This window comes from Acipenser ruthenus, chromosome 2, assembly GCF_902713425.1.
Source record: "Acipenser ruthenus chromosome 2, fAciRut3.2 maternal haplotype, whole genome shotgun sequence".
Lineage (NCBI taxonomy): Eukaryota > Metazoa > Chordata > Actinopteri > Acipenseriformes > Acipenseridae > Acipenser > Acipenser ruthenus.
Genome location: NC_081190.1, coordinates 38,758,026 through 38,830,114, shown reverse-complemented (window position 1 = coordinate 38,830,114; position 72,089 = coordinate 38,758,026). Strand labels below are relative to the sequence as shown.

General features: G+C 39.8%; 1 protein-coding gene across 1 annotated transcript; it reads right to left on the bottom strand.

The window, feature by feature from the left end:
* Positions 1-15,545: 15,545 nt before the first annotated feature.
* LOC117409157 (sperm flagellar protein 2-like) lies at positions 15,546-61,597 on the bottom strand. Its single transcript, XM_058985423.1, is given in 34 exon segments — positions 15,546-15,759; positions 18,130-18,252; positions 22,516-22,698; positions 22,945-23,118; positions 23,559-23,798; positions 23,800-23,985; positions 24,235-24,341; positions 24,960-25,189; positions 25,522-25,547; positions 26,280-26,421; positions 26,519-26,649; positions 29,043-29,248; positions 30,625-30,692; positions 31,457-31,477; positions 31,771-31,989; positions 32,394-32,521; positions 34,081-34,217; positions 35,340-35,450; positions 36,045-36,197; positions 36,545-36,702; positions 37,277-37,412; positions 37,812-38,041; positions 38,089-38,117; positions 43,132-43,250; positions 44,041-44,260; positions 54,002-54,170; positions 54,580-54,767; positions 55,761-55,949; positions 56,563-56,764; positions 57,637-57,716; positions 58,425-58,595; positions 59,068-59,320; positions 60,504-60,606; positions 61,123-61,597. Coding segments are annotated over 34 exon segments (4,950 nt in total). The 5' UTR covers positions 61,175-61,597; the 3' UTR covers positions 15,546-15,693.
* Positions 61,598-72,089: the final 10,492 nt, after the last annotated feature.

Here is a 72,089-nt window from a genome sequence, read left to right as displayed (position 1 = left end):
TGTATTCTAATAAAGGTGGTAATTTAACTCAAGCTTGTCCTGACTGAACCGCTGAAATAGGCCTTATGTTTTGTTTCTACTTCTGTCTCCTTCTGAATGCTTTATTTTTGCATTTTAAAAAATGTAATCGATTTTCCATTTGTCAGTTTAGGTGTTTTTTTTTTCTTCTAGGTGCAAAACATTTGAATTGCACCCAAGGTGTGGGTTGATAGGAAAATAAATGGCCAATGTTTTTTTTTTTTTTTTTGAATGTGTATCAGTAGACATGGAAAGACTTGAATGAGTTCTGTTAATTACATGCAAGCAAGGAAAATGCCGTCAATCAGCAAAATGATCAGAAAAGTTAGTTTAGCAAAATGCCGACTTTGTATCGAAATACCTCAGGTCACTTTTAAAGCCATTGCTATACAGTACACACATTACCAGTAAACATTTAATTACTGAGCCTCCCTGGGGCTGGATTTAGACCTGATTTATGTCTATACCCCCACTTCCCTGATAACAGATACAATATTACTGAAATTATATTCTTCTATGAAAAACCTAAACTTAATCTCAACCCTATGTCTTACCTCTTGCTAGAATTTTCTTTAACAACACATGTTAACTTTAAAGTGGGGTTCGAGGGCGGGATCTGGAGCTGCTCTCCTCCTATCTTTCTCCTGCCTATCAAAGCTATCTGCCTATTTAAACCACGTCACAATCTATGTTCCTTCTCTTGCATTTTGTTTTTTTCCTCCTCCTCCCTCCTCCTCTATATTGCAATTGCCGTGTTGCCTCTGCGCCGTTCTCCTCTACGGGGGGTTAGTGAGTCTCACTTCCCCAGCCTCGAGTCAGCCGCAGCTACTCATGCCTTCATTAAAAAGGGGGGTCCTCGCCGCAGCGAGTCAGAGGGGACAACCGGCCACACTGTTCTTTCGCAGCTCATGCGCTATTTCTTGTCTCACCCAGAGACTCTATTGTTTCTCTCTCACTGTACCAGTAGGAGTGGTGGTATTCTTCAATTCTTAAATACTAAAACCATATACTAACAAACTTTCAGATACCCCTGCGGGTGCACTCCAATGCCTGGCCTTGGAAGACTCGCCTCACTTCTTTGAGGGCGGCTCCTGGAGACAGGGATTCTCTTTCCTTCTTTCTTTCCAGCACCTCCAGGATTCTCTGCAGAGTCAGAGGATTTCTTTGTTTCTCAGGGGGACCTGGGGGCTCAGGGAGCCCAGGGGGCTGGCCTTTGCAGTACGTGGTTCTTGCGGTATAAAGTCCGGACCCCGTCCATTGCCCTGGCACACAGGCCATCAACTCAAGCACTCCTGGCCCGCAGGCCATCATGACCCCCTTGAGGCTACGCCTCTAAATACTAACCCATATTCTTCACGTAACCCTAGCTCCCGACCGTGAAATGTCATTTGCTTCATATTTTCCTTTTACTAAATAACATTTCATTTAATATGCACCCGTTAACAAATCACTGGTCCCCAATCCCTTTAAGAAGATTTTCAAGTTCTACACTTCAACAAAAAAAGTGTTACTTTCTTCATCCTGTTACCATACAGTATACAAAAACCATATAAGGTATCCCCTTGCATCTGGAATTATGTGTTATTGTATACTGCCGTTTATTGTACCAAATCATGCCAAAACATGTTGGTTCAGGTGTTAACCCTTTAATACTGACTGTTATAAATCACCTTTACTTTCTGATAGGAAAGACCTACAGTATTTAAGCATCAAGATTATTTTATGGAGTATTTATATAGAAACTGGGTCTGAATTCCCTTTTTTTGACAAATCCTGTCATTAACCAAGGCTAGGTCTGCCGTCCAGTGATACATACAGTAAGGGTACCAAGAGCATCTGCTTTTTTTGTGTTGATTTTTAAAAGTATTCTAATAAAAGGTGCAATATGTACTTAAGCACAGCCTTCTCTGCAAGTCTTGTAAGCCTGTAAAGAAGTCCTCAGGTGGTACAAAGGGAGAAATGCTTCTCTTGGAGCTGATGAGCTGGGAAAGGTTTCCTAGTGATTTCTTGGCTTTGGCCTAGGCTTCTCTTCCTGCCAGCTGCCATCGCCCCACTAAGGAGCTTCCCTTCCAGCTGTGGAGGTGTTAACTGGGGGAGACAACTAGTCAGAAAGACTGGGGTACAAACCACCGGGATGAGTTCCTGCAGGTGGACTGGAGAGGCACTGCACCCAAAACCGGAAGCGATCTGGGCTCTGCAGAGTGTACAGCCCTGTACCTCCTGGTCTGGCATCAGACACCCCAATTCACTTTTCAGGGAAGTCCTTTTCCTTGGCTACCTTTTGAATGTTGTGTGTCTCTTATTTTGCACAACTCTGATTATTGCTCCACTGCTGTATCACCCCATATTTGTTCTGGAAAATCTTTTTTCTTTTTTTCTCTCTTCTTTATATGAAACCCAAGACTGCAAGAATGAAACAATGGTGGCCCTGTGCAGCTAACAAAATAAATGAAAATGTAATGGCCATGTCAAAATATTAATTTTGGTTAGCAGTGAAACATCTCAATAAATCTCATGTTTCACTTGATGGCTAGGACACGTAAATGTTTCAATTACAACATGTATTAAAAAAAATTATCAAAATCTTTATATACATTTCTCCATATACATTGTCTGCTGTATGTCTATCCTGGAATACTGTATATGTAAAAAACAAAAAATGTTCATATTCTAATCATCTATATACATGCTTGTGACGGGGTACTGCCCCGTCTTTATGATCATGGTTGGGACTGGCAGGGAGGGGGTTAAAATTCCTCCCTGCCAGGAAAACATGTGAGAATGTGGCTGGAGCCCTAATTGAATAATTAGCTATTATTGATTAATTGGGCTCCAGCCACAGGGGATAAAAGCCAGGGGAGAGGCCCTGGCTAGGAGGGAGAGTTGGAGAGAGAGTTCCAGAAGAGAAGGAGTGTTTTGTTTGTGCTGTGTTTTTCTGTTTTAATCCAGTGAAGGCAACGCCCAGCCTGGAAGCTTTATTTGTAAGTTTTGTTGTGTTTATTTTATGTTTAAAACCTTTTTGTTTGGCCCTCGTGCCAGTTTATTTTGTATTTTTGTTTATTAAAATCTTTATTTTTTTACTTAAAACTGTCTGAGTCTCAAACCTCGGTCAATCCTGTCACAGTTGGTGTCAGAAATGGGATAGCGCCACCTTGAGACTCAGAGACAGTTTTAAGTTCAAAAATAAATATTTTAATAAACAAAAATACAAAATAAAATAATCAATAATAGCTAATTATTCAATTAGGGCTCCAGCCACATTCTCACATGTTTTCCTGGTAGGGAGGAATTTTAACCCCCTCCCTGCCAGTCCCAACCATGATCATAAAGACGGGGCAGTCCCCCGTCACAATGCTGTATTGTACATTACAGAACATTCTGTAAATGGCCAGTCACATCGTAATAACAGGCACAGACAACTGTATAAACCCGGCTTGAACAAATTATTTGGTAATGTATAGCTTTAAAGTCAAAACAGGCTGGTTTCAATTCTCATTGCTGCATTTTCATGTTTGATGATGCATTTAGAAATTTAAAAAAAAAAAAACCCTGACAACAACAAATCCTATTTCCCCTTTTTAACCTCCACCCTTACCACTTGACGCATTTTCTTTTTAGTTCTGTTTTTATTATTCAAGGAAGTAAAGGATCCCTGCTTACTCCACTTTGCTTTGATAATCTGTAACAAATTTATGGATTCTTCTCCACGTAGTCTGCCTCTCTGTTTATTCCCATTCTATCTGTTAACATACCTGGGGTTTAAAGTTGAACATTGGCCTTTCATTATTGGTACAACTTCAGGTTTCAAACAAAGCAGGAACTTTTGTTAGTCCTCATAACAGATTTGATTCACAAATGTGTTTTCTTTAGAGTCCCATACCATACCTCTTTTTTATTGGGGCCCTGTTTCCACCTGATCAGTCAATGCGTGCAGATATGATCTTTATACGGTGAGGTGACAGACATGTTTTTTTTCTGTGTTGCGTAATATGCATGGTCGATTCCACACAAACAGTCAATGTAATTGTGATAGAAACATGTATGTCAGTAAAACACATCCTCGTCACTGCTGTAAATCCTAAAGTAGAGCTATCAGAATGTTGAAAAAGTTGATGACATAGATCAACGATATAAGTTCTTAGAATCAAGTTTTATAAATGTTTACAAATTATTTGTAGAATGACAGTTGGAGTGTTTTTGGTTTCTGGTTAGGAATAGGGCACAAGATGACAACTGAGCACTGGTTCTGCTGTCAGCTCACAACCAGACAGGTCTTGGTATTTAGTTTACTGTATGCAATTACCGATGCAGAAGGCACCTAACAAACATTTTAAAATTCATTTTATTGAGTTCACTCATCCCAGATGACAATGCTACACGTGACACCAGACAAACCTTCTCCTTGCAAGCTCAGTAACTGTCTGTAAATCGTTAGCTCAGGGGGACTCTTGTATGAAATCAATATGTGCATCTGCTGACTTTCATGGCGGTGCATCTGCTACTACCTGATAGAATGCAGACACTAATTTAAGGACTGTAGCCAAAAATGTAAATGTAAACAACCAAGCTTTGGAATAGATCGGAGTTTCCCAAAGAAGTTAAACATGCCAAAAAAGTACTGAAAGTTATTCCAAGGGCTCTGGGAAGATTGGAAGCAGCAGATTAAGTTCCAATACATCTTACAGGTATTGTTATAATGTATATGGATGTGATACTGGCTGTTTAATATACAGAGCATCAAAAGAAACTTATCACTATTATAACACATTTATTTTCGAAAAAAATAAGGTATATAAATGATGGACATTGATTAAATGTTTTTGGTTTCTTTTTAATCACTCGATCATTCATCCTTAACCATGATACGCTTGAGTGACTATGACTGAAGCATATGCACTTAATCACCTAATTAGTGAGACAGTTGATTGGACACTGGATATGGAGTGATTTCAGCTGTTGAACTGCAAGCTTGAATAAAAGCAATAAAGAAAATCACAGAAAAAATCCAATATGCCACGTCTGTCAAGAGAGCAGCGCCTTCGTGCAATCAGCATGCTGGAGGCTGGACAAGGGCAGCGTACTGTGGCTCGCCGTCTTGGGTGCTTACAGCCAGCAATTTCAAACCTGGCGAGATGGTATAATCAGCAAGATCCTGTTTTTCTGACTTAATATCATGTAATCTCCAGCAGAAAGGCCGTACAAAACATAGCATTATAAGAACCAATCACAGTTTGCGAATTGCCACGTGATCGCCTATGTCTACAGAAGTCGTTCAGGAGGTTGCTTGGAAAGTACAGCCCGGCTCTACTTCAAGCAACTGGTTGCGCAACTGCTCGCAACTGGTTGCAGGGACGTCCACATATAAGCGACTTGGTTGCATGCAAATAAGTTGCGCAACTGGTCGCTCAGTTGTGGACCCAGCTTTAAACACCATCAAAATTAAAAATAAAGACAAACTATCGGATACAACTCAAAAGTTTTATTCAAGCACATCACAGTCGAAACGCCATATTTAAATGAACAATTAAACATCAAATTGTTTATTTTCTAACTTACCGTATATAAAGCACCACTTAAAAAAATGAAAAACTATAATAAACATTTAAAAAGAAACTAGTGTGTAAACAGGTATATGCACATACAAAACTGTAAAAACAAAAGTAGTTTATGTAAAACAAAAGTAACATGATTTATCTTGCATGTGTGTCACTTGCACCACAGAATCCAGGTTGAGCTGCTGCAGCCTGCAGCTTTGCAGTTTTCTGATCGAAACGTTGTGGCTAGCTTCAAGATGAAATCTCTCCTACTTTGTACAAAATGAAGGAATTTATGGCTGCCAGGTCCAGTAGAGATAACAACAGGCTTATGTCTCTCTCTCTCTCTCTCTCTCTCTCTCTCTCTCTCTCTCTCTCTCTCTCTCTCTCTCTCTCTCTCTCTCTCTCGGATTGTGGGATTGTGGGAGGAGCCAGGTGGTGAGTGGAGCGCGGGAGTTGTGATTCAGTAGAGTCTAAACTTTTGCAATTATTTATTTATATATATTTATATTTTTGTGTTTTATGTAATATTTGTTTGTTTGTTTATCTGACTATCGTAATAGTTTTAGTATATTTGTGAGTCGTTGTTGTTTGTGTAGCTGGTCGTAGATCAGCAGAAACGCCGATATGGCGTGTAGTTCAGGTGGAGGGGGGGTACTGACTCGCCGGCACGGCTGCCGCTGTGTGCCTGATATCGGGGTGTCAGTGGAGGAATGCCTGGTAGCGGTAGGAGAGGTTGTGGGCTTTAATAAAATAAAATCAGCATCAAGGATGAATAAAGCTCTAGTCATCTTTTTAACTGATGTAGATTTGGTAAATAAGCTCGTGGAGGAGGGGTTTAGTGTGCAGGGGTCTTTTATTGAAGTTTCACCTTTAGTAACACCCGTAACCAAAGTAATACTGTCTAATGTCCCTCCCTTCTTAAAAAACGAGTTACTGGAAAGAGAGTTATCAAGATACGGAAAATTAATGTATCCCATTAAAACGATTCCTCTGGGTTGTAAAAATCCCAGTGTAAAACATGTTTTGTCTTTTAGAAGACAGGCGTTCATTTTACAGCACGATCCTAATTTAACTATTGAAGTAGCGTGGAATTTTAATGTCGAGGGGACGAATTGTGTTGTTTTTGCCAGTTCCGATATAATGAGGTGTTTTAAATGTGGCGCTCAGGGACATCAAAGAAAGCAGTGTCCCAGAAACAGGGATCGGGCTGAAACAGAGCAGGATAATGGAGCTCCTGGCGGGGAGGAGGTCGGGGGCGATCGGGGAGAGCGGGAGGATGAGCAGCCCCCGGAGCCAGCAGAGCCCGGGTCAGCGGAGCCAGCAGAGCCCGGGTCAGCGGAGCCAGCAGAGCCCGGGTTAGCAGAATCAGCAGAGCCCGGGACAGTAAAGCCTGGGTCAGCGGAGTCCGAGTCTGCGGAGCCCGAGTCAGCGGTACCTGAAGCAGAGTCGATACAACTGAAAAGACACAGCCAAGCGAAAACAGCTTCGGGGCAAGAGGCTGGGCAAATTGATGAAGTGGTGGCGAAAAAAAAGAAAAAGAAAAACAAGCACTCTGAGGAAGGAGAGCCAAGGCAGGACTCTGGGTCTGTATCTGTGAGCAGCAGTGAGAAGACTCAGCCTCCCGGCGTGAAAGTTGCGGAGAGCGGAGGCGATCCACAACCGATGCCTGAGGGGGAACTGACGTCTTCCCCGGAGGCTGTGCCACCTTTCCCTGAAGAAGGAGGCAGAATCACAGATCTCCCCCAGTCTGGCTACAAGACAGGGGGCACTGAAGCTGAAGCTGTGGCTGTGGAGAGCAGCGAGGCCGCTGAAGAGGACGGGGCGGATGGCGAACAAGATGAGGGCATGTACGAGTCGGATGACGAGGGGCTCTCTGATTCCTCGTTAATCTCGGACGTCCCTGACAGCCAACCCGTCAGGAGAAAACTCTATACACTGCAGTACATTAACAACTTTCTCGACAGTACCAAAGGTAAGAGGGGAGTGGACATTAAAAGTTTTTTTCCCGATTTAAAATTGTTTTTACATTCTGCGCATATAGTCTCCAGGAAGTCAACGCTTGAGGAGCTAGATCAGCAGAAGAGGTACCGTTTAAAAAAAGTAGTGCAGACTGTTAAGAAAATGATGGTACGATCAAAAACTTTATTTTAAAATTGATTTTTTTAAAAAAAGGAACATTTTATTTTTTAGTGTTTGTTTTAACTTGATGGTCTTAAATATTTTATCCGCCATGGAAAAGTGTACTTTTATTTCTTTTAACGTGAATGGTTGTAGACAGTCTTTTAAAAGAGCACAGTTATTTGAATTTTTAAAGCAGAAAAGGGCTGGGGTTGTGATGGTGCAGGAGTCGCATATTGAACAGGAGAGTGAGGCGGTCTGGCTGTCAGAGTGGGGCGGTCAGGGTGTGTTCAGTCACGGCTCCAGCACCAGCGCGGGAGTAGCGGTGCTTTTTAAATCAGACCTGCCTGTCAGTGTACAGCACGTAGAAGAGATTGAGAAGGGGCGGCTTTTAAAAGTAGAGACACAAATAGCTGGTTTTAACTTTACTTTTATAAATATTTATGCACCAAATACGGGAAGAGACAGAATTTTATTGTTTAACAAGTTGAAACAAACTATTTTAAAATGCAGTAATAATGACGTATTAGTGGTTGCGGGTGATTTTAACTGCACTATAGATTTTACTAAAGATAGGAATACTGAAGAGCCACATCCTCAATCCTCCAGAGAGCTGACTGCAGTTTTACAGTCCGGTGACCTGGTTGACGTTTGGAGGTGTCTGCACCCTCAAGCCCGACAGTACACCTGGTCCCAGTCCCGTAACAACTATACATCTAGAGCACGACTGGATCAGTTTTATTCATTTCGTTGTCACCTCAATTTTTTTGTAGGGGCAAGCATAATTCCTAACAGTCTATCGGACCACCACTGCCTGTTAGTCAGTGTACTTATTCCAACTGAAGGACACAAATCTTCTTATTGGCATTTCAATATTCAATTATTAAAAGACTGTAAATTTGGAAATGTTTTTAAAGAGTTTTGGAAAGTTTGGCAAAATCAAAAAAACAATTATCAAGATTTAAGGCAGTGGTGGGACATTGGGAAAAAGCAAATTCGAATTTTTTGTCAGCAGTACACCCTGGAGGCTACCAGGTCACTGGACAAGGCAGTCAGGGAGTTAGAGAGAGACATTCTAAACATAGAGAATAATGGGGATCTCTCTAATGAGCAAACCTTTCAAAAAATAAAAGAGAAAAGACATGTGTTGGGCAGCTTGCTGGAGGAGAAGGTGAAGGGGGCGTTGGTGCGTTCTCGCTTCGTGGCGCTAAGGGACATGGATGCACCCACTTCCTTCTTCTTTGGCCTGGAGAAGAAGAGAGCATACAGCCAGCAGCTGAGGTGTGTGCGGACGCCCTGCGGCAGAGAACTACACAGCAGAGAGGAGATCAGTGAGGCGGCTGTGCAGTTCTACAAGCAGCTGTTCACAAAAGAACAGTGTGATCAAGATGACATAGAGACCCTGCTCCAGGATCTACCTAGCCTGAGCAAAGAGGAGCAGGGTGGACTGGACAAAGAGCTGACCTTTGAAGAACTGACCATTGTGATGACACAGCTCTCCAGCGGGAAGGCGCCTGGGATAGATGGCCTCCCCGCTGAGTTTTTCAAACATTTCTGGACAGTGATCGGGGAGGACTTCTTCCAGGTGCTGAAGGAAAGTCTGGAGAGAAAAGAACTGCCTCTCAGCTGCCGCAGGGCAGTGATCACACTGCTGCCTAAGAAAGGAGACCTCTGCCTTTTAAAGAACTGGAGACCAGTTTCGCTGTTATGTGCCGATTCGAAAATAATTTCCAAGTGTATCGCAAATAGGGTTAAGAAATGTATAGGTACTGTAATACATAGGGATCAAACATATTGTATTCCAGGAAGATCTATTTTTGATAACCTGTTTTTAATTAGAGATTTTTTAACCCTGAGTGAAACATGTCATTTTAATGTGGGATTGGTCTCCCTTGATCAGGAGAAGGCTTTTGATAGGGTCGACCACACCTACCTTGTGAAAGTCCTGAGAGCCTTCGGGTTTGGCCCTGTTTTTATTTCTTACATAGAGCTTTTATACTCAAATGTTTTTAGTGTCTTAAAGATTAATAACGGGTTGAGCAAACCTTTCTCGGTGAGCAGGGGCATTAGACAGGGCTGCTCTCTGTCTGGCATGCTGTATTCATTGTCTATAGAGCCACTGTTGCATCTTCTGAGGGGCAGGTTGTCTGGCTGGGCGGTGCCTGCCTCACCCGTCCCTGTCTTTGTGAAAGTATCAGCTTACGCTGATGATGTGAATGTGTTTGTGTGCAGTGATGGGGACGTCCAGGTCCTGGAGGAGAGCTTGGCAGTGTTTCAGAGAGCATCTTCAGCACGGATAAACTGGGAAAAATGCAACACCTTTCTGTCAGGCAGCTGGCAGGAGGGGGGTCCCCCCATGCTGCCTCAGGCCCTGCAGTGGGATCGGACTGGGATTAAGGTGCTGGGGGTGTTCTTTGGGACAGAGCTTTTCATGCAGAGGAATTGGGAGGGCCTGGTGGAGAAGGTGAAGGGGCGGCTGCTCAGCTGGCAGGGGCTGCTGGCTCAGCTGTCATTCAAGGGGAGGGTCCTGGTCATCAATAATTTGGTGGCCTCTATGTTATGGCACAAGCTGGTGTGCCTGGACCCTCCACGGGGAATGGTAGAGGAAATTCAGAGAGTACTGCTGGATTTCTTCTGGAGCGGGAGACATTGGTTGAGGCCGGCAGTCCTGTACCTACCCACTGATGAAGGGGGGCAAGGCCTGGTCAGCATTGCCAGCAGGGTGGCAGCTTTCAGACTGCAGGCAGTGAAGAGGCTCCTGTACGCCGAGGAAGGGGCTCACTGGAGAGAGATAGCTTTTTATTTTCTAAGACGGGTAGGAGGAATGGGGTTAGATCGCAGCTTGTTTTTAATTGATTTCTCCAGGCTAGACAAGACAGGTCTCCCCTCTTTTTATGTGAATCTTTTTAAAGTGTGGCAGACAGTAAGCGTGGAGAGGGAGGAGGGGTCGGTGACAGGTCAGTCTCTACTGGAGGAACCCCTCTTCTTTAATCCCCTTTTTCCCATTCAGTTTTTTCAGTCGGGGGCACTGTGTACCAGTTTTGTCAGGGCTGGTGTAACCCGACTGGCTCACCTGATCGTGTCAGGGCCCCCATGTTGGATCTCAGCAGCTCAGCTGGCTAGGCGGCTGGGCTGGCACTCGGAGAGGCTGGCTGAGAAGATGATTCACGAGTTGAAAAACTCTCTCTCACCAAAGCTCAAGGAGGCTTTGGGGGAGGGAATAGCTGGGGGGCCTGATCAGGGAGGGGACCCCTTTTTTCCCACAGTTTTTTTATCCCCAGGTTTAGGTGAGGAAGAGGGTAGGGATGGAGAGAGAATAAGGAATATGGAGGGAGTTAAAAATATAGCACTCCAAGAAGCAGAGGGGAAAAAACTATACAAGCTGCATGTTAAAACAGTCCAGTCCAGCCACCTAAAAGGGACTGTGGACACAAAATGGAGAAGCCATTTGCAGGTAGCAGAAGAGAGACAGCCAGTATGGAGGGTGCTGTATAAACTGCCTTTAAGCAAGAGAGCAGGGGACCTGCAGTGGAGGATCCTGCACTGTGCCGTATCTACCGGTAGGTTCCTCCACAGAGTGGACCCCAGCATCAGTGCTGAGTGCTGCTTCTGTGGGGAGGAGGAGACCGTGTTCCACACATTCACTGACTGTGTCAGGCTGGGGTCGCTCTTTCACCTCTTGCAGGGGCTCCTGCAGATCCTTGGGGTGTTTTTCAGCAAAGATACTTTTATTTTTGGGTTCCCGTATAGTTTTAAAAATAGGGATAGGTGTGTTTTAATTAATTTTATTTTAGGGCAGGCAAAATTGGCCATTTTAAAATCTAGGAAAAATAAGATTTTAGAGGCAGGGCTAGCAGATGCTGCCAGATTATTTCGTATTTTAGTTGTCAGCCGGGTAATGGTGGATTTTAACTATTTTAAAATGGTCAGTAACCTGGAGGGCTTTCAGGAGAGGTGGTGTGTGGGAGACGCCTTGTGCTCATTGAGTGAGGAGGGAGAGCTTCTGTTTAATTTCTAGTTTGAATTTATTTTTGTTTTATTGTTTATACAGTGTTTTTATCACTTTACTGTTTTTACAGGAAAACACTGTTTAGTTTTTTAATATTGGCTTTTTTTGTGTTTTATTTATATTTTATGATCCTTTTATTTGGTTAAAATCTGGTTTTAAAGGAGAACATGATGTTGTTTTTAGGATTTTATGCTGATGCTCTGGGGAGGTTTCGGCTGTTCCCAGGAGCCAGCAAGTATCTTAATCGTGTTTTACCTTATTATTGTTATTGAATGGATTTTAATTGGAATGGTTTAATAAAGGATCTTAAAAGTCAAAAAAGTCTCTCTCTCTCTCTCTCTCTCTCTCTCTCTCTCTCTCTCTCTCTCTCTCTCTCTCTCTCTCTCTCTCTCTCTCTCTCTCTCTCTCTCTCTCTCTCTCTCTCTCTCTCTCTCTCTCTCTCTCTCTCTCTCTCTCTCTCTCTCTCTCTCTCTCTCTCTCTCTCTCTCTCTCTCTCTCTGTGTCCGGGCTCACCAATTCTGGACATACAGTGTGGAGTAGTGGTTAGGGCTCTGGACTTTTAACTGGAGGGTCGTGGGTTCAATCCCAGATGGGGGACACCGTTGCTGTACCCTTGAGCAAGGTACTTTACCTAGATTGCTCTAGTAAAAACCCAACTGTATAAATGGGTAATTGTATGTGAAAATAATGTGTAAAAAGATAATGTAATTGTATGTAAAATAATGTGATATATTTTAACAATTGTAAGTTGCCCTGGATAAGGGCGTCTGCTAAGAAATAAATGATAATGATAATAATAATTTGCACCCCCAGAATGCTGGCAGGAGATTGGGGTCCAAATGACATGCCCAGTATTGGTAAGGGCAAATGGAGGGTGTGGTTTAGAAAGAGATAAACAGGAGTGCATGCTTGAGCGCAGGGTGGAGAGTTGGAAAGTGAGTTTGTGACAGATAGAGAGAGACAGAGTGTAAGACAGAACTGGAGGTTGTCCGAGTGAGAGTGACAAGGAGATAGGTTAAATTCAGGTCAGGCTGTGAATCTGAAGGAAAATGAAGACCAAAGAGCATTCTACAGAAGTTAGAGATAAAGTAATACAAATGCATAGATTAGGGAAAGGGTACAAAATAATATCCAATAATCAGGAAGTGGAAGCTGCATCACACCACCCAGGCACTGCCAAGAAAAGGCCGGCCCTCAAAACTCAGTTCTCAAACAAGAAGGAGACTTGTGAGAGAAGCCACAGAGAGGCCAACAATCACTTTGAAGGAGCCAGTATAGTACGCAAACTTGTTAAATTTGCAGACGACACAAAAATAGGAGGAGTGGCAAACACTGTTGCAGCAGCAAAGGTCATTCAAAATTATTTAGACAGCATTCAGATCTGGGCAGACACATGGCAAATGACATTTAATAGAGAAAAGTGTAAGGTACTGCATGCAGGCAATAAAAATGTGCATTATAAATATCATATGGGAGATACTGAAATTGAAGAAGCAATCTATGAAAAAGACCTAGGTGTTTATGTTGACTCGGAAATGTCTTCATCTAGACAATGTGGGGAACATAAGAAAGTTTACAAACGAGAGGAGGCCATTCAGCCCATCTTGCTCGTTTTGGTTGTTAGTAGCTTATTGATCCCAGAATCTCATCAAGCAGCTTCTTGAAGGATCCCAGGGTGTCAGCTTCAACAACATTACTGGGGAGTTGGTTCCAGACCCTCACAATTCTCTGTGTAAAAAAGTGCCTCCTATTTTCTGTTCTGAATGCCCCTTTATCTAATCTCCATTTGTGACCCCTGGTCCTTGTTTCTTTTTTCAGGTCAAAGAAGTCCCCTGGGTTGACTTTGTCTATACCTTTTAGGATTTTGAATGTTTGAATCAGATCGCCGCGTAGTCTTCTTTGTTCAAGACTGAATAGATTCAATTCTTTTAGCCTGTCTGCATACGACATGCCTTTTAAACCCGGGATAATTCTGGTTGCTCTTCTTTGCACTCTTTCTAGAGTAGCAATATCCTTTTTTGTAACGAGGTGACCAGAACTGAACACAATATCCTAGGTGAGGTCTTACTAATGCATTGTAGAGTTTTAAAATTACTTCCCTTGATTTAAATTCAACACTTCTCACAATATATCCGAGCATCTTACTTTACACTTTTCTCTATTAAAAATCATTTGCCATGTGTCTGCCCAATTCTGAATGCTGTATAGATCATTTTGAATGACCTTTGCTACTTCAACAGTGTTTGTCACTCCTCCTATTTTTGTGTCGTCTGCAACTTTAATGAGTTTGCTTCCTATACCAGAATCTAAATCATTAATGTAGATTAGGAATAGCAGAGGACCTAATACTGATCCCTGTGGTACACCACTGGTTACCTCACTCCATTTTGAGGTTTCTCCTCTAATCAGTACTTTCTGTTTTCTACCTGTTAACCACTCCCTAATCCATGTGCATGCATTTCCTTGAATCCCTACTGCGTTCAGTTTGAGAATTAATCTTTTATGCGGGACTTTGTCAAAAGCTTTCTGGAAATCTAAATAGACCATGTCGTATGCTTTGCAGTTATCCATTTTCAATGTTGCATCCTCAAAAAAGTCAAGTAGGTTAGTTAGTCACGATCTCCCTTTCCTAAAACCATGCTGGCTGTCTCCCAGGATATTGTTACCATATAGGTAATTTTCCATTTTGGATCTTATTATAGTTTCCATAAGTTTACATATAATAAAAGTCAGGCTTATTGGTCTGTAGTTACCTGGTTCGGTTTTGTCTCCCTTTTTGTGGATCGGTATTACTTTTGCTATTTTCCAGTCTGTCGGTACAACCCCTGTGTCAAGAGACTGTTGCATGATCTTGGTTAGCTGTTTGTAAATAATTTCTTTCATTTCTTTGAGTACTATTGGGAGGATCTCATCTGACCCAGGGGATTTGTTTATTTTAAGAGCTCCTAGTCCCTTTAACACTTCTGCCTCTGTTATGCTAAAGTTATTTAAAATTGGATAGGAACAGGTCGACATGTCGGGCATGTTGTCCGTGTCCTCCTTTGTAAAAACCTGTGAAAAGTAATCGTTTTAATATATTTGCTATTTTTTTTTCTTCATCTATGATTTTGCCATTTGTGTCTCTTAGACATTTAACCTCCTCTTTGAATGTTCCCTTGCTGTTATAATATTGGAAAAATATTTTGGAATTGGTTTTAGCCCCCTTAGCAATATTGATTTCTCTCTCTCTCTTGGCCTTTCTAACTTCCTTTTTGACTTGTGTTTGCAGTTCCAAGTACTCTTTCTGTGTACTTTGTTTTTGGTCCCTTTTAAATGCTCTGTAAAGTGCCTTTTTCGCTGAATATTTTTTTTAATTGATCTATTAAACCATTTTGGCCATTTTGTTTTAGATTTAGATTTGTCTACTTTTGGGATGTAAGGGAGCCAGGACCATATACATGTCTGTATAATCAAGAAAATGCTTTTCTGTGTGGTTAGCAGCCAAGAAGCTTTTGTTTCAGCCTCTGGACCACCGTGTGTTGAACTTGTTCATTAAAAAGGAAAAATAAATAAATGATGCACGTCTGTACGGTGTATTAACGCCAAGTGCTACCTCCATCTGCCATTGTGTGCCCAGCTAACAACCCACACCTATCCCTATCACACTCCCTCTTCAACCGCATCTGCTTCTCGGCAGCTCACCTCATCAAAGGCGTCTCTCAGAGACATGAAGGTGGGGCCCCGGCTAATTCCATACAAGCCACTCAAGTACAAAATCACCCAAGTCACAATCCTATCTGACACTGCAGACATTGTGCCTGCCCACTGAAATACAGCTATTTAACACCTCCTGGAAAACACATTAAACATCAGACAACAAAATGAGTTACATTTTTCATTTTATTTTATTAATTTCTGTTACAAATGCTACTTTTGAATAAAGCAAGACAATATGTTTCAAGTAATAACTAAATAAAATACATTTGTATAATATTGTTTGTTTGTGTTATCCCAGTACTGCTTCAGGGCTGTTTAACATGCACTTGAAGACTGGGTCGCCCCTTCATTCTGCTGGATTTGCAGAACTTTGTGAATATCCTGCAACAAAGTAAAGGAAATCTCATCTGTAGTTATCAAGCGTTTGACTCAAATGCACTAGTATGTTTTAAATGAAAGAAAAGCTGCAGCATAATAATATGGAACTTAGGGAAAGAGAGCAGATTTATTTAAAATTCCACATTAGAAAAAACATATATTTTGAGGCAACTGACAAATTAAATGTAGTTTATTTGTATGTACGGTCATGAGATCCCAAAAGAAATGACAACATGCCATCTGTAGAAACTAATAAACAACTACAGTATAAATAGAGCTTTTAAGTACAATGTACAGTCTCTCACATTTATCTCTACTTTCAAGCCTTTAATAAACTCTCTGTGGTGTTGTATGTGAAAATGGGAGTCCAGCTCTGAAATTGTTGATCATTATGGCTAAAGAGGGTCAGAACCTTTTGTAATGATTTTGTTCCAGCCATAATGTTTTTGTTCTATCCACAACAGGGAGTAGTGTTTGTAATTACATTTTTGTGTGAACAATAAAAAATAGCAAAACAGAATAAACCACTTATATTTAGTAGTACTTTGCTTATGAGAAGAAGACAAAGGCAGACATATTGCATTGGTCTGACAGCCTCCTGTGGTAGTGTAAACTGTTTATGTAGAGGGAATACACGACTACAGGCTGTTAAATGAACACAGAAATTGGTAATATATTGAAAAACATTTGATTTGAAATAAAACTTTCAATTAAAGATATCCCGTTAATATATGGCAAGCATCTGGGCTTATTTAGAACATGTTTTTTACACATTTTTGTATAAAGGACCATGATTTACTGTCAGAAGTAGATGCTAGTGGTGTTAAAATTCCCTTGAATAGGTTACTGCTGAGAAACATAATTTACAGTTCTGCATGCACTTCTACTTAACTGAAATATGTGTGCACATTCTGAACCCTTAAACCGCATATGATCACATTTGCTTTCCCTATCTTGCAGCAGATCTTAAAACAACATCAGTGTGGTTTTAGATTCTTTTCTTTTTATCTGCTAAGTGAAACCTATTGGGATTTTTTTTTTAAAAGTCAGGACCATTTTGTTCTACATATTTGTTTCCTTTCGTGATAAGGGAAGTACATTTCATTGGATGATTTATTGTCAGTATTGTAAAGTATCTGTAGACCACTACCCTCATGTGGTAGCTTGGTGCTACCTCAAGTTTGCATTCTGTATATTTGTTCTAGATGTTGTCTGCTAATGTAGTCTCTCTAGTGATAACATTACACCTGCTTAAGGTTTTGGTTAAATATTTGGCACCAAATACATTAAATCTAAAACTTTAAAGTGTGTGAAAGTTGCATTAGTATTGTTGTTATTGTTTTTGTTATTGGTGTTATTATTGTTCAAACATATAGAAAAATATTGATAAACCAAAACATTTTCTTGCAATGAATGTGAAATTACTGCTGGCTCATTCTTTTATTCTGCCCCTGCTGTTTTTTATTGCTTAAGGTCAGTATACTTGTCAAGTAACTTGTTGAAAAGAGGACATCAATCAAGATTGTTTAGACTTTGTCTTGATCTATTCACATTGTGACATTTGCATAGAAAAAATCAACTAGGTTGCAAAGCGATTTCTAAAAGCTGATTTGGGTCACCAAGTATATGGCTTTCAAAGGGTTTAGATTAAATGAATTGTGTATTCACTTGTCAATACTTTAAAAATATAAATCAAGTGACATGGTTACATTAATCAGGTTTAAAAATCATTTTGCGACCTAGTTCTTATTTTGCCCCTTTTGAAAATCGTGCTGTTTGTATCCAACACCATGGCAACTGATGTCTCATTGAACTGATGACAGAATACAGCAGAGCAAAAGAGCTCATCTGGGAGAGGCAGAAGGTCGATGAAGTGGCCAGTGTGTTATTCGACCATCTTTATTCTTGGAATAACCACAGTAATCAACAGCTGTTTGTGGAGTTTCCTCTGTATATCTGTCAATGTGCATATTCATACAGGAAATATTTTGACCAAAAAAGCAGAACATAAGTGATGCCATTTATTGTTTCTGTAAAAGACCACTAATTGTTATGTACTAGTGAGATTCTAGGTTAAGATAATAAAAACACACACAAATAATTCAAATAAATGTTTATGGTGGAATAACAAGACCAGAGAAAGTTATTCTTCGAATTTATTTTTTAAATGGCACAGTAGCTCCTGGCCTAATAGATAGAACAGCTAATAAAAACATGCAAACCTTGACATAAAATAGTACTATGTTTGGTATAATTAATTCACCAAAACACCCAATGAACTCCAACAATTATCTAAAATATATTGATTTTATTAGACTAATCATTTCATTTATCATATTATTTTACTGTTTTATTTTTTTAAGAAACACTTACTGTGAGTTTGTATCGAAGGTTGTTCTCAATCAGGTCCAACATGAATGGATGCTGTGAAAGGATATTATATAGAATTGCTTCCGAATCCTCATATCCAAGCTCTTTGTAGATCTGACTAATGTTCTGATTAAGAAAAAAAAAATCTTAACATGCTATAGGTTATAGGGCTACCAGATCTGCATAGTATCAGACACAGGCTTGTTCATAATTAGTTCATAATTATATAACTTGTAATTTATTTATGTACCTGTACATTTCAAAGTGTCAGAACACAAATACCCTTTTGTTAAATCATATACAATTTCTATATTATTCTTATGAAGCTTATACATCAAAACAAAATATTTAAATCATATATACCCAGGGCTAATTTGTAAAGCCTACTCATTAGAAAGGAACTGTCACAAAGACGGCCGGAGTGGGTGGCGTCAGACCAGAAGCAGGAAATAAACAGCAGAGACTTGGGGTTTTGATGAAGCTGAGCGCGTGATCGCGCTCAGCATTTAATAATTAAACAGAACAGAAAATAAAAGGTTTTAAACACAAAACAGGACACGGCACTTGCGCCAAAATAAATAGACAAACAAAAACGGACTAACACTACAAACGGTGCACGGACAGACACACAAACAAACACGGTGAGTCTATAAACACTTATTATTTACTTATATTTACTTTTCTTTTACTCCTCTCTCTCCCGTTCTCCACTCTCGAACACCCAACCCCGAGTGAATGAAAATGTGTCTATATATACTGTTGTGCTGGGATTCAATTACTAATTAATTATTCACTTGAATCCCAGCACGTGAATTCATTACATGCAACCCCGTGCTCACATATTACATTTAACCAGCACGTGAAGTGATTTGTGCCCTCCTCGTGCCTAAATACAAATCTACATTTTTAAATACATGTGAAACACAGACCCGTTTATATCCTGTGTACCAATCTCTATACACCAACATTTAACACACCACACGCAACATACAACACATAACACACACATGCACACAGGGGCGGGGCACATTGCCACATATACCCCCCCTTGTGCGCAGCACACATGGCCTCAACGGCCACCTCTCCCCTTAAAAACCCAGCAGTCCAGGACAAAGTCTCGGGCTGGGAAGGGAGGCTTCAGTGGGCCCATGGCTGGCAATGCTGTCAGCACCCCTGCCGGTAGTGGCACGACTGACAGCATGCTGGTCCACTCCTGCAGCGAAATTGCTGCGGGGGATGCTGGTCTCCTGTCCTCTCCCCCTTTCTTCGTAGCCGGTAGCTCCCTCCTGTGGGGCTCCGGCCACAAGAACTCCTGCAGCGAAACTGCTGCTGGGGAAAGTGGTCTCCTGACCTCTCCCCCTGTCTTTGTAGCCGGTAGCTCCCTTTGGTGGGGCTCCGACCACAGTACTTCCGGCAGCGAAGAAGCTGCAGTGGGAGCAGGTCTCCGGACCTCCCCCACGATCTCCGGCAGCGAAACTGCTGCAGTGGGAGCAGGTCTCCGGACCTCTCCCACGATCTCCGGCAGCGAAACTGCTGCAGTGGGAGCAGGTCTCCTGACCTCCCCCACGTTCTTCGTGGCCGGCAGCTCCCCTTGGTGGGGTTCCGGCCACAGTACTTCCTGCTGCGATGAGGAGCAACAGGCAGCCCCAGGCGATGCGGAGCGGCTGGCAACCCCAGGCGATGCAGAGCGGCTGGCAACCCCAGGCGATGCAGAGCGGCTGGCAACCCCAGGAGATGCAGAGCGGCTGGCAACCCCAGGCGATGCAGAGCGGCTGGCAACCCCAGGCGATGCGGAGCGGCTGGCAACCCCAGGCGATGCGGAGCGACAGGCAGCCCCAGGCGATGCGGAGCGACAGGCAGCCCCAGGCGATGCCAGACAGGCATCCTTGGGCGAAGCGTGGCAAGCATCCTTGGGCGAAGCGAGACCGGCATCCTTGGGCGAAGCGAGGCTGGCATCCTTGGGCGAAGCGAGGCAGGGAGTCAGGACAAGCTGGTGTGCGGGTGTTGGCCCTCTTCTCGGCCTCTGCGGCCGGGCGGTTCTTCCCCGTGCTTCCCTCAGCAGCCTATGCAAGGGCTGCTGAGGACCGCCAGCTTCACGTCCTGGTCCTTCTGGTGAAGGGAGAGGCAGCTCCTGCTCCTCTCCCCCTGATGGTGATGGAGGCAGAGGCAGCTCCTGCTGCTCTGCTCCTGGCAGTGGAGGTGGCGGAGGTAGAGGCAGCTCCTGCTGCTCTGCTCCTGCCGGTGAAGGTGGCGGAGGTAGAGGCAGCTCCTGCTGCTCTGCTCCTGCCGGTGAAGGTGGGAGCAGCGTGTAGTCTCCTGGCGACGAAGGTGGAAGCAGCGTGTAGTCTCCTGGAGACGGAGGTGGGAGCAGCGTGTAGTCTCCCCCTTTTGCAGGGGACTGGTGCTGCTCTGCCTCTCTTGCAGGGGACTGGTGCGGCTCTGCCTTTCTTGCAGGGGACTGGTGTGGCTCTGCCTCGGAAGGGGAAACCAGCAGGCATTCTTCCTCTGCTGGTGGAGATGGGGACAGCAGGCATTTTCCCTCTGCTGGTGGAGATGGGGACAGCAGGCATTCTCCCTCTGCTGGTGGAGGTGGGGACAGCAGGCATTCTCCCTCTGCTGGCAGCTTGGGTCCTAGGGCTATGGAAGCCCCGACTTCCCTCTCTTTGGGCTGTGGACGCACCGACTCCTCCCTTTTGGGCTGTGGACGCACCGACTCCTCCCTTTTGGACTGTGGACGCACCGACTCCTCCCTTTTGGGCTGTGGACGCACGTACTCCCCCCTCTTGGGCTGTGGACGTTCGGGCTCCCCCCACTCAGGCGTAAGACGTTCGGGCTCCTCCCACTCAGGCGTAGGACGTTTGGGCTCCTCCCGTTTGGGCTGTGGACGCTCAGGCTCCTCCCGCTTGGGCTGTGGACGCTCAGGCTCCTCCCGCTTGGGCTGTGGACGCTCAGGCTCCTCCCACTCAGGTACTGGCGAGCTGGCATAGGGGCATCCCGACCAGTCGTGTCCCCCTTCCTCACATCGCCCGCACCAGCTCGGTGGCACCTCGGAGCAGTCCCTCCAGCGGTGATCCACCTTTCCGCACAAGGTGCACCAGGGGAACAGGTTCTCTGGCTCCTCTGTCAGCTGTTGCAATTGTGGTTGGGGCGGTGGGAGCAGCAGTCTACCTCCCCCTGCTGGTGGTGGAAACTGAGGCGACCCCTGCTCCTCCCTCTCCTGATGGACAAGGCAGTGGCCAACGAAGTGCTCACCTCTGCAGATGGGGCATAGTTGGGGTAGCTGTCCGAGGGGGTACCAGGGGCAGTTGGTGCTGGAATGCCCAGGCTCAGCGCAGCAGTAACACCCGGGCTGCTGTTCCTCCGGCTGGTGTTGTGGTTGCTGTTGCTGCTGCAGCTTTCCTTTCCCCCTTCTCTTCTTACTCCTCCTCCCTACCTTCCTCTCCTGGGCCAGTTCCTCCTCCTCCTCACCTTGGAAGGGGCAGAACGCCACCGTGTGTCCGTAGACCCCACAGGCCATGCACCAGCCTTGGTCCTCGAGGCCCCCGAGGAGGTCCTCCAGGTTCCGGCAGCCGTCTCTCCAGCCTTCCATTTTCCCTTTTTTTTTTTTTTTTTTTTGAAAACAACAGTCCTGTGTTTTTTTTTTTTGTTTTTTTTTTTTTTTTAAACACAAAAACCCCTCTCCTGGTCTGACGCTTGGAGACGCTGTTATCCCACGATGACACCACATCGTTTATTAACAAAGTAAAAGGTTTAAACAGAACACAAAACAGGACACGGCACTTGCGCCAAAATAAATAGACAAACAAAAACAGACTAACACTACAAACGGTGCACGGACAGACATACAAACAAACACGGTGAGTCTATAAACACTTATTTACTTATATTTACTTTTCTTTTACTCCTCTCTCTCCCGCTCTCCACTCTCGAACACCCAACCCCGAGTGAATGAAAATGTGTCTATATATACTGTTGTGCTGGGATTCAATTACTAATTAATTATTCACTTGAATCCCAGCACGTGAATTCATTACATGCAACCCCGTGCTCACATATTACATTTAACCAGCACGTGAAGTGATTTGTGCCCTCCTCGTGCCTAAATACAAATCTACATTTTTAAATACACGTGAAACACAGACCCGTTTATATCCTGTGTACCAATCTCTATACACCAACATTTAACGCACCACACGCAACATACAACACATAACACACATGCACACAGGGGCGGGGCACATTGCCACAGGAACACATATGAAATTCTCGGCATCCAATAAATCAGCAGGAAATATCGCCTGGCAGTGAAGGGGAAATAAAAACGCTATATTTTAGTCCAAAGATATTATTAAAAGAATAAATGACACAAAAGTGTATTTTTTAGCTTACCTCATAGTATTCAGCCTGAGTCTTGTCCTGTGAATGAAATCTGTTGTGATCTCCAGTCTTGAAGTCCCCATGACAAAGAGCTTTGAATAAAGCACCAAGTGACACTCTCCCTCCATCCGCTGCAGGTGGGGTTTGACTCCCTGGTGGTTCATCTGAGGGTATCTCATCCATGTTTGGCACTGACTAAAAACAGCATTAGCATGGTTCATATTGTTCTGTACATCATATGGAAAGACATTTAAAATAACATTGTATAACATTAATAAAGGATAAAGGCGTCTGCTAAATAACAAACAATTAACATAAATACATAAATGTAACAAAATGTTGATAGTAACTGGGATTTGATTAAAAGAGATTGTCAGTGGGCTTCAATGTGTCGTGTATTAAAACAAAAAAGGTATTTAAGAATATTTTCATTCAAGGTACCTTAAGGAGGTTAGAACTGGTTTTCCTTCCAGTGATGTATTCTCCTGTAGTGACACTTAGTGCTCTGTAGAACCCTTCAACAGGATCAGGATGTGCAGCAAAGTACAGCAGCATGTTTACATAGTCAAGCTGTTTCACTGAGGTTTGGTGATCAGAAAACAGCATGAAGAAAAACTGCAACAAACGTTTTTTTAATTTAAAAAAAAAAAAGATTTATGTATTTTTACAAGATATACAAATTGCAAACAAAATCCACACTACAATTGAAATGTCAATGATACTTATTCTGAACAACAAGAATATCAAGAGGCCCTCTAGATTTCAGACTAAAAAACATGTATAAAGTATACAGTATATGTTAGATTATTTTATCCACTGTATATCAGTACATTTGAGTGTCCTGAGGATTCCTATACACAAAAAGAGAGATAGAAATGCATATTTTATTGAAATAAAACCTGTACTTTTGGAAACTAAACAATTAATGCAACTAAAACATAAGGCTGCAGCCTCTTGCTTTCATATGCAACCTCTATACATTAGAGGTTCTACAAAATAATGTATTTGTGGTATGTTGTTGCTGAAGATTCTAGTACAGTATTTACCACCCCTACCTTTTTCAGCTTTTTCATTCTGTCATAAGGAATTGGTTCTGTTGGATCATTAAGGATTTGAATGTCACTTGTAAACCATACATCAGTCTGCAATGAAGGAACATATAATATACCGGTAGATTGTACAGTAAGAAGGCATGTGACATACTTGTTCATACAAGAGAAGGTGTTTGAACAAGATATATACACATCCTTACCAAGGACATAAACAACACAAAACAACACTTTTCTTGAAAAAACCTGCCTTGTTAAATTGTTCTTCTGTTACAAATCCGGATCCATCAGTATCAAGACCCTTAAACCTCTCCAAAGTCTGAAGGAGCTGTCTCTGAGAGGGGTATGGCCATGGCTGAGCTGCTAATAACAGGAACTTGTGCCAGTCAATGAGCTCAGAGTCCAGGGTTAGCAGTGCCATCAGCTCCTGTATCTATTAGAGGGGAAGCACATCTTAGTAAATCACTCTGTATGGCCTGGTTGGTGCAGAAAGGTGTTTGTTTGAATACTGGATGGCCAGTTTTATTCTCTGCGATTCATGAAAGGTTGACATCAAGCAAGAACATAAAATAGACACAGCTTCTCAATATGAACACAATTACTGGGGAATAACAAATACACAGAGTATACAAAATACAAACCATGTAACGTACTTTGTTAGAAAACAGTAAATTACATATACCTGTGTTGCAGAGAGGTGCATCCAGATGTCAGGAAGTAAGTCATTCCCCAGGCTCAGAGTTGTTAGCGCTTGCAGAATATCTGTAAAATCTTTACTGGACACCAGACCTAGAATAAATTTGAAGGTAATTGCTAAAGGGCTGATATAGTGGATTCATATGCAGTGTTATTTGGCTGAACTGATTTCACCATCTTTTATACCAGACATGAATGAGCAGCCTCCAAAGTAAACCATTCATAAAGCAGAATACCTGACTCAGACTGATGCAAATGCTACAGACCAATAGTAACTAATTACACATGCTGCATGTATGTTCCTGATTGAATGACTAGCACGACTTTTCATTTGCTTTTGGAATCCCAGTCTTACTTGTTTTGTGAGAAGCCAAAATAACACTTAAAAATGTGTTTTCGCAACAGAAAGCATACTGTTTTCTGGGACACAAAGAGTCTATATGAATATAATTAAAAGAAATGAATGAACAAACATATACATATCCTAATAAAAGTTTACCACAGCATTTCCCCATGGTTATACTGTGAATCTGCCATAGTTTACCCTGGTTTGCAATGTTTTGGAATTCATTAACATACCTCATTATTCTTTACAATGCTTACCTATGCTTTACCATACTTTCGCTGTGCTTTGTTACACTTTGCTATCTTTTTACTATGGTACACTTTTATAAGGGTAAAACTGAGCAACGGTAAAAGTCAGATACTCACCTTTTGGTGCTGCTCTGCAGAACTGTTCATATAAAGCACTGAACTGTAGGATAGTGAGAGTACTATCAACCTGAAACTCTACAGAAGGAGGTCGCGGAGGAGTCGCAGGGTCAGGGAACACTTTCAGATCTCCATTGATGTAGAAATCCATACTAGTGAGAACAAGTTCGTTCTGGATCTTTGTTGCTGTCTCTATGTGATGGCGGATTATTTCAGTGATTTGGTCAATACTACAGAAAAAAATAAAATTAAGCATTTGCTTCATTTATCTACTCTTGCTTGAAAGGGTAGGAAAAGGTTTAGAATTGACATAGGCTTTGCTTTATGTTGGATTTTTATTTATTTTTAATATTGTGTCTATTTATTACATACTTCCACTAAATATATAACAAGGGATTTCCTCCTATGACTGCACTACTGCTGCAGTATTTTCAGTATGACACACTAGGTTCATTCTGACGAGTACGATTCTTCCAACCATCTAGATGTCAGTGCAACTATCCTGCTTTAGCAGTTTGATGAGGTAATTTAGCAGTTTGATGAGGTATTTCTTTAAGCTTGCCTAAGCTTCAATATTCTTTCAACTTTCTGAACAAATTTGCAAGGGATTGACAGAAGGCGAATGTGCATATAAAGCCCAGTTCATGCATTGCATTTGAACAGATATTGTATGACTTGAACTTTGAAACATTTTAACCATGAGATAATACTATGAATATTAAAGAAATATATACCAGACTGCGTATGTAATCATTTTTGGTCACATCAAAGCAGGTTCTGATAATCTGGAATTTACAGTCTTGTGTTTTTCATTCTACATATAAAATGTGTCCTGTCTTATAAGAACATGTCACTGTTTATATTTATAACATCTATTTAGCCGAGATGCTGAGTAAACATATACATAGTATAGGCAGTCAGTAAATACATTATAATTGACTGGACACATAACATATTACATACAGTATTTTCTGTATGGATTACCTTCATGTTCTAGTGCACTGTCTCATTTTCGCTTTCAGCTCCCTCTTCTTTTCCGCTGTGATAATTATATAGAACAGCCTAATAAAATCAGTCTCACTATTAAAATGAATCATCTTTTTGATGTCATGACATTCAAAGAGATGCTTTGCTTAAACTGCTCTTTAAAAAAAAAAGTCCCTTGTTGAGATCTGAAGACCTGCCTTCAGCTTTTTCCACTCTTATCAACAGCTACGATTGCCTCGACAAAACCATTTAGAATATATACTGGCAGCTTTTGTTGTACTTCTTGAATATATTGCATTTAAATAATAAAAAATACAAAAAACATGATCTCACCATATTGGAAACTGCTGTTAATGCTGCGTGCCAGATGTCCCTGACAAGCATCTCATCTTTACTCTCAAGATTTGCTGTTCTGTTTTTTATTTTTGTTCCACTTTGATCAGATGACAAAGGTCTTCTGGGCACCAGAGGGATTCTGGAAACACGGAATAAATGTCATTGGTATTTTTTTATAATTAATATAAAAATGAACAATAATATGTATAGTAAAGAAAAGGCTTGATCATAACTACCTATACTCCCAGTGTATCATTATTAGTGGGGCTTGCGAAGCAAGAGTCCCCACTTTAAATCTTCGACATCTTCTTCTTATTCTTTGGCACGCTATTCCTCTTACACCGTTTAAGCTAGAAACAACGTTCAAACTTTAAACATGTTGACCGGTCTGGAATAGTGTGCTTGTATACAGCTTTTTTATATCTTTTATACTTTTTAAACTATTAAGCTTTTTGTCCTTTTTTGTCCATCTTCATTCACTTTAATGTGACTTTTTTTCAACATTCTAAAGCTCCCCATTGTTTAAAAACTCCCAGACTTCCAACATTCTCTTTACTGTAAACGATGTAACTTTTGACACAAATCAGCTACTTTGACCACTTTCCCAACAAGTAAGACAAAAAGTTAGAGCATATGAAATCTTCCTCTACTTCTCTGTTATTCAAATCTGAAATCAAAACAGAAATAACTTTTACCAATCAAGAGGTACAGCTGTTTTAGTAACCGCATCAACTAAATTTTCTCTAACTTTTTATAAACAACTGAAATTTTGACCACTTTCCCAACAAGCTAGACAAAAAGTTAGAGGGTATGACATCTTCATCTACTTCTCTGCTATTCAAATATGAATCAAAACAGAAATAACTTTTACCAATCAAGAGGTACAGCTGTTTCAGTAACCGCACCAACTTCTTTCAGTAGGCTACTTCCCACTGTTGAATTAACTGTCATAGAACTTTAAGAAATTTCAAATTCTAGCACATTCTAAGCATGAGACAATTAGTAAACAATGTGACTTTTGAAACAAATCAGCTACTTTGACCACTTTCCCAACAAGTTAGACAAAAAGTTAGTGTATGAAATCTTCCTCTACTTCTCTGCTATTCAAATCTGAAATCAGTACAAAAATATCTTCTACCAATTAAACAGTACATGTCTGCTGAAATGTGTGATCTAACTGCCCCACAATCCAAAGTAATAAGGTTGATATAGTAGTCCATCAAAGTAATCAGACCAATTATTTTACTAAATATAACTTTGACTTTATGTAACTGCTTTGCTTTAAAAAGTAAAACTTTTTAAACTTCTTCCACTACCACAAAAATACTTTTAAAGAGCAAAAGCAAGCCCCACAACTTTACTGTAAAGTTACCATCTAGTTCAAATTTGGTCCTTTAGATTTATCACGGTTTCTCCACAACTTGTCATAGTATGCTGTGTCATAACCAGAGCTGACATTCAAGCTATAGCTGGCATTTATATGACTGCTTGGTATTACTATTCAACATCCAAATCTATGTTACACAGCAAATCAACAGAGCAAATTATGGAGTCTTTTGTACTTTAGCACGACCTTGGTGTGCTCATAGCTAGTTATGGCCATGATAGTATGTACAAGCTTTTTGCACAAGACTGTTGGGTTTATTTTGCTGCTCTTTTCAAAAGTTACTTGTAGATTGTATTCTTTTCGACACTCTCCTTAACTTGACATGATATACAGTGGCTCTCAAAAGTATTCACCCCCGTTGGACTTTTCCACATTTTATTGTGTTACAACATGGAATCAAAATGGATTTAATTAGGAGTTTTTGCCACTGATCAACACAAAAAAAGTCCATAATGTCAAAGTGAAAAATAGAATTTACAGATTGTTCTAAATTAATTACAAATACAAACCAGAAAATAATTGATTGCATAAGTATTCAACCCCTTGAGTCAATATTTGGTAGAGGCACCTTTGGACTCGATTCAACTAATTATGTGACTTCTAAAGATAATTGGTTGCACCAGAGCTTATTTAGGTGTGTCATAGCAAAGGGGGTGAATACTTATGCAATCAATTATTTTCTGGTTTGTATTTGTAATTAATTTAGAACAATTTGTAGATTCTATTTTTCACTTTGACATTATGGACTGTTTTTGTGTTGATCAGTGGCAAAAACTCCTAATTAAATCCATTTTGATTCCATGTTGTAACACAATAAAATGTGGAAAAGTCCAAGGGGGGTGAATACTTTTGAGAACCACTGTATGTCTGAGCTATGGACACCTTGATGTTTCAATCACAAAACAATCAAAATGTACATTTTTTTCACTTAGTGAACTGATTTGCTATACTGTATTGGTTTTGTTTGTTGGGACTTGATGTATTACCACAAAAACTAAAAACGGTGTTTGCTGTCTGTGTATTTTGTCTATCCAAACTTGAATTCCTCTGCGGTCCTTGCTCTGAATTTTTAAATAATTTTTATTTTGCTGCTTCTTGTCTTCTCCTTCTGTTTCCTTTTTGGCTGCACTTTTTGTTTGCCTTTCAGATTGGGCAGATCCACTGGAAGAAGATGATATGTGCAGAAGGTTCAAAGTTATGCAGTCCCTGGGTTCTGGGTTTGGAGTTTCCAAAACGTTTTTATAAGTCTATAATAATGGATTTATTTTTAACTCATTTAGCTATTGTAGAATAGCTTCAAAAGTATATAGAAAGGTGAAGTTATCTCATCCAAAACATGTTAGATACATTGTGAACATATCTTCATGTCATATTGTTAGGAAAGAAAGTTCTGTTCTATTTATACCTTTTTGGCACCTCAAGATCGCCATTTTGATCACATTGATAATGTCTACTAATGGGATGCATGTAAACTCCTGACCTGCTTCAGGAAAAATGTTCTTTTCTATGCCTTTGTAGTAATCACGGAGCAGACGTAGTGTGTCCTGGAACCGGTCCACTGATACCTGCAAAATGAAATATTCTGATGCTGAGACAACCGTCTTTACTGCTGTTTAATTTACAGTTTTAAAACCTTACACCAAACAGTAAAACTTCAAAGTTCAAATTAAAATAAAAGCATAGATCAATTGAGCATGGCAGACCATTAAAGAGTATAAAGTGAAAGTCATTTCTGTAAACATTAGACAGTAAGTGACGTGCCCATTAGAACCTATTAGCAGCAACTGCACAGAGTGGTGTTCAGCCTTTGGTATGTCAATGACAGTCAGTACACTTAACATTCTATATAAGCAGCTTAAATAAAAGACGGTACTACTTACAATCTACTTACAATGCTAGATAAATAAAGATTATAAAGTTTTATAATAAAGTTTTATAATTATAAAAAATAAACTTTCCATTCACAAGGATTCAGATAATTATGAAAACTGAACCATGTCCTCTTTCTGAACTCCAAAAAGTTAGAATTAAGAACCTCCACCTTTTTAATGTTAATAACAATATGTTTAGAAGTGTTAAAGGGACTCAATCATCATAATTAGAGTGGCTTCTCTGGCATCCTTTGTGTGACAGACCCGACAAAGGGTGCACAAGAAGCTGGACTAAAGTGATTATGGGTTGCCACAGAACACTGCAAAGTATGTATTTAATAAGAACATGTATCTGATAGTGTTTCATTATAGGTTTGTAATACAAGGGCTACTTAAAATCATAGATATTTCCCCTCTGGCAATCCCTGTGTGATTGGTTACAAAACATTTAATTTAAATAACTCTATTCAATTTCAATAGGATTAAAAAAACAAAGTAGCATTTTTCAATTTGTTTTACATTCAGAAAAAAATGAACCTACGCACTTTGTATAATAACAGGCTAAACACTACCAGCTGTCACCTATAATTTATTACACTGATGGGAATACAAGCCTCCAACTGACAAAACGGTGTTGTAAATCACATCTGGTATGGGAAAATATATATAACCACATTCACAAAGGCATACTGAAACAAATTGACACTTTTTAAAACCACTAATGTTGGGCCATCAGATATGGAGAATAATGGCAGGATGATAATTGACGGTAAAACCAAGTAAATCAGATGCACATGATATCAACTTAATTTACAGGAGGTAGTAAAATTTAGTTAATTATTCTGGAAAGTTATTTTTCAGTAAATATGCCAATTGCATCTGCTAAGTATACTGTGTCTCATTTAATGGTTATTAATTAGTTGATAAACCTTCTATTAACATAATTAGATTCAATAATGTACAAACTAATGTTCCCAGTTATTCAACAATTAAATAAATTAGTATCAGACTAAATAGCCCTGTGCAATTTTTTAAATGTATTTCAGAAACACTATAATTTTTTTTAGGTTTTTTTGGTTTTTTTGGTTTATAAGGATCCCTGTGTGATCTTCTATCCAACCATCGTTTATAATATTATTACGTTCTTGTGTCCTGGGAGAAAAGAAGAATAAATCTGTTACTTATCAGCTGTTTTAATCATTTGTCTTATTTTGATTATATCTTAAGATTTTTTTTTTTTTTTTTTTTTAGTAATGGCCATGTAATTAACAATTCAAAAGCATTCCTTCGGTATAGTTCTTAGGCAATAAAAAAATGATCTATTCAATGGCTTTCAGACATAGGTTAACACACCAAACTCACCTCTGCTATTCAAATAACTCTAAAGTCTTGTATTAACATTTAGAAATAACTGAAAACATATAAACAGTTCTCCTCTGCATTATTGGATGGAGTGCTGTCATTTTAACAGAGAAATAATGCATGCAGTATTTGCTCCAGAAACTCTTACCTTCACATGCTGCCATTTTCTCACTATAATGTTTGAATATACAGCACTCTTCCCTCTATATTTCATGATTTGATTATTCAGTAATTCATTAATTCACTGTTTTTAAATATTTACAGTCAAATATACTATTTTACAGTATGTGCCCTTCACTAATTCACTATTTTAAAGGAGAAATGTATAACAGAAAAACAAAGTATATTTACAACTTTTGCCTTTCTGTGACCAGTTTCTAAAACATAATCTATTGGAAAAGTGAACAGAAACAGTAAAACATGTGTTGTCTTTAAACAGTTAATTGTAATTCAAATGAAGGAAAATGTTTTGACACACCACTGTAACTGTAACATTATGCAATTCAAGTTTTGTAGACCACGATATTGCAAAATATAAACAAAATGTAAATGACTGAATAATCAGATGGATTGGACTATTAGGGGCAGCAGTATTGAGTAGGGGTTAGGGCTCTGAACTCTTGACCGGAGGGTAGTTGGTTCAATCCCAGGTGGGGGACACTGCTGCTGTACCCTTGAGCAAGGTACTTTACCTAGATTGCTCCAGTAAAAACCCAACTGTATAAATGGGTAATTGTATGTAAAAATAATGTGATAACTTGTAACAATTGTAAGTCGCCCTGGATAAAGGCGTCTGCTAAGAAATAAATAATAATAATCTAGTAACAGTGGGTATAGGGGTTTCCTGAGCATGTTGCTTACTCAGTACTAAATAAGGTAAACAAGCGTTTTTTGCCAAAGTTTTCTTCCATGGTCAACTTTATATCCAAGCATTTTAAACTCACGTACGTCAGCTCTCTGGTGCAGTTCTGCTTTTGTCTCCTCATCTTCTCGCATGTCATCAGAGATGCAGTTGGACTCATGTTGCCATTGAGACAAAAATTCTTGCTTGTGGTCAGGGCGTTTAAGATACTCTTTAAACTCTTTTCTGCTCAAGTGAAGTTAAAGTTTAGTTAATAGTAGAGTAATCATGATGGCTTGAAAGTCAATGGTATATTATACATCTTCATTTGCATGTTGCTTTAGGAGACTTGAATAGCTTTAGTACTCAAAATGTGTTAGCAGCAGTTATTTGTGGTAGCTAGGGGCACCTTAGCTATTGCCCTTAGCTAAAATGTGAACTATTTTTATCCTGGATCCCCAGTGGTTACAATGGGTGTTGTATCTTGGGTACAGTTTTAGTTCATAGTTCTGTGACCTCTTGAAGGGAAATCAGTTATACTGTCAAAATATAAAGTTGGAGTAATACAAATACTGTTTTCTTATTGCACCTCCAATTGTACCCAGGATAAAAAGGATTTGTGTGCATTGACAAAATAAAAAAAATCTCACCTGATATTGAACAAGTAATGGATGATTAAGTCCTGTTCAATCCGTAGATTGTGCATCACAGCCTTGGTGTTATTAATTTAAGTATTGCACACATTCTCCCAGTATGGGACCAAATATTCAGCTATTTCCTGTTAAAAGCATACAACTTGTAATGCAATTTTGTATACTTTAATTCAATACTGTACAAATGCTAAAGATTAAAAAGATTAGTTGCTGCAGCCTCCTAGTATAGCCCCTAATATTTACTTGTACGGTAGGTCAATTTCACTCCAATGGTCAAGCTAGAAACAGACCATGTGGTATATATATATATATATTTGACATATATATATAACAACATGATAAAATCAGCTTTCTGGATAAATATGGGGGTAATACTTGAGGAATAGCTGTGAATGCTAACAATTAAATTACTGTTAAGTTTAATCAAGTTAACCTGTGTCACCACTATGTAAACGGAAAGCATCCTATTGTAACTAATTCATTATTCACAGAGATGTACAGTAAAGTAATGGATTTCTTGAGATATATCACCATTTTTTGACTCCAGTCTTTGCTGAAAATTGGTAAAACTGACCTATAGCTTTTCTAAAACCTGGATTTAATATATATATATATATATATATATATATATATATATATATATATATATATATATATATATATATGGTTTTGAATTTGAATACAGTGTACTCCTCTTAGAACAGTGATTCCTAACTCCAGACCACTCACAACGAATGGCTTTGTTTTAACCAGTATCATAATATTAATTTAAATCTGCATTGGTGTTTACTGCACATACCGTACGCAGATGGATTGGACTATTATTGGTCCGCAGGTGGCATGTTTAATTTTGTACACCAGCTGATTCCGCACTGTTTTTCATTTTTAAATCTATGTTAGCAATTACACATTAGTGTGTCGAACATGTTTATTTTCAATATATTTTGCTGTCCATAGACTGCTTGCATGCGTGTGTGAAAATTATTATTATTATTTTTTTTTTTTTTTAAATTTAGTCGTGCCAATTAGTTTTTTATTATTTTTCTCCCCAATTTGAAATGCCCAATTATTTTTAGGCTCAGCTCACCGCTACCACCCCTGCGCTGACTCGGGAGGGGCGAAGATGAACACACGCTGTCCTCCGAAGCGTGTGCCGTCAGCCGCCCGCTTCTTTACACTCTGCAGACCCACCGTGCAGCCACCTCAGAGCTACAGCGTCGGAGGACAACGCAGCTCTGGGCAGCTTACAGGCAAGCCCGCAGTCGCCAGGCCAGACTACAGGGGTCGCTGGTGCCCGGTGAGCCGAGGACACCTTGGCCGACCTAACCCTCCCTCCCACCGGACGACGCTCGGCCAATTGAGCGCCGCCCCCTGCGAGCTCCCGTCCACGGTCGGCTGTGGAATAGCCTGGACTCGAACCGGCGACGTCAAGGCTATAGAGCGCATCCTGCACTCTAGCGAGTGCTTTTAATGGATGCGCCACTCGGGAGCCCCCGAAAATTACATTTTTAATATCTGTTAGAAATGTCCTTGCCAATTCAATCCTCTGTTCTGGTGACAATCACAGTGGAGATGTTTGTTTTGAAATAACTGAGTGATTCTACTGAGCAGATTGAACTGTATTGCGATCAGCTACGGGTACATTATCCTACCTTGCAGTGGTTATTCTTGCAAAACTACTTACATTCGGGACTGTTTCCTCCACATAAACCCATTGATCTGAGCCTGGCTTTGGAAGTGGTGGTTCAGTAGGTGTAGGTTCAAAGGGTACCACTGGGGTTGTGGGTTCAGATTTCTTTCCTGATCTTCCTCTGCCTGAACCTAAAACATGAAAAGCGCACAACAGCTGCATACTTGTACAAAGTTCAGCACAACATACATGTATGTTTTACACAACATATATATATATATATATATATATATATATATATATATATATATATACAGTACAACCATTTATATAGAGGTGGTGTACAGGTAGTGGACAAAAAAATGGAAACACCAATGTAAAGTCACTTAATAGGGTGTTGGGCCACTATGGTATCCCACTCTGTGGAGTTCTCAGCGGACCGTTTTTGATGAAACTGGCTGCTTGCGCCCCAGGTTGAAATTTGCAGTCAATTGATCTGCAATTGCTCGCCTGTTTTGCCTTGCACTTCGAATTAATGCACGGATATCACGATCGTGGAGTATGCGCTTATGCCCACTGTTGCCCTTTGCTGATGATGTCTTTCCCTCTGAGTTTCATGCCAACATCACCTTAGACACTGTTGCTCGTGAAACATCAGCAAGTTGAGCTGTCTTGGTCACTGAAGCTCCTGCCAAACGTGCCCCAACAATCACCCATCTTTCAAAGTCACTGAGGTCTCCTCTTGCAGCCATGCTAGCCATAATTATAGGCAACCAGGCCTGTCCAGCATTTTTATACATGACCTTAAGCATGTTGGGATGTTATTTGCTTAATTAACACACGACTCACACCTGTGTGGAAGCCCTTGCTTTCAATATACTTGGTGTCCCTCATTTACCCAGGTGTTTCCATTTTTTGCCCACTACCTGTACCTGTTATTGCAGTGTATCCCATGGCAATAACAGGGTAAAGTCAAAGTATAAATCAGTCCTATTGTGTGCTGACAGTCATCTAGCCTAGGAAAAAGGATACAGTACCAAGGAATAATAGAAATCTAACAAACCACATGTTTATTCTCCAAAATAATTGTACTGTACCACTACTCAAAGTGGCACAGCAAAACATTATTTTTCACAAGCTTGCTTATCAGCCCAGGTAAAAATGTATTTACTTATGTGGATGCTTAAAACATTGTTCTTGAAAAAACATTCAGGAGCTTTACTATACAGGTGACAAGCTTGATAGGTAGTGCAATATGAGGCCACGGCATGGAGCAGAAAGACACACAGAAAATCCAAATGATTAATCTTTACCCGAGCAACTAGCTCCAGACTTAGAGGACTTTCTAGATGGTTCTTTTCCTTTAGGTGATGCAGGCTTTCTCCCCTTTCTGTCCTTGGCTGAGCCGGGAAGACTTTGTGATTCTGTTAGAGATTATACATTATTGTGTCAGATATTTCTAGCATTGCATAGGCAGTTTTAGTACACATTCAATAGCCCACCCCTCTCTGCAGATCAACTTGATTCAATCAACCACCTTACCATTAACATCACTGTCTGTCCTCTGTGAAGTCCACAGCACATACAGGTACATAAATGAATATCATGTACTAAACCCCATATAACTTTAAATATTGCAAAAAAGAAAAGCACACTAATGACATTTGAAGCAGAAATGTACAGGGAAGCAGCACTGACGATCACAGTACATTTGCAGTTCGACAGTGCTTTTCCCATGCATACGCCATGTGTTTACCATTCTGTTATATGGTTTATCATGTTTTGTTTGTTTTTTTACAATGCTTTTCCATGCATGTCTGTGATTTACCTTTTTACCAGTACTTTACAATAATTTCACTGTGTATTGGCTCTGCTTTACTACAATTTGCATGGCTTTTAGTAAACTGTTATAAGAGCCATTAGTGGGGGCTGAAAACAGCAAGGAGTGATTTTTTAAATATATAACAGTATATATTTTTTCCCTATCTGTAGCAAACAGGTAGGCCATTGAGACTAACCTTTGGGAGATTTGGATCTAGGCCGTTTCTCTGCTGGATGAACTGGGGTTGCAGGAGGGGTAGGAGCAGGAGCTGGTGCGGGTGGGGCAGGGATTGTTTCTTTCTTTTCTTCTTCAATTGGTAGTTTCTTTCTTTCTCTTTTATGACAATGTACTGTATATGCATTTAAGACATCAAATGATTTATGGCACTTACGTATAAAGGTTATGAGAAAACCATAACCTCAGTACACGGGAGTCTATTAAGGGCACTTTTGATTGTAAAAGCATAGATCTTTTTTTTCTGATAATGGTGTTTTGATTGGTAATAGGATCATGTGTTCCAGGCTTCAAGTGAGTCAAGCCACAGGATTGTTACACAATCATAACAGATTGTGTAATTGTTACATAGATTCAAATCATAAATACTAACAATTAGTAATTTGTCATTGTAATTATACATTTTTGCTACTCTATTACCAGAGCACACTACAGTATATCAATGTGGTGGTTTACAATTACCTTTCTGTTCCTTCTGGATCATTGCTTCAAACAGTATAGATTCTACTTTTTTACACACTATATCTTCTTCCATCTCCGCATTAACCTTCACAAGAATGTTCTGCCGTCCTCCAAACCAATCTTCGAGTTTTGGCCAGGTGTCGAGAAAACCAGTAATCCTTTCATATAGAAGAGATATTGAATTGATTTTAAAAGTTATAGTAATGTATCATTTTAAAACTTGATATATGGTGCTAAACTTGGATAAAAAAAAAAATCTGTTTGCAAGCCATGCTTTCTGTTTTACATGCCTGATCATTTCACCTGGATGGTGAAATTCTCTTCACCACTTCAATAGCTTCTTTGCTGTCATTAACCAACCAGCTGCTTCCCCTATTTACTGACATTCTTTTAGTCAGTAATATGCTTTGACTTAGAAGACACTGAGGTGTTGCACAGATTAGCAGTGAATCTGTCTAAAAGATTAAGGCATAGAAACTGAGAACTTGCTTTTACCTAAAGTAGTACCAGATACCATGTTTTAAATTGAAAACACTAACATGTGTTTCTTTTAAAACTTTACATTTAAGACTAGTTACCAGGTGAATATTTAAATGTATTGTTCAAGATAGTAAAAATCAATAAAATGTACCACATATCACTGCTTTTGTTTAAGCCATTTATTTAATGGGGGGTGGGGGCTCGTTCTTTTAAAACATACAGTATTTAAAACAATCTGTAACCTTGACTTACCTATGTTGTATTTGTTCCTGTCCATGAGATAGGTCCTTTACTGCAGCAACCATTTCTTTGCTTCCAACACCTGTGATAGATCCTTCTGGGGGTGGATTAAACTCTTCTTGACATAGGTCAGAAGATTGCTGTCCACCTGGAAAAAAATATTCTCATTCTACCCAGTTTAACTTTTTTTTTTTTTTTCTTTTTTTTTAACACTCTGATAAGTAATATTTTCCATATGGAGTGGGAAGCTGTACTTTTTTCTAAATAGTAGTCTGGGTAAACTATTTCAGGTAACCCCTAGCAAGAATATAAAGAAATAGGCAAACATTTGGAGCAATGCTTATTTCCTAATCTGTTGATTGCCTGGTCCCAGGGTCTCTTGTTTTACTTTTTGCCAGTTGATTCTTATTTTTTTGATTATTGAGGTGTGGGTAGAGTAAGTAGCTATGTTCACAATGATGGTATACAGGTATACAAAAGTATATGCAATAATACTTATTTGGTTTTTTTTTTGCATGTCTCCCCATGTTATTTCATTATTACATACATGTGCTTCCTGCAGTTCGTCTCAGCACCATGTTGTCAGACACATCAAATAAGACTGCCAAATCCAAAACAGGAGGAGGAGAAGGTGGTTCTTTTGGAGCTGTTGGGTCTGTTGTTAATACTGATGTTTTACGTTTTTTCATCTTTTTTGAGACTGCTTTGTCAGGGTCAATCCCTGAGAGTGCTTTCTCCAACAATTTTGCTTGATTTAAATTCACTGGTATCAACAAGCTGCTCATCCGGGACACTCTTTCCTTTTTTTAAGGATCTTCTCCAACACTGCACCAAGTTGAGCACGAGCTGTTAGCTGGTAAATAAATCAGTTAGCATATGATTGGTTATTATATGAAGATTGTTTTTTAAATTGTAATGTTTAATGTTAACAAATCCCTACTCCTATTTTAGTGCAGTATACAATATATTATGAATTACAGAAGTCAGGAGCAATAACTAGCAATTCATCATGACAAAAAGAGGAGAGAATTGCAGGTTTTATTGTAATTATACTGTATATGTTTAGTTTTGCTTAAGAAGAAGTTTTAAACCAATAAAATGATCTTTAAACATACTGATTATTTCCAGGCCTGACTGCCTTCAACTTTTATCCTGTCAACATAATACGCTATGGCCCGCACTGGACAGAGTGTATGGAGCTGTCACTCTCTGTCAGACTGGAAAGGAGGTGGATGGAAAGCTTCCAATTCCACAGACTGGTTGACATGAAATACTGAGATAGTTTTCGGCAAAAAAGCCGGATTAGTACGGAGCGTAAACTTTGTCGTGGCTTCTGCAAAAATTAAGCAGGCTTTCGCAATTGAGAATGCCTGCACCTCATTCACCTGCTTTACGGAGGTGATTGCAAGCAAGAAAGCCACTTTGAGCGATACAAATTTCAGCTTAGCTGAATGCAAGCCTTCAAATGGAGGCTTCATGAGTGTATCAAGCACCACATTAAGCCTCCAGCGAGGAAAAATATCCTTGAAAGCCTCTGAGCTCCTTTCAAAAATTGCGAATTCCTGGGGAGACCAAGTCAATTTTGACATGGCAAGCTGAAATAGCTGCCAGATAGACCTTTAATGTAGTGGGGGATTTCCCCTTGTCAAACAGGTCTTGCAAAATTGCAGTATAACTGCCATGGGACAGGTTGTGGGATCGAACCCCCGAGGCAGGCACCACGTCTGAAAGACGCCTCACTTGTACCCATACTGGGAACGCGTGGATGCTGCTCTGGCATTTTGCAGGGTGTCAGTAACCCTATTGCAGAACCAGATGGCTCAAAAACAGCCATTCAGGGGCCAGACCCAGATCTGCAGGCTCGATGGGTCGGGATACCATAAGGTCCCCCGCGTCTGACTGATCAGGTCGTGGTGCTTGGGCAGTCTCCATGGCTGGCCGCTCAGAAGCTCCATCAGGGCTAAAAACCAGAGGCTCCTAGGCCAATAAGGGGCTACTAAGAGCACCTTAGCCTGGTCCTGCCTGATTTTCTCCAGACACAGTGGGAGCAAGGCTAGCAGTGGGAAGGCATATAACAGTTGGCTCGGCCACTGGCGTGCCAAGGCATTTATTGCCAGTGGGTCCCCGCCTCCTGTTATGGAGAATAAGAGGGGACAGTCGGTCGATTCATGCTCTCCCGAATCTCTGCCAAATGAGGGTGAAGCCTCCATTCTGGGGTGCTGGGAACTCTCCTTGAGAGGAGGTCTGCTGCCCAGTTTGTCAAACCGGGCAGGTGTACTGTAGGGGTGCTCTATAATACCGATATACCGGTATATTGCGATATTCATCAGGCAATACAATAACCGGTATTTGAACAACAATACCCGGTATTCTTGGTTCAATTGATTCAGGGAAAGGCTACTGGAAAATGTCAGCTATTATCTCGCAAGATAATCACTTCCCACGAGAACTCGTAATGCGAGCGGTGCCAACACAGAAGAAGATATGGCAGGAGCACACAGGGATTTTGAGCTGCTTAAATTCCTCAAAGCAAAGTCACATGTGTGGAATCATTTCTTAATAAAAAAATCTAAAAAGGATGCATCAGACATTGCGTGCGGTATGTTGTTTATGTAAGGCTGAAGTAAAATATGCTGTCGGTACCACCAACCTTACATACAGTGGTATAGTCCTACATATTAAAGTACCAGAACGGCAATTAAAATATAGATTTTTTAAAACAAATTACACAAATTCACGTTTTTTTGTTTGTTTTTTTTAAATATAAATTGAATTGTTGCCAATTATTTTTATTATTTTCTCCTAATTTGGAATCGGCAATTATTGTATTATGCTCAGCTCACCGCTACGACCCCTGCGCTGACTCGGGAGGGCGAAGACGAACACACGCTGTCCTCCGAAGCGTGTGCCGTCAGCCAACTGCTTTTTTTCACACTGTGGACTCACCATGCAGCCACCCAAGAGCTACAGTGTCAGAGGACAACGCAGCTCTCGGGCAGCTTACAGGCAAGCCCGCAGGCGCCTGGCCAGACTACAGGGGTTGCTGGTGCGCGGTGAGCCGATGACACCCAGCGCGGCCAATTGAGCGCCGCACCCTGGAAGATCCCGTCCTTGGTCGGCAAAGGAATAGCCTGGACTCGAACTCGCGATGTCCAGACTATAGAGTGCATCCTGCACTCCACGTGGAGTGCCTTTACTGGATGCGCCACTCGGGAGCCCCACAAATTCACGTTTTACTTGTACATTGAAACATTTAATAGGTAATGCATGCGTCTCTCGCATGTGACTTTTGGGCTACTCCCCCTTGATCAGTGCTGCCAGATTGGCTGGTGGTTTTCCAGCCAAATTTGGCTTGTTTTGAAAGCGTCTAGTGTCTTTGGTGGCTTGGTTATTTTTTGGCTATTTTTATCATGCATGTTTTTTTCTATTCCTTTCAATTATGAGGTCATCTCCAGCGCAGAACTTCAATCACCACGATGCCCTGTATAGTATAGCATGTCCTCCCAACCATCTTTTTTCTGGAGCTCTGCATCCAATAAAATTACGAATTGCACAAACGCTCAGTTATTTTTTATTCGTCACCAATTTAAGAACTGTATCAGTAGGGCCCTGCGTTTTACGCGACCTGCTTTCTTAGGCTGCACTTCATTCCTCCCACCGGGAGGTCATGTAGTCTGTTTAATTAAATCACTTATTGATTAATAATCTCCCGATTCCTTTAATCATCTCAATTAGTCATTCTATTAATGCGTATTGGCGTGTTGATTAGGTGGCAGCAGCAGCTACGGACATTTATTTAGTCATGCATCCCTTTATTACTAAGACGTCTTATTCGATATTATTTCTTAGAATATGTAAATAAATAATTGAAATGTTTCAGTTTACTAGTAGAAACACATAAAACAGCACTGATTCCCGGAACAATTGATATAAAATACTGAACTCATAACATCATTGCTGTAACATATCTATTACAAATATAACATAGTAATAATAATAATGCAAGGTTGTTCGCAAGCAGCACGTTAAGTGTCACTTACAGTTTCATGAAAGAAAATGTCCCATGCATTAAATGTTGTTATTAAACTTAAGCATCGTCAGTCGGTTAACCCTGCCTTCTTTCATAGATTGACGTTGTTCTGTAAAAACTTGGCCATAAGAAGAAACACTTCTTTCAGCATCTACAGAATTGGTAACAACTGACAAATACACTTTAGCCTTTCGTGTTAAATTGGGAAATAATTATTCAGCTTTAATCCAAAATTATCATTCTACTGCCATTTTCTTTTGCACATGGTAGGTATTTGTCCATTTCTGATTTACAGTCAGCATCAAATCCTGGAATAGAATATAATGGGAGGGCTTCCAGATCCAAACTACACACTTATTGTGGGTCGAATATCTTTACTGCCATCAGAAAGTTATGAGCTGGTTGAAAAAAACATGGTTTCTTTTTGCATTGATCCGGGTTGTAGTAATTAGTCAGTTTTTCAGAAACCTCATGGAAGGTTTTTACACATAGTTTGTTTATTGTGGCGTCTGTGCTGTGTACCTCTTGTGTCATTGCTCGGTATGTATTTATTAATTCTGCAACTTTATTATATGTTTGATGGACTCTCACTTCACGGCTTTCAAACCACTGAATCAGATCCACCAGTCCCTTGGCAGCAAACTCCTCAGGTTTCTGCATGGCTTCTGTTTTGGCCTGAGGCTTCTGTCTCTGCACCGGTTTTGAACACCACCGGTGGCAGCTGGTGGAGCCGGCTGTGTCGGTCTTTGAGGCTGCTGGTGTCACTGGTTTGCGCACTGGGAAGCAAGTGCACCAGCTCCTTCATGGATTCCCGAGCTCGGTGAGAGCGCTGCAGCATCTCGTCCACCGCAGGACCAAAGGTATGCCCTGGTTTAATAGGGGCATGCTTTTCCCCATCAGGCATGCATGCCTGAGAAAGCTGCCTGCGTGCATGTACAAGTGCAGCCAGGTTTCTACCTACAGCCTGCCCATTCAGTTTTTACAGACGGAGCAGGTTCTTATTAACCAGGTGCAGCTCATCCAGTTGTGGTGGTGAGGGCCTGTGGCTATTAGAGAGGGACCTCACTAAATAAGACTGGTAGGCTACCAGAATATTATTAAAGCTGCCCAGCCATGTGGCGAATGCACTGGCTGAATAGCACTTTTGACTCTGCAAGCACAGTTCCTTCATAGGAAACACAATAAATGCGAAAATCTATAGCAGAAAAGGTAAAAAGTACTTGTCTGAATAGGCTCTCCTGCAGGGTTGGGGTCAATTCTGAATGGAATTGGAATTTGTTGGTAAATTCTGTATCCTGAAGATTTTTTCAATTCAAATTCAAATTCCAATTCTTGAATTGAATTGGAGTTTACCAACACATTCGGAATTGACCCCAACCCTGCTCTCCTGTCAGGTCAGTTCTTGAAAGGAAAAATGGTGCCTAGATCTGTGCGCACAGGCATTTATACCTTCGGGGGCGAGCATGACTGCATCATAGAGTCGGCTGAGCAGTTTTGTTATATCTTATTCAGGTTTTGGGTCTACATTTTGTACATGAAAGGGAACTACATTTTATGTAAACCTTGTGGTTTCTAAAACAAGTAGGAGAAGCTTGATAAAAAATAATAATAATAATAATAATTGGGCAGCTGTGCTCATTTTAGGTACGTTCTGAGTTTGGTAACTTGATCATAAACCACAAGATGATATGAACATGTCATTTGGTTTTAAAATGCTTTAACAGAAGGATGGCATTTGTAAAGCGACACACCATGGGGTATCACATTTTATTTACACGGCAAACAGGAAAATCATGTTAGTTTGAAACGTGTAGGAGTATTTTTGTACACAACTGACCTGGTTTTCTTTTCTAGTTTCCTTCTCTTCTGTTATGATCTCTGTCTCTTCACTGTCATAAAAGGCTTTTACAGCTTCCTGAACTAGGCAGTCAGAAGACAGAATCTGGATGTGGTGAGCTGATAAAATAACAAAGATCATTTTATTTATCTGCAGCCCCTTTCCTTTGAAGAAATAGGCATGTTCAGATGCTTCAGCAAACAGGGATCTATACGTGATTGATAATGAAAACCATGCAATGCCATGAAACAGCAACAGCAATGTATCTTTCATCAAAATTGGGGAGCGGGGCATGTCAAGAATGAGGGTTATTAGTAATCATAGTGAGAGAAATGAGTAAAATGACAACAAGGAGGGATAAAGAGTGAATTCAGTAATATTGCTTATATTAGTAATCTGTAATGTTTCAGTATTTAGAAAAGTCTAATAGCTATGTTTCAGTTTACTATTTGTATTTTGTTTTACTATAGTTGACTATTATTTACCATACATTCACTACAAAAATGACGGGACTTTGTACACTTAACTGTACAGTTTTAGTCATGCATTCAGCTTCCACTTGCCCTATTGAAGAGTTTTGACCTTATAAAATTAATTTAGAGGGGGTGATGGCTAGAGTGCCTCAACCACCAACTTGAAATTTAAAGAGTTGCAACTTATCAAAGTTGTTTTAGACATACTCACCTACAGTAAACAACATTATAGAGATCTGGCCTGGTTCAAAAGGTGATACATTCAGAGTAAAGAGAAACAGTCAGTAGAATCATGTGAATCATGTGAAAGGTAGTGACGCTGATTTATGTTTCTGATTTATGTTTCTTACAAATTGGAGGTTGTATTGGGACAATTAAAGATCCATACTATACTGTGTGCCGTGTCATTTTTTTTAGGAAAATGTTTTTAGCATACCTCTTGCTATTTTAGCCAAACAGGTGGATTTGCCAGCAAACAGTTTTCCCATAGCACATGCCTTCAGTGAGAAAGGAGGGAATTCAGGAGGTGGGGTTGGTGGTCTGGGTGGATTTATGATGTCAAACAATCTGCGAATCACATGACCCAGGATGTTGTTGTTTGCCGGAGGTTCTTTTACTTCACACTCTTCAGATGGGGCCCATTCCCCAGTCATGGTCTAAAGTAAGAATAATATTTTCATAAGTAATAATAATTTGCACAGTTGAACTCATTCCTGTGGAAGTCAGGTGTATGTAAATACTGAGTTTGAAAGTATGTTTGTCTACCAGATTACAGAGTTTCTTTAAAATGTAAAATTTTATGGAAACAGAACAATTGAGACAATAGACCACATTCAAGTTATTGCAATCAGGGAAACTAATTCCTATTTATATGTCTGTAACCTTCACAATAAGTGCATTTAAGTGCTTGCATATATGTGATGATTTGATTTCCATTACACGAGAGTAGATGTTAAAACTTCATGCTGATTTGAACTTGGCTCTCGCCAAGATAAGCACCAACTAAGACGTAGCTTTACAGTAAACTAATGTGATCCATATGCGTCTCCATCCATTTACGTTTCCTTCCATATGATGATGTAGATATCCTTCTGTCTGGTGTTAATGGCTGAAGTGTAATGCTGGCTCCAGGGATCAGCTTATTTTGCCTCCCTGGCGCATCAGCACACACAACGGCTGCGATGCTGGCTCCGGGGATCAACCAAAGTGCGGCCTCCCCAGCGCATCAGCATGACAACCGTCTGGATTGAGCTAAGTAGGGTACATCTCTGGGGTTTTCAAGTGGGCACCTTCCATCCTCAGTGTTTCGTCGACTAGCCCACGACACCTCAAGAGGGCTCGACGGTGATTCTGGCGTCCCAGCATCACCCCCCTCCGTCCCCCACTCAACTCAGCCCAGCTTACTTACCTGTCCCCAGCCAGAATCTTTCCGTCTCAACCACAGCCAGTTGCTGCTCCTCTCTGCTGCTTCAGATAAGTTCTTCACTGTGCGACGCAACTCTTGGCCACTGAATCCGACGTCTCTGAGAAACCGGGTTGTAGAGTGTGCCACAAATCCTCGACAACCCACTTCCACTGGGTAAACCCGAACTCTCCATCCTCGCTGTTCCGCTTCAGTGGCTAGTTGAGCATACCGCAGTTTCTTCCTCTCATACGCCTCATCTACAGCGTCCTCCCATGGCACTGTTAACTCTACCAGGTGAACAAGGCGTGCTGATCCAGACCACAAGACAATATCTGGTCGAAGGTTAGTGGTGGCAATCTCAGGTGGAAAAATAAGCCGTTGACCAACATCTGCCAGCATATTCCAGTCTCTAGCAGCTTCCAGTTGTCCTGGGCGAGGATTGGTTTTAACACCTTTTCTTGGTGGTTGCTCTCCTGGGCGGAGGAATGTTGTCTTTTGTGTGTAATGTTTTGATGGAACAGGTGGCAACTTATTGGTCATGTTACGCTTGTCTTCCAATGCTAAGGCCAAACATCGCAGCACCTGGTCATGGCGCCAAGTAAACCGTCCTTGGCTAAGAGCCACCTTACATCCTGTCAAAATGTGCCTTAATGTTGCAGGTGATGAACACAAAGGACATGAGGGATCCTCTCCTACCCAGAGGTTTAGGTTCTGTGGTGATGGGAGAACATCATATGTTGACCTGATGAGGAAACTGATCCTGCTCTGTTCCATTGACCATAGGTCTTGCCAGCCAATCTTGCGTTGTTCCACACTCTCCCATCTCATCCATTCTCCCTGTTTGGCCTGGGAAATGGCCTTTATACACCTCATCCTCTCCTCCTGCTTTTGCACCTCGTTGACTACCAGCTTCCTTCTTTGAGCTGGGGCCGCCTTGTGCCATGTAGGAGGAGTTGAACTGAAACCAAGACCCCCTCTTCCATGCTGAACTTGCCCCATGATATCACCAATCCGAAGGGCAGCCTTTGCATCTTCCACAGCTTTCTTTGCCGCCCACTTTCTTCCAGTTTTCAACACAGGTGCTGCCTCCCTTACGCATTTATCGCGTGACTCTACTAATGTCATTTCCAGTCTGACCTTGGCGCACTTAAACTCCTCGGTTAGAGCAGAGACTGGTAGCTGCAGTATTCCTTTACCATAAAGTCCCACTCTGCTGAGGCAGCGTGGAACTCCCAACCATTTCCTGATGTATGAACTGATTAAAGCTTCCAGCTTCTCTACTGTTGTCAAAGAAACCTCGTACACAGTCAGTGGCCACAGCAACCTCGGCAGTAGACCAAACTGAAAGCACCAGAGTTTTAGTTTACCTGGTAGAGCGCAGCTGTCTATGCTCTTCAACCCTTCCACTGCTTGTTGTCTAACTTCTCCCACACGAACTGTGTCCTTTAGATCCCCGTCGTACCATCTCCCAAGACTCTTCACTGGCTTCTCAGACACTGTTGGTATTGCCTCACCATTAATGAAGAATGTTTTATCTACTACTTTGCCTTTAATTATAGAGATGCTCCTTGATTTAGTGGGCTTGAATTGCATTCGTGCCCATTCAATGTTATTGGTTAATTTGCCCAATAATCGATTAGTGCAGGCTACTGTTGTAGTCATGGTTGTCATGTCATCCATGTATGCTCGAATTGGTGGTAGTCGCATTCCAGAAGCCAAGCGCTCTCCTCCTACTACCCATTTTGATGCCCTAATGATTACTTCCATTGCCATGGTAAAAGCCAGTGGAGAAATGGTGCATCCTGCCATTATTCCAACCTCTAGGCATTGCCATGTAGTGCTGAATTCTGAAGTTGAAAAACTGAATTGCAAATCTCCAAAATAGGCTTTCACTAAATTTGTTATTGTCATCGGTACACTGAAAAAATCAAATGCTGCCCAAAGTAGTTCATGTGGCACTGAACCATATGCATTAGCCAAATCCAGGAATGTCACATGGAGCTCCTTCCTCTCCTTTTTAGCTGATTGAATTTGTTGCCAGATCACATTGATGTGTTCTAAGCAACCTGGGAAACCTGGAATGCCCGCTTTTTGTATTGAAGTGTCAATGAAGCAGTTCTTTAATAGGTAAGCTGACAATCTCTGAGCAATAATGCTGAAGAAAATCTTGCCTTCTACGTTTAATAGGGAAATGGGACGAAACTGACTGATGCTTGTAGAATCTTTTTCTTTAGGTATAAAGACTCCACCTGCTCGGCGCCATGCTCTTGGTACAACCTGTTTTTCCCATGCCACTTTCATCAATTTCCACAGAATTCGTAGAACTCCTGAAGCACTCTTGTACACTCTGTACGGAACTCCATTAGGCCCTGGAGATGATGAAGCCCTTGCTTTTTTCACAGCTTGCTCTATTTCTTTCCACTTAGGTGCACAGTCCTCCATTTGGTATTCTGGTGGATTGATAGGTGGGATGTCTGACGGAATTGACATAGGCTCCTGCCTTTTTGAATCTGTATGTGTTTCCTCCAAATATCTCTCCAGCTCAACCTTAGATGCTTTTAGTGTGCCATTCTTCTCACTGGTGAATAACTTCTTTACAAATTTGAATGGGTCTTTATAAAAGTTAGCTCTCGCACGCTCCTTCTTTTTGTAGCGTTTCCGTAGGCGCTCAGCTCTGCGCAATGTTGCAAGCTTATCTTTTATGACCCTTTGTAAGAGATTGAGTCCCTCCTTCTGACTTTGTTCTGCTCTTCTCCATTGGTTCCTCAGCTGTCTCCTTTCTCTAACTAAGCGTTCAATCTCCTGCTGCCGTCTAGACTTTCCAGGAATAGTTTGTACTTTTTCCTTCCTTTTTTCAACTCCAAACCTCTCACTTCCATATGCGTAGATGATGTCCCCAAATTTATCCAGCTTCTTTTCAACTGTTCCACTTAATCTTTCCAATGCAACGCAGAGATCTGTGTTTACTGTGTCCCATGCAGTTTTCTCACAAGCTCTTGGCCATTTAACTCCAGGCTTGTGCCCGTTGAGGTTCTTTTCTCTCTTATGCTGGTTTGTCTGACCGGGTTCACAAGGATCATTAGGTTCATCACTAACTGTGTCCATGCAAGTCCTCCTCACATCTATGACAGGGGTGCTGATATCCTGCGAACTGTGGTTTGCTTCCTGTCGCTGGATTTCATTCGACTGACTTGACTGACTTCGTAAGAAGTACTGATCAATGCGAGGCCCTTGTCCCTTCTCCCTCAAGCATTTCATTCTCCCTTGATGAATCTTCAAACCCCTGACAGTTGTCGCCTTGCTCCAGCCGCAGACACAAACCTGGAGTTCCATGTCTTTGTTAACTGCAGATCTTGAACTAGTCTTTTGTGAAGTACTCTCCATACTCATATCCGTTTCCGTTCCTAAGTCGTTAACCGTGTTGTCCAACGTTGAGTCATCTTCCGCCCCCGCTCTCGCAGACTCTAGGGGTATTTTTCTCTTTAATTTCTTAGAAGCCTTGGGCGGGTGTCTCCAGCATCCTGTAAACACAGAGCTGGATACTGCCGACAAGGGTAGCTAACCCTTACCAGCCCCAATGGGGTCTCTTTCCTCCTGTCAGCTGTCTCTCCAGGCTGTCACAAGGTCTTTCCCTTGTTGCCAGCTGCACTATTCACAGCAGTCACTGGACGTATCCAGATCTTCATGATTTCCATTACACGAGAGTAGATGTTAAAACTTCATGCTGATTTGAACGTGTCTACATTGACATGATCATTTTTATTCAATGTTTAAACCAAAGCTCAGATGAAATCTAGAACCTGTGACTCCTGCTGATTAAGTATAAAAAAGGGGCTTAGTTCTTCCTGTCTCAGTGCCAGTACCTGCTTTTGCAGGATGTGGGTGAAAGGTACATAAGCATTATGTGCTCTGCGGTGAACGTGTCATACCAAGCAGTTAAGATGTCTGTTGTAAATGATCACACTTTAAATACTAGGGTCTTTCCTGGGCCCCCAAAACAAAAGTTTGAGTGTTTTAAGTCTGAAGCTAAGGCTCTGTAGGAATGCTTGTATATATTATATATGTACTGTACGTGTATAATAGGTTTATAAGAAATATATATGCAGTCAAAAATATTTAGCAAATAATACAAGGATAGTACTTTCTTATGGAATGTTGTTTATATTTTTTTAACGCTGTATCTGGGTTTTTGTTTTTTTCATTCTGCTTTCTTTATTTATATATACAACAGTTTCTTGTGCTTAAAATAGAGAATTAGTACAATAATGGACTGCAGAGCTTCAAAAAATGGAATTTGGAGTTTTGTTGTTATGTGTTCGCTATTCTTAATTTATATTTCACTGATGATCTTTATCATTTAAAAAACAAAATCTCCAAAAGCCGTGAAGATTCTGTTTGTGACGTAACCCTGTGCAACTTCCTACTATAACTAAAGGCTGTACCAAGCAATCCTTTATTAGCTGAGACCTGGAAGTAGCCCTAGCAAGCTTCTTTGACCAAACAGGAAAAGATAAGCATGCAGTACAAGGGGTTTAGAGACCTCTTCATTCAGTGTTTTTAAAATATATATATATATATATATATATATATATATATATATATATATATATATATATTATGTGACACCATTCATTCAATGTTTCAGATTGACATTTGACTCATATAAAGTGCTTTATAGTTAAGTTGTTTTATTAAATGAATATAGCTGCGGGCTACTGACAGCACCAGGCTTGAGCGACCACAGAACAAAACAAAAGAACAAAAACATGAAAAAGAACAAAAACTGTTGGTTTCACAAATTCGTTCACTAAGACATATATATAGATATAGATATAACCACATTCTACTGGTGAGAGCGCTGCACTTTCACTGTGGAATTGGGATTGAGGTAATTATTATCATTATAAGAATAATATTATTATTTATTTCTTAGAAGATGCCCTTATCCAAGACAACTTACAATTATTACAAGATATCACATTATTTTTTACATACAATTACCCATTTATACAGTTAGGTTTTTACTGGAGCAATCTAGGTAAAGTACCTTGCTCAAGGGTACAGCAGCAATGTCCCCCATCTGGGATTGAACCCCCGATCCTCCGGTCAAGAGTCCAGAGCCCTAACCACTACTCCACACTGCTGCCCGTGAGAAATGTGGGCGAGTAGGAAAGCCTATTGTAGATTTACTACCAATATTTTAAACATTTTGACTGGTTAATTAACCTAAAGTGCTGGTATTTTAGATCAGTTCGTAGACTGTAAGGATCAGAATTGCTGAAGCTACGGTTCTGTAGGAATGCTTGTATATATTATATATGTACTGTACGTGTATAATAGGTTTATAATAAATACTGTATATATGCAATCAAAAATATTTAGCAAATAATACAAGGATAGTACACAGCGCTTTCTTATGGAATGTTGTTTTTATTTTTTTAATTGTGTAACGCTGTATCTGGGTTTTTGTTTTTTTCATTACATTTTTTTGGTGGCCAAATGAGGCAGGCTGCACTTGTGGTGCTTCAGCACAACCTAAAAACGTAGTGGACTGGAAACCCAGTTTAAGAAAACTGCACAATATCAGTTTATTTACAAGTTTAGGTAAATATGTGTTTCTTATAACATTGGGGGCTTAAATATTATTGTTTTTGTCTGCTGCATGTGAGATTTTTAAAGTCGACGCCTATGATTATATTGGTATTTTATAATAGTGGGCTACACTGAAATGTATTGTACTGTACAGTTAACTGCATTGTTTATTATTATTATTACACCCAGGGTGCGATTTGATGGAGGGGATTTCTCTGGCTCTGCTTTTTTTTTTTTTTAATCCATGGGACTGCACTTTCAGTTGTCATCCCAGGGGGGCATACAGACGTGCTCAAATTTGTTGGTACCCCTCCACAAAAAACGAAGAATGCACAATTTTCTCTGAAATAACTTGAAACTGACAAAAGTAATTGGCATTCACCATTGTTTATTCCATATTTAATAGAAATCAGACTTTGCTTTTGATTTTTTTATTCAACATAATATTGTAAATAATAAAACAAATGAAAATGGCATGGACAAAAATGATGGGACCGCTAACCTAATATTTTGTTACACAACCTTTAGAGGCAATCACTGCAATCAAACGTTTTCTGTAGCTCGCAATGAGACTTCTGCACCTGTTAACAGGTAGTTTGGCCCACTCTTCCTGAGCAAACTGCTCCAGCTGTCTCAGGTTTGATGGGTGCCTTCTCCAGACTGCAAGTTTCAGCTCTTTCCATAGATGTTCGATAGGATTCAGATCAGGACTCGCAGAAGGCCACTTCAGAATAGTCCAATGTTTTGTTCTTATCCATTCTTGGGTGCTTTTAGCTGTGTGTTTTGGGTCATTATCCTGTTGGAGGACCCATGACCTGCGACTGAGACGGAGCTTTCTGACACTGGGCAGTACGTTTCGCTCCAGAATGCCTTGATAGTCTTGAGATTTCATTGTGCCCTGCACAGACTCAAGGCACCCTGTGCCAGGCGCAGCAAAGCAGCCCCAAAACATAACCGAGCCTCCTCCATGTTTCACTGTAGGTATGGTGTTCTTTTCTTTGAAAGCTTCATTTTTTCATCTGTGAACATAGAGCTGATGTGACTTGCCAAAAAGCTCCAGTTTTGACTCATCTGTCCAAAGGACATTCTCCCAGAAGGATTGTGGCTTGTCAATATGCATTTTAGCAAATTCCAGTCTGGCTTTTTTATGTTTTTCTTTCAAAAGTGGAGTCCTCCTGGGTCTTCTTCCATGGAGCCCACTTTCGCTCAAAAAGCGACGGATGGTGCGATCAGAAACTGATGTACCTTCACCTTGGAGTTCAGCTTGTATCTCTTTGGCAGTTATCCTTGGTTCTTTTTCTACCATTCGCACTATCCTTCTGTTCAATCTGGGGTCGATTTTCCTCTTGCGGCCGCGCCCAGGGAGGTTGGCTACAGTTCCATGGACCTTAAACTTCTTAATAATATTTGCAACTGTTGTCACAGGAACATCAAGCTGCTTGGAGATGTCTTGTAGCCTTTACCTTTACCATGCTTGTCTATTATTTTCTTTCTGATCTCCTCAGACAACTCTCTCCTTTGCTTTCTCTGGTCCATGTTCAGTGTGGTGTATACAACGATACCAAACAGCACAGTGACTACTTTTCTCCATTTAAATAGGCTGAATGACTGATTACAAGATTGGAGACATGTGTGATACTAATTAAAGAAACACATTAGTTTGAAATATCACTATAATCCAATTATTTATTATCTTTTCTAGGGGGTACCAACAAATGTGTCCAGGCCATTTTAGAATATCTTTGTAGAATAAGCAATAATTCATCTCTTTTCACAGCTTCTTTGCTTTATTCTATGACATACTAAAGGCATGCAAGTATACATGATAAAATAGCTTTTAATTTCATCACTTTTCAGGAGGAATGAAGCATTATTTCAATGAGCTGTAAGGGTACCAACAAATTTGAGCACGTCTGTACATTTACCCCCCTCCTGGTCATCCCCCTCCTCCTCTTCCTTTTTCAGGCAGGTGGCAACCTCTTCACCTTGAAGGGGGCAGCACACCATTGCCTGCCCAAACTCTCAACAGGCGAGGCACCAACCTTGGTCCTCTAGGCCTATGAGGAGAGTGTCTAAGCCACCATCCCTTGGGAGGCAGGGGGGCCCGTCTGGCTTTCGGGCAGGCAGCTGGTCTTCAGCCTTAGGCGGAGCCACTCATCAGGGGACTCAACCTCATCCCGATGGTATGCCTCCATGAAGCAGGGGCCCTCGTAGGGGCACTCTTCCCTGAGGTGCCCAAACTCCCCGCAGACTCCGCACCACGGAGCCCCTTCAGCTTCCCACCACTGTTGCTGGTTTTCCCAGTCTTTGTTAAGGTCCATTTTTTTTTCTTTATTTTTTAAACTGCAGTCCTGCTCTGAGTCTCCAGGGTGGCGCTATCTCACCCTCACACCATATATAGAAGGATAACATCAAGAATGAGACCCAGAGCCTAGGAACTGAAGTTAAAGCTTGTATGCGCACGTTATTAAACACAAACAAAATAGGCACAAATAAACAAAGCACAGTGGCCAAAATAACAGGTTCAAACAAAAGAATTAACACTGCTGCTCTGGCTGGGCATTTGCCTTCATTAAATAGTTCTCAAAACATACATACATACATACATACATACATACATACATATATACATACATACACTCACCTAAACACAGAGACTAATTAACCATCAATCATTCAATTAAGGCTCCAGCCACATTCTCATGTGTATTCTGGGAGGGAAGATTTAAACCCCCTCCCTGCCAACCCTATATATATATACGTTTTTACATTTTGGCTTTCGCCGCCCTGCCACAGGGTCCCTATTTTTTTATGAGGACCCTAAATATTATACTTCTATTTAAAGTCTCCACTCTCCAGTGTGTAAGTTTCAGTCAATAATAATTGTACAAGTGTATGTGTGTTTATGGGTGGAAAATATAAAATACACACAAAAAATGTTCTATTTTGGACAGTAGGCATTACATCGCCGGATATTGGACGAAAATAAAATGTTCAGTTATCGATTATTGGCACAAAATCGTGATAATCAGAATTATCTTCATTTCCCAAACCTTCTCTTTTTTTCTGTCTGCTTTTTCACTTGTTGGCTCTCCCACAATAGAGGGGGATTGAATTAAAGTAATTTGCTGATGCCCAGTTTATTTACAGGGCACTTACACTCCCTCCCACTCCCCAGCATCTCTTTAAAGACAAGTTGTTTACAAGAAGCACTAGAGGGTAAAAAACACTTTGTAGTAGTTGCATTGATCACTTTTTGCTTTAGTTGACTGTAGCAAACAATATTATTATAAGAAATTATAATAAGATAAATCAATACAAAAATTTCAGTACAATAAATATTAAAGTCTAAACACATTATTGATAATATCATGATAAACAATTATTATTCCAACCCTACCTGGAACTCCTCATAATCCTGGTCATCCAGGATCTGCAGCTTTTCAAGTTCAAGCAGCTGTTCAGGGTTAGGCTCAGATGGGATTGGGTCAACAGAGGCTTTTTCATACAATGTCTTTCTGTTATAAAATAGCTCCTTCCACTCACGCATCAGCTTAGCTGGTAATAAACGATGGAGATAAAAATACAAATTCCCCTCCTTAATTCACAGCAAACAAGCTTTAGTTTACCAAATATCACATATTTGAATAAGATTTTAGTAATCATGGAGCTTTCTTGGCGGTTGTCTCTTTTTTACTTGTGAAACTGGGTAAAAGTGAGAAACCAGCAAAATATTCTGTTTAGCTGAAAGGTAGTTTCAGACAATTGTATATCATTGTGCAACTATCCAAAGTTATACAATGTCTTTCACACAAAATATACTGTATGTTCAAACTAAAGCCTATGCTAGTACAGAAATCCATCTACACTATGGTTACGCTGGATGAGTTTGACCAGGGTAATGAATGAATTAGGAGTCTATGCTTGGCAGCTATGTTGAATTATTTCATGCTAATTATAAATACAGTAAACACTTACTTGTGAGTCAGCTCACGATACTCTCCAGCTTTGGTAACCAGGTCAATTATTTGATTCAAAACATCCTGGCAAATATCAAAATGTTTTCTGTAACGAGCCTCTGCATATTCTGCAGCAATCGCATCATGAAGTTCAGTTTCTTTATGAGTTTGTTCCATGTAGTCAATCTTTTCCTGCTTCACCAGTGCCTTAGAAAAGTACAAAATGTCAATTAACAAACTATTGTTCTGAAACAACACCAATTAGATTTCCATTTCTACTTGTTTTCAAATATGTTTGTTAAAATTGAGAAGCTATTGACAGATAAAAGTATTTTGAAGTATTCTTAAAACTTGTATTACGTATAATTTGATTGTACGATGCGTAACAACGTTTGTTTTTATCTGAACAGGTTTTAAATCACACTGATGAATGAAAGGGCCAAAACATTAGACTACTGGACTGGACTAGAAAACAATTGTTAATCGCTTGTTCTTAATTTAAAAATAGCATCTATTTACGAAGCTTTAACAACAAATAAAACACAGAAACAAGTGAAATTAAGAAAGGTCCTTACCTAGAAACAAGTTAATATATCTTTTTGGTATTTGTTTTATTTAATTCCAGGAAGCACAGAGCTTCATATAGCAAGGCCACCTTCTATTCTTCACTGAGAATGTGCTCTACATGTAGCACCCAGACCTGGATTATATTTAAGGGATAATGGTATTGCTGTGGCATGTTACGAGATAATAATGACATTTCCGAGTTATTAAACAAGGGAATTCCATTATCACAGAAGAAAACGTCACAGCAATGTCATTACACTTATTATACTAAAAGCTCTTCATTTAACTTATTTTTTCTGAAATAATCATTGTAGTCCACTGAAAGAGTTATTTTTTGAGAGCAGGGCTCAAGCTTTCATGACAGTAAGTGTCAATAATTGAAATGTCACCTCAGCTGTGCTTTACATGACATACATAGACAATTATGGGGAAGCATAATTGGTTTTAACTCATGTGTTATGACACACCTACAACTGGCTATGAATTTCCCCGACTTGATCACTGATTTCTAGTGCTTAAGTCATTTTCTGAAGTATATAAACCAGGTAGAAAAAATATACTGTATTCTGCTGTTTTTATGTTTTAATCAATCATAATGTTGAAATAGTGAATAAAACCAGCTTTGAAATGTACCGCTTCTCTGTCGAGGGCTTCCTGAAAGTCCAGCAGCCGCCTCTCCTCATACTGCTTTTCCCTCATGATGCGGTTCTGCCTGATGATATCCTTCTCATGACGAGCATGCATGAGCTGCACTGCCATTCTGCGCTCCTGCTGGGACTGTCTCATTAAGCGGTTAACAAGCTGCTGCTCCCGATATGCCTCCTGAGAGAAGAAACAGAATTAGAAACACAGTCAAACATATTTTCACTGTAGCTGCAGGTTGCCTAAAATGTCCAACCACAAACATGGGCTGCTGTTTGTACTTAGAATTGTCAGGATAGTCTGCATGCAGGCGTACTGTAGCTTTAATGCCTGAGTTTTGGAAGCCAGTAGGAGAGATCCAATTAGCATTGGTTACCAAAGGAAAATATGAATCTAAGGAAGGGGTTATGTATAATTGTTTTTTGGATATGTCCTTGTGGGTTTACTCTCCTGGTTATGGTTTACCTAAACTGGTAGGAATTAGCTAAATTTGACTATTGTATTTATGGGAGAACTCATTTCACATGGGCCCTTATATAGTCATCCTTATGAATATGACAAGCAACCATGACAAATATCAATCTGGAAATGTCCAAATTTCAGTTTAAATTTTACACTTTTTTTCTGCAAGACATTACACATAGCCACAGATTAATGAAATGTACAGATGACATATTCAGCATTGTAAAATAAGAAAATCTAATCTGAATAGGGATCAGGATGAGATCTGATGATTAATATGGAAAACTGGTCACAATCCTTCCTCTAAATCCAGGACTTGTAGGTACATTACCTCTTGTGCCTCATGGGCTTTGAGTTGCTCCAGCAGGACTCTCCTCCTCCGCTTCTCTCGATGTTCTCTGGCAGCTGCATCTTCCTCCAGCCGTCTGTGGATCTTCAGGATATATTCTTTGTAAGCATGAGTCTTCTCCTCAGGACTGGGAGAAACATACTTTGAGCTTAGCCCTTCACTCTGGAAGGATGTCTGCAGAATGCTAAAAACCAGAGAAAAACACACATGCAACTACTGTATTAGACTGACTTCTGTTCCATTCTTTATATTACTGAAACCTATTAGTTAGTCAAATGGTCAGTGAATTCATGTAATGGATTACTTGAAGTTCATAAGAGTTTGTTCATTTACCAAATTTTAATACAGATTTCACACAGGAGATTATTGATGGTCTGTTTATTTTACATATCTCTATATGTGTCTTATAAAAAGTGTGTACATGTGGATGTTCATTTTTTAAGAGTGTGATTTGCCTTGAAAAGCAACAACTCTGGACCCAGGCTTGTATTCTGATATGTAGTGTTTGTATTGACTACTGAAACCATCCTAAATCTGTATTAACAATTCTTAATACAACAGGTGCTGAGAAATCTATCTTGAATATCTTTTTCTGAACATTCATGGGGTATTCTCTTTCTATTTTATAGTTTATAATAAACGGTTTAGGAAAATAATGATTTGTTTATGGTACAAACCTACTATATTTATTGTCTGGATGTACAGCTTTTGAAAGGACCATCCACAAACTAAATTCTCAAGTTCTACTACTATTACTACTATGGTGGCATCTTGAAGTAATGTGGAATGCATACAAGTCATTTTTTATTGATGGCACATTTGTTAATTTCTATTAATGTACTAAAATTAGGCTTGCAGCACCTCTCATAGCACCCGGGATCAGAAGGATCTTAATAAAATCCAGTACATACAATATGGTTTAGTCTGTACTTTATTCCCCTGGCATGCAATTAGAAAACTGTATTGCCTTAAATTATGGCTAAATGCAATTTAGATATTTTTTTCACACCTGAATGAGAGCATGAAAGTGGTCTTGCATATAAAGTATTCACTTACCCCTGTGCAGCATTGCTACCACCAGAGGGAGACAGCCTCTTCCTCATTTTCTCAAAGTGGCTAATTTCATTGTACACTTCCTACAATATCACAAAAAAATCTGATCTAGTATGGGGTAGGTAACTGAACTGTTTGGGTGAAAAAAAACTATTAGACACTTATGGGCTCATAAATTATAGGAAACGTACTGGCTGAAAAACAACTCACATTTGACCCTTCTTTATAATGTACATGTTTAAATAAACATAATGTACAAAACGACCAGTAATACATGTACTGTAAACTGGGAGCTTTGTATCACTTTGTAGTTGGTATTCTGATGAAAGTTTCCCATGGCGGTCACATATTTAAAATAAAAAAAAGGAATCTGAACAATAGCTGCCTGTATCCTTGCCATAATTTCACCCTGTCTTCTTTTAACTAGGCGATGCTGAAACAGAAATTAAAAACTTATAACGTAATGCTGAATAAAGCAATATCCTCTTGTGATCCAAGTTGTGATTGAAACCATTTTATATTTATAGTATACTGCAATGAGAAATATTATGTTTTCTTCACAAGTGCATTATGCCTATTACTCAGAATCTGTTTTGGTATTAAATGTTACATCAGTCTAGTTTTTGAAATCTTAATCAAAACTTGTTCATATTTTACAATATATAAGCTTTTACATGTTCTGGTAACATGAGAAGTTAAAATGGCCCATAAGAACAAAATTATAGTTTAGAAATGTCAATTATTAAAAAGGAATGTGAAAAGATGCATGGGGTGGCTGTGGCGGTTGTTACCTTTTCAATATCCTGTAAACGTAGATCTTGTTGCATTTTCTGGATTTTCCTTAGCTCTTCATAATGAGCAAGGTTAACCTTTTCTTCAGTCTTCTTCCTTTTCTGCTCATACCTCTGTGACACTTGCTTAAGTTTCAGATCTGCCTCTCTGGGAACTATTTTTTTTAAGAGCTAAAGGGAGAAAATAGAATAGTTACTGGTACAGGTATATTTGACATACAGTATATTTATATTAAAGATTTTAGATTTACACAACATATGTTGCAAGTGGAAGAGGATTTAGTGGATAGGCAATATAATACAACCCTGAAATAGTTTGGGGAATCCAAGTTTGGCAGATTTGCTCTTAGGTTAACCTTTTCAGTGTCTAGGAGAACCTGAACAATACAATATTTCATTTTTTTAACTGTTTAAACTATGTGTAATCTACAAAAAATATATATGTAGACTATTCCTGGCCACAAATATTTAACTGATACAACAATACTTCCTCTACTTTGGCAGATAGGTTGGTATTACCGCTAGCAATTGTCCTGCATTAACTGAACCACTACCACTCATCACTGCATAGCCATGTTATTTACAGATGTTTTTAAGATGGTGTTTTCCAAGTATTTAACTTTACTAATCATTCCACACCCACCTCTTTATAGATACCACTTTCAATTGTCTGAAGGTTTGCTGGTGCTGCTGGTCGCATAGCTTCCATTGCCACTCCAGTCAATCTAGCTTTTTTCTTCCTCTGCAGTGCAATGTAAAGCTGATATAGGAGCCGAGTTGCAACTCCATATTGCTCTGTCATGATGGCCTGGGCAATGTTCAGATCAAAAGGAATGTCCAACAAGTGGAGTGTTGGTTCCATACGAGAAAAATTATTGAGTTTGGAATAAGCTGTCCTGTACATGAGATAAGAAAGACTAGTACTACTTTGTTTGTAGTTTATTATTTTTTTTATTATTATTTATTTCTTAGCAGACGCCCTTATCCAGGGCGACTTACAATCGTAAGCAAATACATTTCAAGTGTTACAATACAAGTAATACAATAAGAGCAAGAAATACAATAACTTTTGTTCAAACAGAGTACAAGTGTGACAAACCACAATTCAATAATACAGCAGATAATAGTGATAGTTACATCAGGATATTATTAAATAGTGATAGTTACATCAGGATATGATTAAATACAAAATACTACAGGTTAAACACTTGGCAGATTACAGTATTCTGAAGTACAGGATTAAATGCAGTAAAATAGGGGGCAGATAAGAGCAAAATAAAGCACATTTACATGAAGGGTGATAGTGTCCCAGGATACAAACAGAGGAGTTCTACAGGTGCTGTTTGAAGAGGTGAGTCTTAAGGAGGCGCCGGAATGTGGTCAGGGACTGGGCAGTCCTGACATCTGTAGGAAGGTCATTCCACCACTGCGGAGCAAGGGTGGAGAAGGAGCGGGCTCTGGAGGCAGGGGAGCGTAGCGGAGGTAGAGCTAGTCTTCTAGTGCAGGCGGAGCGGAGAGGTCGAGTGGGGGTGTAGGGAGAGATGAGGGTCTGGAGGTAGCTGGGTGCAGTCTGGTCAAGGCATCTGTAGGCTAGTACAAGAGTCTTGAACTGGATGCGAGCGGTGATCGGGAGCCAGTGGAGCGAGCGGAGTAGTGGAGTAGCGTGGGTGAAGCGAGGCAGAGAGAACACCAGACGGGCAGCAGAGTTCTGGATGAATCTTATACTAATATCAAGCAGTGGACATGATAACAAATTACTAGTGTCAAAAGCATGCCAAACGTCATGTGGAAAAGAATATTATAATAAAGGTCCATAGTCAGGTTCCTCGGATTTGGTTCAGCAGCTCACATGAACATGGACATAAACTTCAATCATTTGTTGTATTTCTGACAGACCTACAGTCATAGCAACCTACAGTCAATGTTATTACAAAGCAATAACAAGCTAGCAAATCAGTTAAGTACATTAAAATAAATAAATAAATAAATACATTACAATGTGATTAACCCAAGCAAATACAGTAACAGATTACATTAAGAATATAAACAAGTTCATATTTGTCGTTTCAGATCTCTCACCTGCTTTTTGAAAACCTATCAAAGTCGTCTTGGAGTTGGTACTTGTGAAGAATCTCACCAATCAAGTAGCCTGTGGCAAAGTCTTTTGCAAATGAGTTTGGTTCTGGAGGGGAAAATATATATATATATATATATATATATATATATATATATATATATATATATATATATATATATATATACACACACACACACACACACACTAGTCTGAGTTCTATAAAAATATTCAATTGTATAACAGAGTATATTTGGTTCTACAGGTCGCACGTACACAACATACAGTGTATACTGTATATCATATATACCATGTGTGACACTGTGGCTGTACTACGAGGTTGGATTGGACTTTTTTTATACGATTAGTGTTTAAATAGTTAAAACAATTGCAATCAAATAGTTTTGCCGACCTTTTCTTCACGCATCCATTCATAAACTTCCATCGACTTTCAATTCATATAGTATGCATAATTTAATTAATAAGTAGTTGAAATAGTTAATTATTTTAAAGTAACGGTCTTAACGATACTAAAAAACGCTATCAAATAAACATAAACGTTGCAATTAATTGCTAAAACATGTGTTTAAAATGCACTGGCAAGATTTAAAACAACTCACCCACGCATGTAGATTTTGATCTCCACATTGAGCCACTGACACAATATATCCGACATTTTTTTTATATACAAAAGCTACCAGACAAAACCTAACGGTACGATTTAAATTTTATTTGAAAGAACAAAAAAGAAGAAGTTAGACACAAAACATTGTGAACATTGATCTATCAATAACTGCACCACTGCGACAGAGAAACAACAAAACAGGCCGCGTCCCGTTACCTTGGTGACCTGTCAACTTAGCAACAGTTTCTACGGGTGGAACGGAAGCCGCAAATCACGTCACATAAATGCAAATTATTATATTATGTAATATAATGTATTTGGTTCTACAGCTCACACATACGCAACATACAGTGTCGATATGTGAGCACAGTATCCCTTTTCACCTGGTAAAGCTGAAAATATATATTTCACCAATAAAAAAAGAAGAGATTATCATTGCTCACGCTGGTGACCAGCTAATATTACGAGAATCTGGAAAAAAAAACAAAAAAAAACCAATTACTGGCCACGTACTAGGCTCCCAGGTATATAAAAGTCAAGCCAGACAAACTGTATAGTAAAGAGAGTGACAAAAACGGTGTCATTTTGAACTGATTATTTTTATTTATTTATTTATTTTGACCAGCTTAACCAAGTCTGCTGAACCAGTCTGAAGTCCAGTCCTGAAAAGTGGCAGCCCCATGGCGAGGGTCTTTAAATATTTGATCAAACATACTTAAGATGTATAATACAATACTAGACACGGTTCTGTATGAAATGTGGTATTGTGTTAGTTAACATAGAATATGCTTTTTATATTGTATTTCTAATAGGTTCAAACTGATGTAATAGACCTAAAAATGTGTTCTTGCCGTAAAGATCATGTTATTTTAAACACAGATGCCACCTAGTGGACAATAAGAACATAACAAGTCTCTAAACTGAACCCATTACTGTATTTAAATAACCGGTGCTGGATTGGAAACACTTTATTATATATATATATATATATATATATATATATATATATATATATATATATATATATATATATATATATATATATATATATATACGTGGATGAAGGCTATATTTGCATCCTGAGCCATTCAAGAAAAAAAGGCATAATACCACAGTAGTGATGTCAAAAAGTGGTAATTCCTCTAGAGGAAAATATACTTGAACTTTGACCTATTCAACTCCTCGAAACCATCACTTTCAATTCAAACACAAAATGTCTCGTTTTCAACCACTTGACAACACCCACAGTACAGAAATGTTCATTAATGATCAACAAAATGAGAATAAGTTAAAAAAAAAGAAAAGAAAAAAAAGATGTAAAGCTGGTACATTCGTATCTCAGAGAAACTGGGGAGGAACGGGAAATTAAAACAAGGTAAAGGCAATCATCAAACTAAAGCTGAAACACTAACGGATAAAGACATAGAACATCTGTACAGCACTGAAACACTATGTTTAAAAAAAAACCAACTGTACTGCTGAACCTCATCTTCTTTAATATTAGCATCACAAGGGTATCCATGTATTATAAAAAAAATAATACATGGATACGGTCTTTGGTCTCATAATTTATAATGTCACAGAAACCCAAGATGGAATTATTTTCGCTCACTCACTGAAGCCCATCTATTATTCTCTCTCTCTCTCTCTCTCTCTCTCTCTCTCTCTCTCTCTCTCTCTCTCTATATATATATATATATATATATATATATATATATATATATATATATATATATATCTAGGGAAGGCAGCTCCTCCCCCTCTGGCTCTCGGGTAGGCAGCTCATCCCTCTCTGGGCACTGTCTCCTCCCGAGGGTCCACTGCTGCAGTCGCCTCCATAGGGACCGCTCCTGCCCTGTCCTGCACTGCCTAGGGCTGCAATCTCGCCATCGCCAGGGTATGCCTGGACGTCACTGCCGGGAGATGCCTGAACATTACCGCCCGAGGATGCCTGCACATCACCGCACAGGGATTTTTTGTTACTACAAGAGGCAGTTTCGCTGCCAGACATTCTGTGGCTGTAACCATTTCACTGCTGGAGTACCCTGAATTGCTGCCAGCACTGCCACTGCTGGAGTACCCTGTATTGTTGCCAGCATCGCCAACAGCAAGCCTGGGGCTTGTGCTACTGCCGAAGCAGAGGAGCCCCAAGAAGGGACAAAAGGGACATTGGGTTTAGGGGGTAGGCTGAGGGTTAAAAGCCCAGTAAAAAGCATGGAGCTAATGTTAGGGTCAGCTGACATCAGAGGTCTGGTCTTTTGATTGGGGTCAGCTGAGCCTCAACATTCCCTCCCACCCACTCTGCCTAGAGAAGGCCATCCACCAAAACTCAGTGACCAGGTAAGGAGGGCATTAGTCAGAGAAGCAACCAAGAGGCCAATGGTAACTCTGAAGGAGCTGGAGAGATCCACAGCTGAGATGGGAGAAACCGTCCATGGGACAACTATAACCCTGACGCTCCACAAAGCTAGGCTTAATGGAAGAGTGGCGAGAAGAAAGCCATTGCTGAAAAAAACCCATATCAAATCCCATTTGGATTTTGCCAAAAGGCATGTGGGAGACACAGCAAACATGTGGAAAAAGGTTCTCTGGTCTGATGAGACCAAAATTGAACTTTTTGGCCTTAGCACAAAACGCTATGCGTGGCGCGAAGCCAACACTGCTGATCACCCTGAGAACACCATCCCCACGGTGAAGCATGGTCGTGGCAGCATCATGTTATGGGGATGCTTTTCATCGGCAAGGACTGGGAAACTGGTCAGGATTGAGGACAATATGGATGGAGCCAAATACAGGGAAATTCTAGAGGAAAACCTGTTTCAGTCTGCAAGAGACCTGGGACTGGGGCAAAGGTTCACCTTCCAACAGGACAATGACCCTAAACACACAGCCAAAGCTACACTGGAGTGGTTTAAAAACAAGAACCTGAATGTCTTAGAATGGCCCAGTCAAAGCTCAGACCTCAATCCAATTGAGAATCTGTGGCAAGACTTGAAAATTGCTGTTCACCAACGGTCCCCATCCAACTTGACAGAGCTTGAGCAATTTTGCCAAGAAGAATGGACAAAAATTGCAGGATCCAGATGTGCAAAGCTGGTAGAGACTTACCCAAAAAGACTCACAGCTGTAATTGCAAAGGTGCTTCTACCAAGTATTGACTCAGGGGGGGTGAATACTTATGCAACCAACAAATGTCTTTTTTTTGTTTAATTAACTTTTGTGTCACAATAAAAAATATTTTGCACCTTCAAAGTGTTATGTATGTTGTGTAAATCAAATGGTAAAAATCCCAATTAAATCCATTTTAATTCCAGGTTGTACAAAATGTGGAAAAGTCCAAGGGGGGTGAATACTTATGCAAGGCACTGTGTATATATATATATATATATATATATATATATATATATATATATATATATATATATGTATGTATATAAGAAAAAGGTAATGTAGGTACCCAAACGTGTATAATTGTGTTTTGTATTATGTAAATCTCTCTCTCTCTCTCTGTGTAGGGTATTAATGTTTATTTTATATCTTACCTCCCTTTTTAAAAAAATGTTACTAATTTATGATTAACAATGGTTGTTTAGTTCAGCCAGTGGCAGAGGAAGTAAGACATATATTTATATCTTTATTTATATAGCCCCTCTCATAGTGGACCACCACCACAAAGCGCTTTACAGAGGTAGGCTGTGAACTGTGCATTATATGAAGAGTCACTTACAATAGGACATTGATTTAACTTCTCATCCACAGGATGGCGCACAAGGAGGTTCATTAATTGTATTTGTACATTTTGGTATGTGTACAAGCTTCCGTGCCTGCAGCTCCTTTGGAATGCAAACTAACTGGAAATGTAACCTGCACATGTGGCTGAACTGTGGAAGAATGTTGGCCACTGTAATTATGTTGTAGCACAAAATGGAACATGATCAAAGGAAACTTCACCTCACTTGCTTGAGAAAATAAAACACATATCTAATAAGTGGAGGTTGTGTATTTCAATATGGTGAACATTTTAGCAGACTTCGGTTGTTGACAAGCAAAAACCTTGCTAGTTGTTTATATGGAATAGCCAGTCAAAAGGTTCTCAATCAGCTACTAAATAGATTTAGTTCACAAGGTTGTGTGGTCTCGGTTTTAGTTTTATTGAGCTTGACCAGATTTACATTGCATGGACTTGTATATCTGCTTTCAGTTGCTTCAATCGGATAGTTCACATTATGGTGAACTATTTTTGTGTTACTATTTTTGAATCTGTTGATATGTTACAGTCTTTGGTTATTTTCACTGCTTTGGCAATTTGTGAGCTTTCTAAAAGAAAAACTTGCCATCAATGTGTACTGTATGTCTGCATTTTTGTTTTAAGACAGGCTAGGAGACAATTTCTTGACAATATAGTTTTGGTAAAGATACCTGTCACTTATCACAAAGTAATAATATCCTCAGTGTTTGAACTCAGTCAACCCCAGGGGCAGTTTCCCAAATATACATAATGGAGGCAATTGAAGACAAGATATACTTAATTTATTTAGCATCATGTAATCAAAGAAACTACAAAATGATATAGTAAAAGTCTACCGGAAACCATAATAGTTGTACAGTATTTTATGTTAGAGTTTGATTTTGTAAAGTATATGGGAAAACTACAAAGCGGGATGTAATTCAATATGTTAACGTTATGAAGCAAAATGAATTAATTTTATTTGGCCATAGCTGTAAGGGATGAATTCTTTCAAGTGTGAAAGTGTTGGATGATGCAGCAGTCTTGTCCTCTGTTCATTTGTATCTCTTGTTACCAACGTGCTCTTGATTTCTGCCTTGTGATTTCAGTGCCTGACAGCTGATGCATGTATTGCGTGCAGCGGGAACCTGAAAACTACCTTCATATGCTAGGTCAGTCCTTCTTAAATGTTTATGTAACACATCTGACTGGATAAAAACCTGAGTTCATTGCAAGCCCATTGCAAGCTAACTCGTGTGTTACGGGATTAGTGCATCCATCAGCTTGGATCTAAATACAGCTACACTGAATCCTCCCTGATCTGCCAATCCCTCTCATATGAAGTCTAGTTGCTGCTGTCACAGTTGTATTTAATTATGTTTCTTGAGCACCAGATTTGCAAGTATCTGCTGTGTGTAAATAATGCGGTTAGCTTTAACGAAATGGTAACCATTCGGTATTCTATGACTAGTTCTAAACAGAACAAACAGGTACCCTGGCATGATCTAACATCTCACCGGTGACCAGTCTGTAACCTGAATCATGTATCATGCAAACACGCACACATATGTGCAAGTCTGTAAATGGTATGCTCCAGTCTGTTTCAGTCTTCCCTTGTTTAGTCTGACTTGATTCAGCTTCATCATAATTTGTATATACTGCAAACATTTTAGATCTATAGAGCTGATAGTTTTTAAAACCTCATTAGATACTACATGTTTTGATAAGTTCTGTGCTGTGTAGGTTGTGAATTACATAATTCAATAAACTAGATGGATAATAAATGTATTTTAAAAAATGCAGGTAACAAGCCTTCAGTGTTGTTGGCTTTAACTACAGGTCACATTAAAGACCTCCTTTATAGAAGTCAAAGGCGAAGTGTTTGTGGCTCCCATTTTCTCAAAATCCCATTTAAATTCCAGTTCATTATAAGGCAGAATAAAAACTGTGTTATACTGTCATGAAGGAGCACTGCACCCATTTACCATGCCTGTACATTTAACTGGGCAATATTAATTATAAATAAGCAAATAAATGCAAGTTATTGATTCACTTAGTGGTAAATAATCTGAAACATGCAGACTATTTACTGATCCAACCCCTTGAAAAGGAGTGTGTGGTTAAACGTGGACCAGGAACTAACCAGCCTGCTCTCCCTGTATGTTATTAAGACTCAAACAGGTTTACAAGATTTACAGGTTTACAGGTTTACTTTCACGTTGTATGTCTAAACCAGTACAGGTCCCCCCCCCCCCCCCCCCCCCCCCCCTAGTAAAAGTGGTTTCTCAGAAATAATGAAAAGGCTGGGTTGATGTAATTGGGACCTGGACAACATCTTTAATACAAATAATAGCTTGGTAGCTGTAGTTAAGAGTTTTGCAATTAACCACATATATTATTCATAAAAAATGACATCTGCACATTCAACACATTAAAGTACCTGATCCAAATCTCAGAAGTGAATGCCACTGGTAGAAAATGATCTGCACTACTACAGCACATCACATTTTGAGGGTAGCACATTGTGGCAAAGTGGTTAATAGTGTGCAGGTGCAGGTGATTAAAGAACAGACAGACGATTGTAATCCAGGTGAAAAGGTTTGCTTTTATTAGTTGTTTTTGTCCAGTGCTTGATGGCGAAACAAACAGGAAATAATAATGATGGTAAGTAATACAGCAGCGTGTATTACTTACATTTATAATCCCCCAAGCTGGTCCCGAAATAATAGTCCTCTTCTTGTATCCCCACATTAAACACATACACAAGTCTGGTTAGTGCGTGAATTAGTGATAGTGGTGCAATACAGCTTTACAGTGGTTCAAGTGAAGTGCTGTTCCGGGTTTGTGCTGGCCTCTGGCGACAGCTCCGAAACGTGTTAGACGTCTAGTGAATACACTCAACAATAGACAGAACAAAACAAACACTCACGATTATTTCACCAACAGTACGGGTCCTTCCAGGTGAATAACACAACCAAAACGAAGGAACAGATAACATTGCTTTGACCCCTATTTATACCGTCACTCATGACCCCTTGGTAAACGATTGCAGCCGCTCCTCCAATCCGCGGCTGCCACATAATTTCCCTTCCAGGTCAATGAGTTAGTGTACCGAAGCTCTGTCTGTTTTCTACATGACCGACTTCCTTTTACCCCTCAGAACAAAGTGTCAGACCAAGCAGTCCAGGGTACCCTGTTCCCGTTACTTAGCGTCCTCACAGGTCAGGAGGGAGATTTACCACCAAGAATCATTGTCTTTCTGTCACACACACATTGCATTCTGTTTCTCGATCATTTGAGAAGTCTTTGCAAATCACAAGTACTGCATGTGTCTGGTTCATAAGGGGCCCGACCCATACACAAAAGAATGCTGAACATTTGAAAATATTTCACTGATACACTAAATTTGAAATAATCTGAGAATATATGCAGACTTGTAATCCAGCTGTGGGGGCCTCACTTTACAAAAGAAACAAGGTGTTTGTATAGCACACAATATTTAGTTGTTCATTTCCAATTATTCCTAAATCATTGCAACCCCCAACCCCAACTACCCCTCCGCCCCCCCAAAAAACAGTCTTCTAGAAAGGCTCCAGCACCATTGCTGTATGCAAGTGTTAGATCTGAAATTGTAATAGCTGCATGTCAATTTGTGGTCATTTATTTATAAACAATTAGTAAATATAACACTGAAGAGTCATAATTGTATTCCATTATAAAATGTACAGTACGTATGCCAAGCATTACAATCGATTTTCATTATTAAAATTGATATTATTGACCATTTATATATTTTCTCCATAGTATAAACCATTTTGTTCTCAAAAATGCACCAAGTATGTCGATTTGGCCTTCAGCCTGCTTCCCACATTTTTTTTTTTATATATAAAAAAAGTCAGCTCAACATACAGTATGATGTACAGTACAGCTTTGGAAGCCAAACCAAATTTCCACGTTTTATTGTCCTGTTAAATATTTCCAGAACAATACCTACAACATGATTACAGCATCGACTTTTATGGGAGCAACCTTCTTAAATTGAACAAAATAGACAATCACACAAGATGCTACTTCTGACATGCATCAAAGGGTTTGAAAAAGTTCTTCTGGGGAAACAAAGTTAGTCTAAGGACACAGCAGCTGAGAGGCAAAACTAGCATTAGCAATACTTTGGCAGCAGCCCTACAGCCCAGGATGTTTTGTACGTTTTATTCTTTTGGGAGCTAGTCACAATTCTCAAAATGCATATGCTAAACTTCTCTAATCTGGTCATGGCTTTCAACACTTTAGACAGGTATTAAAACAGTTAAATAATAACAAAAAGCAAGTGCTTGTGCTTCGTTTTCATAAAGCATTGGTTTGCCTGCAAATCAATGGAACTGCAGTGAAGTTATCTGTGCAACACTTTATGAATACAAACCTCTGTAGAGACCCATGCTACAGTGGGTTTGATCGTTTAAAGGCAGTCAGGTGCATTATGCTTCAACTTGCATTAAAAACATCAACTCATGAGCATTCCCCTGTGATAGCTACATTTCAAAGTGAATTCCATTGACAGTTCTCTTCATTTATTACAGATGTGTACAGAGCTTGGTTGTCGAAATGTGGATAACATTTAGATTTAATGCTTTGGTACGTACACTGCTGTAGGTATATGAGCATTAATTTAATTTATGTATTTTTTTTTTATTAAACCAAAGGTTCAACTGGGGGATATATGACTACTCATTTCACCCAGGAATACATGTGAAAATAAAATGTCAAAATCAACAATGCATTTAAAGATGTGGATTTTAGCTGTTTGATATTCAATTCAACCACATTTCATCAGCTTTAGTAGTATAATCTTACAGCCTTTACAAGCACAGACATGTACTTAAAATTGATGCTTAATGTCATCTAATTAAAAACAAAATGTAATATTCCTTTTTACCATGCTTACTAACTATTCCAGAAAAAATATTTGCAGATGTATAGTTTTCATATTGTAAGCTGCCTGAGAAAAAGCTGTGTCAAGGAGATACAGCACCTGTCTTAGAATCAGATCTACCTGTTTTTATGGTGTAGACCTACACGTTATTACCTGTCTGTGGTGTAGACCTACATGTTTTTATTTGTCTGAGAGGAAGACTTACATGATTGTAATTACTAATAGGCTGATCTATATTGCATTTCTTAGAAGCTGATTTGCATGGACTTGCACATTTCCTTAGCTATGGAGGAGCAAATCATGCTGAAAGTAATCAACCTGGTTTGGGCATACAAAGCAAAAAGGACATTCTTGGGTTATGTAGCACGGGTGAGTTAAATGTATATTTGTATGTGGGCACTGGTAGTACACAAATAGTTAATGTGCAGACTGTGTCTGGACTCAATTGAATGATTGATTAGCAATTGAGTCGCTGCACAGCTCTATATAGAGACATGGATCGCTCACTCAAGGATGGTGTGTTCGTAGTGGAGAACGGGAAAGAGAAGGAGAGGAAAGCTAAAAATAACAAGGACCAGCATGATACTTGTTTGGGGTTGGTTCACTGTTTGTTTTGTATGCTTCTTTTGGCTATCATGCTGTTTATTTTGGTGTCTCAGTGTTTTGTTTAAACTGTTTTGTTTAATAAATCCACGCACCAACGCCGTCACTCTCAGTAATTGTTGCCTGTGTATTTCCTGGTCTGACATCACCCACAAGCCATCGCTGGTACATAGCAGGTAATAATAGCTACAGTTGGAACATTAAGAGCTGCCTCAGGTAAATGGAAGCATTCTAACTGTTCAGACAGGTAGCAACATGCATAGTTACATCTTGGGCACGTGTGACCTTGTGTACCTGGTTCTAAGGCAGGCAGGAACACGTAGCTGTTCTTCTCAAGCAGGTAAACACAAGCTGGCCTGCATCGCAGGTTCTGCAAACATGTAGATCGATCCTACAAACAGAACGGCTGAAACCAAAAACATTATGGTAGTCTTTCTACACTGACTGACAAACTGGAGAATGGCCATAATAAATCAGACCCACTTACAATCAGAGTTGTGCTTTCAGGTGGTGTTTTCTTTTTTCCTCAGGTGTTGCCATTCCAGGAGACTGTCTTGAGGGACATGTTGGTTGGTGCATCCACTGTATTGAAGGATGAGCCAGTACATGCACCCACTATCATTACACTTGTGAAGTTACTGAGATCCTTTTGATTTCTCATTCAATCTTATCTTCAAGCAGATGAGCACATACATTACAGACTAGTCACATTTTACTTACATTCTTTAATTGCATTGCCAGTCAGTCTATATGGCAGTATTTTCAAAGGTTAGTAATACAAAATGAGAGGTAGCTACCAAATTGGGAAGCAGATCTAATTAAAAAAAATGTAATTTAAAGACCAGTTTTTCTATAATTCATGCAAAGTTAGTTTTTAATTTTTAAAATAGTACATTGTTTCTGTTTCCTTAGAACCAAACAGAAAATAAAAAAGCATATAAAACAGAAATAAACAAAACAAAAAAAAAAAACAGAATACACAGTAAGTGTCAATATACTATCAGCACAATATTCTCTCACAGGGACTATTCCAGATACAAACATGGGATATACATTCATATCTAAATACAGACATGTACAATCAAAGAGAGGCAGTTCCTTTAAAATATGCAGACAACGTTTTAGTTTTCCTTGTTTGCAAGTTCTGGCTTGGTCATTGTTGCGATGCATGTATGCGGTTTCACACTACGTGGGATTGTAACCCAGATTTGGGACCCAAGTAGGAGCAAAACACTGAAAAGACTATAAATTAAGGAAGAGAGTAGGAGCTCCATTAAAACACATCACTCCATGCTGTTCTATAGCCCCACCATTACGTTTATTGGTCAATGGCCAGTAGCAGGTTGTAGAACAATAATCTTGTGCTCATGAAGTGATGAAGATAAAGAGAACACTTGCATTTGTGTTTGCATTCTATATAATTACATGGATGCTCATTTCTTAAAAATCAACTTCCTTGTTTTTCAGTTACTTGTAGGATTGCAAAGACAATTACTTGACTGATACTACTCTAGATTCAATCTTCACTGTCCTGGAACAAATAGAAAATGAGTGAGTATGTATGAATCTAAATTGCATAGTCACACAGTCCTCATCATTCCTGCCAACGTAGCACTGGATGATTTATAGAATTGTCCAACCTGTCATACATTGTATTGTAGTTCTGATTGTATCATTGGTATAACAAGTTGCATCTGCACATCAAG